This window comes from Rana temporaria, assembly GCF_905171775.1.
Source record: "Rana temporaria chromosome 9 unlocalized genomic scaffold, aRanTem1.1 chr9c, whole genome shotgun sequence".
Lineage (NCBI taxonomy): Eukaryota > Metazoa > Chordata > Amphibia > Anura > Ranidae > Rana > Rana temporaria.
The window spans coordinates 77125-145973 of NW_024404479.1; the positions used below are offsets into that span (position 1 = coordinate 77125).

Here is a 68849-nt window from a genome sequence, read left to right on the forward strand (position 1 = left end):
ACTTGCCGGATACAATGTATTGGACATGGAACTTGCCGGATACAATGTATTGGACATTGAACTTGCCGGATACAATGTACTGGACATGGAACTTGCCGGATACAATGTACTGGACATTAAACTTGCCGGATACAATGTACTGGACATTGAACTTGCCGGATACATTGTATTGGACATGGAACTTGCCGGATACAATGTATTGGATATGGAACTTGCCGGATACAATGTACTGGACATGGAACTTGCCGGATACATTGTACTGGACATTGAACTTGCCGGATACAATGTATTAGACGTTGAACTTGCCGGATACATTGTATTGGATGTTGAACTTGCCGGATACAATGTATTGGACATGGAACTTGCCGGATACAATGTATTGGACATTGAACTTGCCAGATACAATGTACTGGACATGGAACTTGCCGGATACAATGTACTGGACATGGAACTTGCCGGATACAATGTATTAGACGTTGAACTTTCCCGATACAATGTACTGGACATGGAACTTGCCGGATACAATGTATTGGACGTTGAACTTTCCCGATACAATGTACTGGACATTGAACTTGCCGGATACAATGTATTAGACGTTGAACTTGCCGGATACATTGTATTGGATGTTGAACTTGCCGGATACAATGTATTAGACGTTATACTTTCCCGATACAATGTACTGGACATGGAACTTGCCGGATACAATGTACTGGATATGGTACTTGCCGGATACATTGTACTGGCCATTGAACTTGCCGGATACAATGTATTGGACGTTGAACTTGCCGGATACATTGTACTGGCCATTGAACTTGCCGGATACAATGTATTGGACATGGAACTTGCCGGATACAATGTACTGGATATGGTACTTGCCGGATACATTGTATTGGTCATTGAACTTGCCGGATACAATGTATCCAGGAAGGGAGTCAGGAGGAGGAGGCCCATCTAAGGGGATGTCGGGGAGGCTGCTTTCTATGTTTAGTAATGAATGGAAGAGTTTGGTGGCCCCGCCCCCTGGAGGGACTATATATAAAGCTCTCGCTGTCACCGGTCTAACCGCCTTTTTTGCTCTCTTCCCTCCAGAATTCGTAGCACTAACCACCGACGCACATTCTCCTCCTCCTCGCTCTTCTCCAGGAATTATTCGCTTTGTGTAAACCTCGCCGATCGCCCCGAGAAGATGAGCGCCGGGGGGTTGTTCAGGTTCGGGAAGAAGCTGATCCGCAGGAGAGTTTTGGATCTCAACAACCAAGAGTCGTGCTTCGCCCGATGCCTGACCACGCTGGACCTGATCGCCCTGGGGGTGGGCAGCACGCTGGGCGCCGGGGTCTACGTTCTGGCCGGGGAGGTCGCCAACGAGAAAGCGGGTCCCGCCATCGTCCTGTGCTTCCTGGCGGCAGCCCTCTCCTCCGTGCTCGCCGGGCTGTGCTACGCGGAGTTCGGGGCGCGAGTCCCCAAGACCGGCTCTGCCTACCTGTACAGCTATGTGACCGTGGGCGAGATCTGGGCGTTCACCACCGGCTGGAACTTAATTCTCTCCTATGTGTTGGGTAAGACGAAATATCTTCCTTTTTTTATTCTGTTAGATTTTTCCCTCCAGAAGCCAAATGAGAGATTTCCAGGAGGTCTCGGTGGCTTCTATGTACCTTGTGGTGGCGACAGATTTCACCGTACGGTGACCACCGGTGTACCGGTACCTAGGGTGTCACAGACAACCTCCCATACAGAACATACGTGCCTGTGATCAGGGGTGGCATTGCCTAGAATTAGTGGGGTGAGGATTAGTTGCCCATCGGAGGAATGTAATGACTTTTGTGTGTAGAAAGTTTACCATACAAAGAATGAGTCACGTGACTCGTAGGATGGAAAGTTGCATCAGCAAGTCAACCAATCCGAGAGAAAATGTTCCACACCTTTTATAGAATGTCTATTACATGTAAGAAGACGTGTACAGAGTACATGTGAACATGGAAGGGGACGTGTCTTCCTCTACAGAGTACATGTGAACATATAAGGAGACATGCCTTCCTCTACAGAGTACATGTGAACATGGAAGGGAACATGTCTTGCTCTACAGAGTACATGTGAACATGGAAGGAGACGTGTCTTCCTCTACAGAGTACATGTGAACATGGAAGGAGACGTGTCTTCCTCTACAGAGTACATGTGAACATGGAAGGGGACGTGTCTTCCTCTACAGAGTACATATGAACATGGAAGGGGACGTGTCTTCCTCTACAGAGTACATGTGAACATGGAAGGGGACATGTCTTCCTCTACAGAGTACATGTGAACATGGAGAGGGACGTGTCTTCTTCTACAGAGTACATGTGAACATGGAGGGGGACGTGCCTTCCAGTACAGAGTACATGTGAACATGGAAGGAGACATGCCTTCCAGTACAGAGTACATGTGAACATGGCAGGGGACGTGTCTTCCTCTACAGAGTACATGTGAACATGGAAGGGGACATGTCTTCCTCTACAGAGTACATGTGAACATGGAAGGGGACATGTCTTCCTCTACAGAGTACATGTGAACATGGAAGGGGACATGTCTTCCAGTACAGAGTACATGTGAACATGGAAGGAAACATGTCTTCCTCTACAGAGTACATGTGAACATGGAAGGGGACAGGTCTTCCTCTACAGAGTACATGTGAACATGGAAGGGGACATGTCTTCCTCTACAGAGTACATGTGAACATGAAGGGGGACAGGTCTTCCTCTACAGAGTACATGTGAACATGGAAGGAGACGTGTCTTCCTCTACAGAGTACATGTAAACATGGAAGGAGACGTGTCTTCCTCTACAGAGTACATGTGAACATGGAAGGAGACGTGTCTTCCTCTACAGAGTACATGTGAACATGGAAGGAGACGTGTCTTCCTCTACAGAGTACATGTGAACATGGAAGGGGACGGGTCTTCCTCTACAGAGTACATGTGAACATGGAAGGAGACGTGTCTTCCTCTACAGAGTACATGTGAACATGGAAGGAGACGTGTCTTCCTCTACAGAGTACATGTGAATGTAGAAGGGGACAGGTCTTCCTCTTCAGAGTACATGTGAACATGGAAGGGGACATGTCTTCCTCTACAGAGTACATGTGAACATGGAAGAGGACATGCCTTCCTCTACAGAGTACATGTGAACATGGAAGAGGACGTGTCTTCCTCTACAGAGTACATGTGAACATAGAAGGGACATGTCTTCCTCTACAGAGTACAGGTGAACATGGAAGGGGACGTGTCTTCCTCTACAGAGTACATGTGAACATGGAAGGGGACATGTCTTCCTCTACAGAGTACATGTGAACATGGAAGGAGACATGTCTTCCTCTACAGAGTACCTGTGAACATGGAAGGAGACGTGTCTTCCTCTACAGAGTACATGTGAACGTAGAAGGGGACGTGTCTTCCTCTACAGAGTACATGTGAACATGGAAGAGGATGTGTCTTCCTCTACAGAGTACATGTGAACATGGAAGGGGACATGTCTTCCTCTACAGAGTACATGTGAACATGGAAGGGGACAGGTCTTCCTTTACAGAGTACATGTGAACATGGAAGGAGACGTGTCTCCCTCTACAGAGTACATGTGAACATGGAAGGAGACATGTCTTCCTCTACAGAGTACATGTGAACATGGAAGGAGACGTGTCTTCCTCTACAGAGTACACGTGAACATGGAAGGGGACGTGTCTTCCTCTAGAGAGTACATGTGAACATGGAAGGGGACATGTCTTCCTCTACAGAGTACATGTGAACATGTAAGAAGACGTGTCTCCCTCTACAGAGTACATGTGAACATGGAAGGGGACATGTCTTCCTCTACAGAGTACATGTGAACATGGAGGGGGACATGCCTTCCTCTACAGAGTACATGTGAACATGACAGGGGACGTGTCTTCCTCTACAGAGTACATGTGAACATGGAAGGAGACGTGTCTTCCTCTACAAAGTACATGTGAACATGTAAGAAGACGTGTCTTCCTCTACAGAGTACATGTGAACATGGAAGGGGACATGTCTTCCTCTACAGAGTACATGTGAACATGGAAGGAGACGTGTCTTCCTCTACAGAGTACATGTGAACATGGAAGGAGACGTGTCTTCCTCTACAGAGTACATGTGAACATGGAAGGAGACATGTCTTCCTCTACAGAGTACATGTGAACATGGAAGGAGACGTGTCTTCCTCTACAGAGTACATGTGAACATGGAAGGGGACATGTCTTCCTCTACAGAGTACATGTGAACATGGAAGGGGACATGTCTTCCTCTACAGAGTACATGTGAACATGTAAGAAGACGTGTCTCCCTCTACAGAGTACATGTGAACATGGAAGGGGACATGTCTTCCTCTACAGAGTACATGTGAACATGGAAGAGGACATGCCTTCCTCTACAGAGTACATGTGAACATGGAAGAGGACGTGTCTTCCTCTACAGAGTACATGTGAACATGTAAGAAGACGTGTCTCCCTCTACAGAGTACATGTGAACATGGAAGGGGACATGTCTTCCTCTACAGAGTACATGTGAACATGGAAGAGGACATGCCTTCCTCTACAGAGTACATGTGAACATGGAAGAGGACGTGTCTTCCTCTACAGAGTACATGTGAACATAGAAGGGACATGTCTTCCTCTACAGAGTACAGGTGAACATGGAAGGGGACGTGTCTTCCTCTACAGAGTACATGTGAACATGGAAGGGGACGGGTCTTCCTCTACAGAGTACATGTGAACATGGAAGGAGACGTGTCTTCCTCTACAGAGTACATGTGAACATGGAAGGAGACGTGTCTTCCTCTACAGAGTACATGTGAACATGGAAGGGGACATGCCTTCCTCTACAGAGTACATGTGAACATGGCAGGGGACGTGTCTTCCTCTACAGAGTACATGTGAACATGGAAGGAGACGTGTCTTCCTCTCCCAGAGTACATGTGAACATGGAAGGAGACGTGTCTTCCTCTCCAGAGTACATGTGAACGTAGAAGGGGACATGTCTTCCTCTACAGAGTACATGTGAACATGGAAGGGGACATGTCTTCCTCTACAGAGTACATGTGAACATGGAAGGAGACGTGTCTTCCTCTACAGAGTACATGTGAACATGGAAGGGGACATGTCTTCCTCTACAAAGTACATGTGAACATGGAAGGGGACACACACTATATGACCAAAAGTATTGGGACGCCGGCCTTTACACACACATGACCTTTAATGACCCCCCCCAGTCTTAGTCCGGAGGGTTCAATGTTGAGTTGGCTCCGCCCCTTTGCAGCTATAACACCTTCACCTCTTCTGGGAAGGCCGTCCACAAGGTTTAGGGGTGTGTCTATGGGAAGGTATGACCATTCTTCCAGAAGAGCATTTGTGAGTCTGGAAGACTTCCCAGAAGAGGTGAAGCTGTTATAGCTGCAAAGGGCGGAGCCAACTCGAAATTTAACCCTCCGGACTAAGACTGGGGGGTCATTAAAGTTCATGTGTGTGTAAAGGCCGGCGTCCCAATACTTTTGGTCATATAGTGTGTGTCCCCTTCCACATGTATCCTATAGAGGAAGACATGTCCCCTTCCATGTTCACGTGTACTCTGTAGAGGAAGACACGTCTCCTTCCATGTTCACGTGTACTCTGTAGGCAGGCGTCCCAATACTTTTGGTCATATAGTGTGTGTTTGATACATTTTTCCTCCATAGGACTTTTGTTACTATTGAAGGACTTTTGTGACAACTGTTTGGCCCTCTCCTCCCTTTGTTACCCAGAGACGGAGCGTTGTCACCTTATAACAGGAAGTGACTGAACGTAGACTTTCATGGCGGGATCGCCGGGGATTGTTTGAATACAAGTCTCCGCTTTATAAAGACGTGTGAAGTGAAATGAACACAAAAGATGAGATTGTAGCGATTTCTCTCTCCGGTATCCATGCGAAGGATCGCGCCGCCGCCGCGTTGTCGCCTCCTCCCAGGTTACTCTCTATAAACATTGTGTATTTATTTTTCTGCTGACGTCGGAATCCGTCTCCGGCCTCCGAATGACGACACGCGCCCGGAGGGGGGGGGGCGCTTCCTGGAACAGCGAGGTTTCCGTGTGTGCTGGAAAGCGTGTCGCTGAGCACACGCCCCGGGGGGACACGCCCGTCCGGTGAACTCTTCGCAGATCCGCGCTCGCCTCGTGTTTCCTAAACTTCAATCTTATAAACATCAACATTTTACCTGCAATCGCTTCAGACTCCCCGTGTTATAAAAGTATAATAAAATATAATACAAAGAAACAAAAATAATAACTAATAAAATACAAATATACAAAAATATAATACAAAAAAACATAATATAAAAAAATAATAAAATATAATACAAATATAAAAAAATAATAAAATATAATACAAATATACAAAAATAATAAAATATAATACAAAGAAACAAAAATAATAAAATATAATACAAAAAAACAGAAATAATAAAATATAATACAAAGAAACAAAAATAATCAAATATAATACAAAGAAACAAAAATAAAAAAAAAAAAAAAAAAAAAAAAAAAAAAAAAAAAAAAAAAAAAAAAAAAAAAAAAAAAAAAAAAAAAAAAAAAAAAAAAAAAAAAAAAAAAAAAAAAAAAAAAAAAAAAAAAAAAAAAAAAAAAAAAAAAAAAAAAAAAAAAAAAAAAAAAAAAAAAAAAAAAAAAAAAAAAAAAAAAAAAAAAAAAAAACAAAAAAAAAAAAAAAAAAAAAAAAAAAAAAAAAAAAAAAAAAAAAAAAAAAAAAAAAAAAAAAAAAAAAAAAAAAAAAAAAAAAAAAAAAAAAAAAAAAAAAAAAAAAAAAAAAAAAAAAAAAAAAAAAAAAAAAAAAAAAAAAAAAAAAAAAAAAAAATAAAAAAAAAAAAAAAAAAAAAAAAAAAAAAAAAAAAAAAAAAAATAAAAAAAAAAAAAAAAAAAAAAAAAAAAAAAAAAAAAAAAAAAAAAAAAAAAAAAAAAAAAAAAAAAAAAATAATAAAATAAAATATAATACAAAGAAACAAAAATAATAAAATATAATACAAAGAAACAAAAATAATAAAATATAATACAAATATACAAAAATAATAAAATATAATACAAAGAAACAAAAATAATAACTAATAAAATATAATACAAATATACAAAAATAATAAAATATAATACAAAGAAACAAAAATAATACAATATAATACAAATATACAAAAATAATAAAATATAATACAAAGAAACAAAAATAATAAAATATAATACAAATAAACAAAAATGTATTATAAAATATAATAAATTAAATAAATAAAAATAAATTATAAAAAAATTATTTTATATAATGAGTATTATAAAATATATAAACTTTCTCAAACACAAAAACTACTCATTTCGACACATCTGTAATCGCTTCAGACGCCTCCGTGTTATAAAAGTATTCAAATAAACCAAAATAATAACAAAATATAATACATTAAATTAATAAATTTATAATAAATAACATAATGAATATTATAAAAATTTAATTTATAAACTTCATTCTCCAGAAACAAAAACGACTCGTTACATGAACATTTTATCTGCAATCGCTTCAGACTCCCATGTTATAAAAGTATACAAAGAAGCAAAAATAATAACTAATAAAATACAAATAAACAAAAATGTATTATAAAATATAATCTAAATTATAAAAAAAAATTATATAATGAGTATTATAAAATATATAAACTTCATTCTCAAACACAAAAACTACTAATTTCGACACATCTGTAATCGCTTCAGACGTGTTGTTATAAAAGTATTCAAATAAACCAAAATAATAACAAAATATAATACATTAAATTAATAACCATAAATTATAATAAATAACATAATGAATATTATAAAAATAACATTTATAAACTTCATTTTTCAGAAACAAAAACGACTCGTTACATGAACATTTTATCTGCAATTGCTTCAGACTTCCATGTTATAAAAGTATACAAAGTAACAAAAATAAAAAAGAATAAAATACAAATAAACAAAAATTAATTTTAAAATATAAATAAAAATACATTATAAAAAAAATATTTTATATAATGAGTATTATAAAATATATAAACTTCGTTCTCAAACACAAAAACTACTCATTTCGACACATCTGTAATGTATCTAATGTAGATATGAAGGTTGGACGGGTTTTCCTCTAATGTATTAAAAACTGAATATTTTCTGATTTCAGGTACGGCCAGCGTGGCGAGAGCGTGGAGCTCCACCTTCGATGATATAATCGGCAAAGGAATCAGCACCTTCTTCCAAGAGAAAGTCGCCTTCCAAGTCCCCAATGTCCTGGCCAAATACCCGGACTTCTTCGCGCTGATACTGGTCATCCTCCTAACCAGTGAGTTGTCCCCATCCTAATAGTTTTTGAACATGCTGTGCCCATTATGAGGGGTTCCCACCATTCCTGTGCCCATTATGAGGGGTTCCCACCATCCCTGTGCCCATTATGAGGGGTTCCCACCATCCCTGTGCCCATTATGAGGGGTTCCCACCATCCCTGTGCCCATTATGAGGGGTTCCCACCATCCCTGTGCCCATTATGAGGGGTTCCCACCATCCCTGTGCCCATTATGAGGGGTTCCCACCATCCCTGTGCCCATTATGAGGGGTTCCCACCATCCCTGTGCTGAGTTCCCGGGCTCCCCCTAGAACGGTCATCACTTGTTGGTAGACTGGCCTTTAGTACGCCTTTGTAGGGTCCTCACATTGGCCATATAAAGAATGTATTGATGTTTCCTATGGTTGGGGTTCCGGGCACGGCTTCTATGGTTGGGGTTCCTGGCACAGCTTCTATGGTTGTGGTTCCTGGCATGGCTTCTATGGTTGGGGTTCCCGGCACGGCTTCTATGGTTGGGGTTCCTGGCATGGCTTCTGTGGTTGGGGTTCCTGGCACGCCTTCTATGGTTGGGGTTCCTGGCATGGCTTCTGTGGTTGGGGTTCCTGGCACGCCTTCTATGGTTGGGGTTTTTGGCACGCCTTCTATGGTTGGGGTTTTTGGCACTCCTTCTATGGTTGGGGTTCCTGGCACGCCTTCTGTGGTTGGGGTTCCTGGCACGCCTTCTATGGTTGGGGTTCCTGGCACGCCTTCTATGGTTGGGGTTCCTGGCAAGCCTTCTATGGTTGGGGTTCCTGGCAAGCCTTCTATGGTTGGGGTTCCTGGCACGCCTTCTATGGTTGGGGTTCCTGGCAAGCCTTCTATGGTTGGGGTTCCTGGCAAGCCTTCTATGCTTGGGGTTCCCGGCACGGCTTCTATGCTTGGGGTTCCCGGCACGGCTTCTATGCTTGGGGTTCCCGGCACGCCTTCTATGGTTGGGGTTCCCAGCACGCCTTCTATGGTTGGGGTTCCCGGCACGGCTTCTATGCTTGGGGTTCCCGGCACGGCTTCTATGCTTGGGGTTCCCGGCACGCCTTCTATGGTTGGGGTTCCCGGCACGCCTTCTATGGTTGGGGTTCCCGACACAGCTTCTATGGTTGGGGTTCCCGGCATGCCTTCTATGGTTGGGGTTCCCGGCACAGCTTCTATGGTTGGGGTTCCTGGCATGCCTTCTATGGTTGGGGTTCCCGGCACAGCTTCTATGGTTGGGGTTCCTGGCATGCCTTCTATGGTTGGGGTTCCCGGCACAGCTTCTATGGTTGGGGTTCCCGGCATGCCTTCTATGGTTGGGGTTCCCGGCACAGCTTCTATGGTTGGGGTTCCCGGCACAGCTTCTATGGTTGGGGTTCCTGGCATGCCTTCTATGGTTGGGGTTCCCGGCACAGCTTCTATGGTTGGGGTTCCTGGCATGCCTTCTATGGTTGGGGTTCCCGGCACAGCTTCTATGGTTGGGGTTCCCGGCATGCCTTCTATGGTTGGGGTTCCCGGCACAGCTTCTATGGTTGGGGTTCCCGGCACGCCTTCTATGGTTGGGTTTCCTGGCACGGCTTCTATGGTTGGGGTTCCTGGCACGCCTTCTATGGTTGGGTTTCCTGGCACAGCTTCTGTGGTTGGGGTTCCTGGCACGGCTTCCTCCTGTGTGCGGTTGATTTTATCGCTGACATTTTGTATTATGAGCGGTTAATTGACACGAGGGACCCGGCTTGTTCTTCAGAGAGAAATAATGAGAATTAATGAGAAATAATGAGAATTAATGAGAAATAATGAGAATTAATGGCCTCGTTAAGCTAATGAACGTTCGTTTTCTGGTGAGCGGAGCAATAAATGACCAAAACTGCGCTGTCAGGAATATGACGGCCGAATGTTCTGGGCTAAGAATGCGCTTTTGTTGGTATCTGAAGAAAGGAGGAAATACCAATTAAAATCGCTCATTGAGTTACTCAACGTCGTTCCTGTATAGTCCAAAAATACAGGAGGAGCTCTCTGGGGACCCCTATAGGTCTCCACGTTTCTTCCTCAGAGCCAAATCCATACAAGTTCCTTCCTCCGGGTTTTATTTCCATTCTAGTTTTGTGTTCAATTGTCTTCACCTTCACCTGTGTTCTTTTGTATTTCGAGGATCAGCCCCTCCCTCTTCTGACTACTGATAGGTCTTTGTCCATCCAAGGGGCGGTGCTCGGGGTCTTCTTGTTGGGTAGAGTATATATTTTAGCTGAAGGAACTTGTACGATTTGGCTCTGAGGAAGAAGGCGTTGGCTTTTAAAACGCGTCAGTCAGTATGGACCCCAGAGAGGTCTCCCTGTACTTTGCAGTTCATAGTAGTCGGGATTACAGGGCTACAGCTGAGTGATTTTATTCCTTATGTTTGTAGCTGTATTTTATGATTATTAATAAATATCATGGGATATACACCTCTACGCTTTCCTGCCTCTACACCTGTCTCTGCGCCCTCGTGCCTCTGCGCCCTCGTGCCTCTGCGCCCTCGTGCCTCTGCGCCTTCGTGCCTCTGTGCGCTCCTGCCTCTGTGCCCTCATGCCTCTGCGCCCTCGTGCCTCTGCGCCCTCGTGCCTCTGCGCCCTCGTGCCTCTGTTCCCTCCTGCCTCTGCGCCCTCCTGCCTCTACACCTGTCTCTGCGCCCTTGTGCCTCTGCGCCCTCGTGCCTCTGTGCCCTCCTGCCTCTACACCTGTCTCTGCGCCTCTGTGCCCTCCTGCTTCTACACCTGCCTCTGCGCCCCCTGCCTCTGCGCCCCTGCTGCCTCTACACCTGCTTCTGCATTCTCCTGTCTCTGTGCCCTCCTGCCTCTACACCTGTCTCTGCGCCCTCGTGCCTCTGCGCCCCTCCTGTCTCTAGACCTGCCTCTGCGCCCTCCTGCCTCTACACCTGCTTCTGCATTCTCCTGTCTCTGTGCCCTCCTGCCTCTACACCTGTCTCTGCGCCCTCGTGCCTCTGTGCCCCTCCTGCTTCTGCGCCCTTGTGCCTCTGCACCCTTGTGCCTCTGCGCCCTTGTGCCTCTGCACCCTCATGCCTCTGCACCCTCCTGCCTCTACACCTGTCTCTGCACCCTCTTGCCTCTGGGCCCCCTGCCTCTGTGCCCCTCCTGCCTCTACACCTGCTTCTGCATTCTCCTGTCTCTGTGCCCTCCTGCCTCTACACCTGTCTCTGTGCCCCTCCTGTCTCTAGACCTGCCTCTGCACCCTCCTGCCTCTACACCTGCTTCTGCATTCTCCTGTCTCTGTGCCCCTCCTGCTTCTGTGCCCTCCTGCCTCTACACCTGCTTCTGCACTCTCCTACCTCTGCACCCTCGTGCCTCTGCACCCTCGTGCCTCTACACCTGTCTCTACACCTGCTTCTGCATTCTCCTGTCTCTGTGCCCCTCCTGCTTCTCTGCCATTCTGCCTCTACACCTGCCTCTGCGCCCCTCCTGCCTCTACACCTGCTTCTGCACTCTCCTGTCTCTGCGCCCTCCTGCCTCTACTCCTGCCTCTGCGTCCCTCCTGCCTCTACACCTGCTTATACATTCTCCTGTCTCTGCGCCCCTCCTGCTTCTGTGCCCTTCTGCCTCTACACCTGCCTCTGCGCCGCCCCTGCCTCTACACCTGCTTCTGCGCCCCTTTTGCCTCTGTGCTCCTCCTGCCTCTACACCTGTCTCTGTGCCCCTCTTGTCTCTGCACCCTCCTGTCTCTACACCCCTCCTGCCTTTGCACCCTCTTCACTTCTCCTGTCTCTGCACCTTCGTGCCTCCTGCCTCTGCACCTCCTGTCTTTTTGGGTTTTTAGGATCAGCGCTCCTCTCCCCTCTCCCATCCAAAGTGAAGTCTCGTTACTATTTTTAGCCGGTATATAATTGGCTGATAATTACTTTTTGAACGTTCTCCTTTTTACCGAATGAACCTTCAGAGTAATTATGGAAAGACTTTCATTGCTCCGCCGCCGCCTCCCCCGCCGCGCGGCCTCCATTATCGCAGCACCTCGGGAAGCCCGCCAGCTGTTATCACTTGGATGTGAGCGGAGGAGAGTGATTAAGAGAATGGAGCAGGTGGGGATTAAATAAGAATCTCGTATCCCGCAAATTAAACAAGATCAATGGGTTCCGCTCTCACCGCAGAGCTGACACTCTATAGAGAGGAGCCAATCAAGTGTGAAAGGATTCAGCGTCTCCGAGACTCTTCTAGAGAGTCGCCAATCAGCCGTCACTCACCCGGCCACCCGACCCAAACCGGCACGCCGAAACGTCATTCTGAAACAACAACTCCAATAAAAAAATATCATGGTGATAAAATACAAACAAAATCAGCAGATAAATGATGGAGGGGGAGGGGGGGGGGGGTAATAAAGGGGGGAAGAGAAACCCATTTTACCCAAATTGTAGGCGGGCTTAACTGAGATCTTATGCAGATCACATGACGCCACTTTGTATGAAAGACGGAGTGTAAATACAATCAGGGCCGGACTTACCAGTAGGGGGCCCCGGGCTCAATCGCGGAAACCCCCTCCCGCAATTTCGCGACAACCCCCAACCCCCCGCTCAACAACTTTGGCGGTTGGATGTTATTCTCGGCAGCCCCCCCTCCCCCCGCTCAACAACAGGGGGCCCTTCACTGCAGCTGTGTAAGGGGCCCCAAAATTACTGGAGGCGGCCCTGGGAAGAGGTTAAATAAGTACGTCCAGCAGCTGCCCCCCTGATCGGTCGCCGGATCCCCCCCCCCACTCAACAAGTATGATCGGTCGGCAGTAACAACCCACCCCCCCCCCTTTCCCTTCTCCGCTTACAATGTAACAATTATATGAATGACGGAGTGTAGATACAATGTAGCACTTTATATAAATGAAGGTGCGTAAGTAAAAAAGTAACAATATGAAAGGAGAAGTGTAAATACATTCTAACAATTGTATGACAGAAAGTGTGTAAATACAATGTAACAACAATATAAATGAAGGAGAGTCAATACAATGTGACAACCATATAAATGAAGGAGAGTCAATACAATGTGACAACCATATAAATGAAGATGTTTAACCACTTAACCCCCGGACCATATTGCTAGTCAAAGGCCAGAGCACTTTTTTGCGATTCGGCACTGTGTCGCAATTGCGCGGTCGTGTGACGTGGCTCCTAAACAAAATTGGCGTCCTTTTCCCCCCAAAAATAGAGCTTTCTTTTGGTGGTATTTGATCACCTCTGCGGTTTTTATTTTTTGCGCTATAAACAAAAGAAGAGCCACAATTTTGAAAAAAATGAATATTTTTTACTTTTTTCTATAATAAATATCCCCCAAAAATATATATATATATATATAAAAAAAAAAAATGTCCTCAGTTTAGTCCGATACGTATTCTTCTACATATTTTTCGTAAAAAAAAATCGCAATAAGCGTTTATTGATTGGTTTGCGCAAAAGTTATAGCGTTTACCAAATAGGGGATAGTTTTATGGCATTTTTATAAATTTTTAATTTTTTTTACTAGTAATGGCGGCGATCAGCGATTTTTTTTTCCGGTACTGCGACATTATGGCGGACACTTTTGGCACATTTTTGGGGCCATTGGCATTTTTATAGCGATCAGTGCTATAAAAATGCATTGATTACTATAAAAATGCCACTGGCAGTGAAGGGGTTAAGTATGTTCCCTGGGTGTGTTCTAACTGTAGGGGGGGTGGCCTCACTAGGGGAAATGACTGATCGCTGTTCATACATTGTATGAACAGAGGATCAGCATTTCCCCCCCTGACAGGACCGGGAGCTGTGTGTGCCCCCGCTCTGTAACGAGCGATCGCGGGTGTCTGGCGGTGATCGCGACCTCCGAGCACGCGCGCGGGAGTCAGGAGCGAGCGGGGGCGCGCGTGCACCCCTAGTGGCCGCTTTGCGAGGTGACGTTATACTACGCGCTCTCGCGTAGGGGAGCCGACCTGCCGCCGTAGAGCTGCGGCAGGCTGGTCGGCATGTATACATTCTAACAATTATATGAAAGAGTGAAAATACAATGTAACAATAATATAAAAGGAGCACAAGTAAAGTAACAATAATATGAAAGAAGTGTAAATACATTCTAACAATTATATAAATGAAGGGGCATAAGTAAAAAGTAACAGTATTATGAAAGGGGAAGTGTAAATACAATGTAACAATTATATAAATGAAGGAAAGTAGGTAAAAAGTAACAATAATATTAAAGAAGTGTAAATACAATGTAATGATGATATTGTATTAATTCTATCTGCAAATACTGTCTTCAGTCTTTCTAAATCTGCAGCTTTCATTAACCACTCACCCCCCAGAAGATCCCCCCCCCCCCCCGATGTCCAGGCCATTTTTTTGCGATACAGCACTGCGTTATTTTAACTGAAATGCGACGTTGTACCCAAATAAAATGTAATTTTCCCACAAATAGAGATGTCTTTTGGTGGTATTTGATCACCTCTGCGTTTTTTTTTTTTTTTTGCACTATAAACAAAAAAAAAAGGCAACAATTTTTTAATTTTTAATTTTAAAAAATAATGTTTTTATTTTCTGCTTTAAAACATCCAATATAAAAAATGTATAAAATCAAATTTCTTCATCAGTTTTGACCAATACAGTGTGTATTCTGCTACATATTTATGGTAAAAAAAAAAAAATGCCAATAAGTGTATATTGATCGGTATCGGTGTATTGATCGGTTTGCACAAAAGTTATCGCGTCTACAAACTATGAGATAGATCTATTTGTTTATTTTTTTTTTTACTAATAATGGCGGCGATCAGCGACTTATGGCGGGACTGTGACATTGCGATGGACATTTTTGGGTAGATTCAGGTAGGGGCGCGCTAATTTGCGGCGGCGTAGCCTAGCGTGTTTACACTATGCCGCCTTAAGTAAGAGAGGCAAGTACATGATTCTCAAGGCACTTGCCTCCTTACTTAGGGCGGCGTAGTGTAAACGCGGTGGGCGTAAGGGCGCCTAATTCAAATGGGTTGGAGGGGGGTGTGTTTAATGGTAATGAGGCTTGACCTCACGTTTTTGACGTTTTTTTGTCACTGCGCATGCGCCGGGCGCCTACATTTCCCAGTGCGCATTGCGGCTAAGTACGCCGTACGGTCCTATTGATTTCGACGTGGACGTAAACTATGTAAATCCCGATTCGCAGGCGACTTACGCAAACAACGTAAAAATTTTGCGGCGGGAACGGTGACCATACTTGACATTACTATTCCACTAGAGCCTAGCTCTAACTTTACGTGGCCTATCTCTTACGTAAACTGCGTAAAAGTACTGCGTCGGCCTGGCGTACGTTCGTGAATCGGCGTATCCCCTCATTAACATATTCTACGCCGACTGCAATGGAAGCGCCACCTAGTGGCCATCCGAAATATTGCAATCTAAGATCGGACGGCGCAAGCCTTCTTATCTTAGTTATGTTTAAACTCATCTCTGTTTTGAGCATACGCTTAAACATAGGTCGGCATAGATTCTGAGTTAGGTCGACTTATCTACTGATAAGCCGGCCTAACTCTTTGTGAATCTACCTATATGATACTAACTGACACTTTGTGGGGACCAGTGACACCGATACAGTGATCGGTGCTAAAAATATGCACTGTCACTGTACTAATGACACGGGCTGGGAAGAGGTTAAGATCAGGGGCGATCTGAGGGTTAACTAGCGCTGTTCGTAGATAGTTGAAATCAATCTCTCTTATCCGATCTCGGGGAAGGAAAACGCAATCGCTCGCTATTTTTTTTTGCTGCTCTTTGCATACGATTGGCTCTCGTTCCTCGCCCTGATTTATTCAGCCCATTTGTTTTCATTAGAGTAGAGCTGAGCAAATTTCAGGAGCCCGTCGCCAATTACAGCGAACAGACCGCGCCGAATAATTCCTTGTCGGTGTGAGCGCAATAGTCCCCCCCCACGAATATTCATTACAATGGATGGAATAAATGCGGGTCCTGGAAATGATCTTTTGTACGAGGGGGAGGGGGGGGGGCGGGGGGTTCAAAGACGACAAAAGTCCTTTCCCCCAAAACATTTAGATTTCTTCTAGAAGGTCCAGTCATGTCCACAGGGGCCGCCATCAATAACACATCCTAGGGCCACAATGCTCCCAGGGGCCAACCATGTGTTGTTTTACTTTCAAGAACACAGTTTTTTCATAATAAAAGGTTTTTATATACAATGTGTATTTTTAGCACTGATCACTGTATCGGTGTCACTGGTTCCCACAAAGTGTCAGTGTCCCGATTTGTCCGCCGCAATATCGCAATCCCGCCTATAAGTCGCTGATCTCCACCATTACCAGTAAAAAAAATTTTTTTACAAATAAAAAAATAATAAATAAATATATCCCATAGTTATAAATACAATATAACAATAATATTTATATTTTTTTAACAAGAAAAGAACAATAAATATTTTACAAGCGTAAATGCAATTTAGCGAACACAAGGAATGGATTAGCATAAATACAAGGGGGCAGATCCACAAAGAAATTACGCCGACGTATCTAGTGATACGCCGGCGTAATTTCAAAATTCTCGCGTCGTATCTTTGTTTTGTGTCTACAAAACAAGATACGACGGCATCTCGGCTAGATCCGACAGGCGTACGTCTTCGTACGCCGTCGGATCTAAGTTGCAATTTTTCAGCGGCCGCTAGGTGGCGTTCCCGTCGAAATACGCGTCGAGTATACAAATGAGCTATTTACGGCGATCCACGAACGTACGTCGGCCCGGCGCATTTGTTTCCGTCGTTTGCGTTCGGTTTTTTCCGGCGTATAATTAAAGCTGCTATACTGAGGCATACTCAATGTTAAGTATGGACGTCGTTCCCACGTACAATTTAGAATTTTTTACGTTGTTTGCGTAAGTCGTTCGCGAATAGGAATTTGCGTAGAATGACGTCACCGTCGTAAGCATTGGCGGGTTCCGGTTTAATTTCGAGCATGCGCACTGGGATACCCCCACGGACGGCGCATGCGCAGTTAAAAATAAATGTTGTTTCCGCGCCCTTACGCCGCGAGAGATACACTATGCCGCCGTAACTTATGACGCGGATTCGTTGAGGATTCAAACTAAAAAAGATAAGTTACGGCGGCGTAGCGTATCTTAGATACGCTGCGCCCGGCGCAGATGTCTCTGAATCTGGCCCAATGTAACTATAATATAATTGAATGAGAGCAAATAGGATAATGTTGTTACAATGTATTTACTGTAGCAGAGGTTATTTGTAAACAATGTTTTCAATGATGTAATAACAATATAAATGAATGAGTGTAAATCCGATGTAATGATGATGTTGTTACATTGTACTTATCAGTGATAGTAACAATGGGTGATCTATAGAATGCGCCCTAAAAAGTCGCCCACCGTTGCGCCTATGGAGGAGTGGATGATGCCTAGCTGCTGTTTAGAAGATAATAAGTGAACAAAAAGAATGTAAGATGATGAAACTCTCTAAGGAGTGTCAACAAATTAAAACAGCGCTATCAAATAACTGTGCATATTTGACTATATAAAATACATTACTACAACCCATATGTAATGATATACAGTGATAATAAACAAAATATATCCAGTTTAAGAAATAAACACTAAACTGTGACTGTAATAATAAACACCCGTGATTGACTTAAACGTGAAGTGAACGCACTGAAAGTGCAAGAGACAGTCTTTAAAAATAATTTAGAACGTGGCCAAACAAAGCAAAGTTCATGTGTATAAGGATCCTGCGATCTTCAAATTTTTTCAAAAACTTCCACCACACCCGACAGTGCTCAGTGACTCCTCCCCTTCAAATGGACACTCACCGGATAGGTATGCCTCACACTCTCGTGTTTTGGCACAAAAAACCTTATCAGATGTAGTTGTTCCCGTCAATAAAGATGTAATCCAAATATGACATCCAATCAGTTCCACATATATGTCAGAGAGAGACAAAAGAAGTGCAAATAGTGTGATACCATCAAAGGTTTAATAGCACACCAAAATAAAACTTCAAACAGTGCACTCACAAACAAAATCTTGTAAAACAGCAGAATATCACATCAAGAAACTCCTTCAAACGTCAAAATGGTGAGAAGCGGTCACGGCGGACCCCCGATCAGCGAGAAAAAGTGAAACCAATTCTCCTACTCACGGTGCCATGGACTTCTGTCAGATGCAGCTGCACATCCACTTAAATAAAAAACTTCAAACGCACTCTGCATCCAAAAACGCAGCACTCACTAGTAAAATTAGACTGTATGGCAATACCCCGACATGTTTCGTTATAAAAACTTATTCATGGGACTAACCACACAGTCATAAATGGTTACCTTATATCTGATGTAGTCAGATCAATCAGCCTATCAGTCCTGGGCGTTTTCCCACTTCCTCCATAACTGTGGGCGGAAGTAAACGATAATCCCAAACTGCTGTGGGCTGACAGCATCATCCACCACCACTGGCTGGTGTATAAATCAATCAGCCAGTGCGATAGGCGTGGCGCCAGTCCCCAGATTCCAATAGGTGAGAGAGTATGTTAATCACATCCCCCAACAGCAGCAGTCTGAGCCAATCACGTGCTGCACAGCGCATCCCGCTCCGCCTACAACATTGTTTATTATCACTGTATATCATTACATATGGGTTGTAGTAATGTATTTTATATAGTCAAATATGCACAGTTATTTGATAGCGCTACTTATCAGTGATGTTTGTAAACACTGTTTGCAAGCATCATATTTAAAGAACATCCTCTGCAGCCATTCAAAGAGCACATTGCGTAAAAATATCAGCCGTCTCTTGTCACTAATAGCGGCTTAATGGCAGTGGTGGTTTTAGAAGGACCAGGGGGCGGACCAGGGGGCGGACCAGGGGGCGGACCACATACGTCCAATATACTTCAATTATTATTGTATTATTGTGTACCCGTTCGGGGGAGGTCTTCCTATTTTAGTTGCTGTAGATCATGATTTCTGGTATTTGTTGTCTTCTTCTCTATGACCCGGCGCTCCCCCCCCCTCCCCCTCCTTCATGTATTGGATATAAATGTCTCTTCTATTTGTGTGATTGTCGGGATCAGACTTTCATGTTTTCTCTTCTCAGTTCTTCTTGCCGTCGGTGTCAGCGAGTCGGCCATGGTAAACAAAATCTTCACCGCCATCAATCTGCTGGTCTTGGCCTTTGTCATCCTGTCGGGTTTTTTAAAAGGCGACATCAAGAACTGGAAACTCACGCAAGACGATTATGACAACCTGACCAAAATATATAACAGCAGGTAAAAAAAAAATGCATCAGGGGCCACTTCTTCAATCTTTTACTTATCTACTACACTATATGGCCAAAAGTATGAGGACCCCTGACCATCGCACCAAATCTATGTGGACCCGCCTCTGAATGATGGAGCTCGGGGGTCTCCAGTGAGGGGTCCCCGTGATCCTCCATCATACAAAGACACAGCAGACAATTGTTCTCCTCCAACCTTGTGGTAAGAGTTTGGTGAAGATCCTTTTCTGTTCCAGCGCCTTCCCAGAGGAGCAGAATATGTTAAAGCCACAAAAGGGGGCAACTCCTTATTAATAGTAATTAAAAAAAAAAAACTTGATGTGAATAGCTGTGGGAGGGGGGGGGGGGGGCAATCTTATATTAATGGCCATGGAGGTGACCAACCTCATAGAAATGGCCATAGGGGGGGGGGGTACAACCCAATAGTAATGGCCATGGAGGGGACCAACCCCATAGTAATGGCCATGGAGGGGACCAACCTCATAGTAATGGCCATAGGGGGATCCAACCCCATAGGAGGGGACCAACCTCATAGTAATGGCCATAGAGGGGACCAACCCCATAGAAATGGCCATGGAGGGGACCAACCCTTATAGTAATGGCCATGGAGGGGGCCAACCCCATAGTAATGACCATGGAGGGGGCCAACCCCATAGTAATGGCCATGGAGGAGACCAACCTCATAGTAATGGCCATAGGGGGATCCAATCCCATAGTAATGGCCATAGATTTGACCAACCCCATATTAATGGCCATGGAGGGGACCAACCTCATAATAATGGATATGGAGGGGACCAACTTCATAGTAATGGCCATGGAGGGGACCAACCCCATAGTAATGGCCATGGAAGGGACCAACCTCATAGTAATGGCCATGGAGGGGACCAACCCCATAGTAATGGCCATGGAGGCGACCAACCCCATAGTAATGGCCATGGAGGGGACCAATCCCATAGTAATGGCCATGGAGGGGACCAACCCCATAGTAATGGCCATGGAGGGGACCAACCTCATAGTAATGGCCATGGAGGGGACCAACCTCATAGTAATGGCCATGGAGGGGACCAACCCCATAGAAATGGCCATGGAGGGGACCAACCCCTATAGTAATGGCCATGGAGGGGGCCAACCCCATAGTAATGACCATGGAGGGGGCCAACCCCATAGTAATGGCCATGGAGGGGACCAACCTCATAGTAATGGCCATAGGGGGATCCAATCCCATAGTAATGGCCATGGATTTGACCAATCCCATAGTAATGGCCATGGAGGGGACCAACCTCATAGTAATGGCCATGGAGGAGACCAACCTCATAGTAATGGCCATAGGGGGATCCAATCCCATAGTAATGGCCATGGATTTGACCAATCCCATAGTAATGGCCATGGAGGGGACCAATCCCATAGTAATGGCCATGGCGGGGACCAACCTCATAGTAATGGCCATAGGGGGGTCCAACCCCATAGTAATGGCCATGGAGGGGACCAACCCCATAGTAATGGCCATGGAGGGGACCAACCCCATAGTAATGGCCATGGAGGGGACCAACCCCATAGTAATGGCCATGGAGGGGACCAACCTCATAATAATGGATATGGAGGGGACCAACTTCATAGTAATGGCCATGGAGGGGACCAATCTCATAGTAATGGCCCTTGGATTTGACCAACCCCATAGTAATGGCCCTTGGATTTGACCAACCCCATAGTAATGGCCATGGATTTGACCAACCCCATATTAATGGCCATGGATTTGACCAACCCCATAGTAATGGCCATGGATTTGACCAACCCCATAGTAATGGCCATGGAGGGGACCAACCTCATAGTAATGGCCATGTGGAGGGGACCAACCTCATAGTAATGGCCATGGAGGGGACCAACCTCATAGTAATGGCCATGTGGAGGGGACCAACCTCATAGTAATGGCCATGTGGAGGGGACCAACCTCATAGTAATGGCCATGGAGGGGACCAACCTCATAGTAATGGCCATGGAGGGGACCAACCTCATAGTAATGGCCATGGAGGGGACCAACCCCATAGTAATGGCCATGGAGAGGACCAACCCCATAGTAATGGCCACGGAGGGGACCAACCTCATAGTAATGGCCATAGGGGGATCCAACCCCATAGTAATGGCCATGGAGGGGACCAACCCCATAGTAATGGCCATGGAGGGGACCAACCCCATAGTAATGGCCATGGAGGGGACCAACCCCATAGTAATGGCCATGGAGGGGACCAACCTCATAGTAATGGCCATAGGGGGATCCAACCTCATAGTAATATATATGGAGGGGACCAACCTCATAGTAATTTTGAAATGTTCTATTCAACAAGCTCGGGTGTGTTGGTGTCCACAAACATTTGGCCATAGAGTTGTATCTTTTGGGACTACAATAATAAAAAAACATCTTTTTGTACCAATTTGTTTGCTTTTTTTCTTCCAGCTCTCCTTTTGGGACGGGGGGATTTGCTCCATTTGGATTCAGCGGTGTGGTATCGGGGGCAGCCATCTGTTTTTATGCTTTTGTGGGATTCGATTGCATTGCAACTACAGGTAATATTATTATTTCGGATTATCTGCACTCGTCAATCCCCTCTACCACTCACTGATTTCCTTGTAGGATAACCACTCCTAATTTCACAACGACCTCTAATATCTGCACGCTCTTCTTATCTGTATCTTAAATTTGCACAGGAGGACAGCGGCATTTTAATATTTTTTATTTTAAATATTTTATTATTATTTTTACACTGTTGCTTTATTTTTTTTTATCACTTTTATTGCTGTCACAAGGAATGTAAACATCCCATGTGAAAGTAATAGGCAGTGACAGGTACTCTTTATTGAGAAATCCGGGGTCATTAAGTCTCCTAATCCCTCCTCTGCACTTAAAAGCATTCAAAAACGCCAAGATCCGTGTTTCTGAAAGCTTTTGATTTTCAAAAAAATGGCGCGGATGATTTCCAAGTAAACCAGAAGTTATGTCATGTCGACTATTACGAACAGCCGATCAAAGCCAATCCCAGCTTTGCTTGGCTGTCTGGCCAGCCGGCGGATCTCGCCCCCTGCCAGGTTAGAGGTTAGAAATAGCCTTTTGATATGTGTGTTTTAGGAGGCTGTAGAGGAGAGAGTTGCTGCAGATAAACAGGTACAACTTCTATAGGAGGCTTTGCTTCATCCCTGTGTATCAGCTAAAGCTAGTGTGTGTATGTGTATATATATATATATATATATATATATATATATATATATATATATTGGTGTACCATGGTGCAGTATACTATGCTCATTAGAAAATGCACACCCACCCCTGGGGGCCATCACCACTGTTTTGGATTTGGCTTCTTTGTAAATAGTTCTGAAAATATTCATATTTTCATAAATGATTTTTTATATACGATTTTATATTAATATAAATATTTTTATATATACGATTTTATATTAATATAAATATTTTTATATATACAATTTTATACTAATATTTTTATATACGATTTTATATTAATATAAATATTTTTATATATAGGATTTTATATTATAAATATTAATATTTTTATATATAGGATTTTATATTAATATTTTTATGTACCATTTTATATTAATATAAATATTTTTATATTAATATAAATATTTTTATATGTACCATTTTATATTAATATAAATATTTTTATATATACGATTTTATATTAATATAAATATTTTTATATATACGATTTTATATTAATATAAATATTTTTATATATACGATTTTATATTAATATAAATATTTTTATCTTTTACGATTTTATATTAATATAAATATTTTTATATATACGATTTTATATTAATATTTTTATATACGATTTTATATTAATATAAATATTTTTATATATAGGATTGTATATTATAAATATTAATATTTTTATATATATATAGGATTTTATATTATATAAATATTTTTATATATACGATTTTATATTAATATTTTTATATACGATTTTATATTAATATAAATATTTTTATTTTTATATACGATTTTATATTAATATAAATATTTTTATATATACAATTTTATATAAATATAAATATTATATATACGATTTTGTATTAATATAATTATTTTTATATACGATTTTATATTAATATAATTATTTTTATATATAAGATTTTATATTAATATTTTTATATACGATTTTATATTACAGCGGAATCTCGGATTATGAGGATAATCCGTTCCAGGAGAATGCTTGTAATCCAAAGTACTCACATATCAAAGTGAGTTTTCCCATAGAAGTCAATGGAAACGAAAATAATTTGTTCCACATTGACTTCTATGGCATGCAATACCGCGTGTGGCCAGAGGTGGGGGGCGCCAGAGAGACTGGGAAAAACTCTGCTGATCTCGGAAACCCTCAGGTTCGGGAACGGAGTATTGTGTTTCCGAACAGCATCCGAGTGTCACCGGCACCCCCCCCCCCGCACCTCTGGCCAAATGCGGTACTGCACACCGCAGAGGCTTGAATCTAGACGACACTCGCAAACCGAGTCAGAATTAAAAAAAAAAAAATTGCTCGTATTGCTCGTTAACCGCATTCCTTGCAATCCGAGGTTCCACTGTAATATCAATATTTTATTTATATATATATATATTTTTTATTGCAGGTGAAGAAGCGAAGAACCCGCAGCGTTCCATCCCCATCGGGATCATCGTTTCCCTCTTGGTGTGCTTCGTCGCGTACTTCGGCGTGTCCGCGGCGCTGACCTTGATGATGCCGTACTTTCTACTGAACAAAAGCAGCCCCCTCCCCGAAGCATTCAGACACGTGGGCTGGGAGCCCGCCCGTTACGTGGTCTCTGTCGGGTCCCTATGTGCCCTTTCAACAAGGTAATGCAATGTAACAACAATTTTACATCATGATAAACCGCCACTTATATTTACCCCCCCCCCTCACTAGTAATGATATTTTGTGTCTAACCAGGCATGCAAATGTGATTCACATTTTACAATTAACTCCAATGACTCATTAACCACTTAAGGACCGCCTCCTGCACATATACGTCGGCAGAATGGCACGGCTGGGCACACGCACATACAGGAACGTCCTCTTTAAGTGCCCAGCCGTGGGTCGCGAGCGCGCGCCAGCGACCCGGTCCGAAGCTCCGTGACCGCGGGACCCGCGGACCCGATCGCCGCTGGAGTCCCGCGATCGGTCCTCCGGAGCTGAAGAACGAGGAGAGCTGTGTGTAAACACAGCTTCCCCGTTCTTCACTGTGGCGCCGTGATCGATCGTGTGTTCCCTGATATAGGGAGACACAATCGATGACGTCACACCTACAGCCACACCCCCCTACAGTTGTAAACACATATGAGGTCACACATAACCCCTACAGCGCCCCCCTTGTGGTTAACTCCCAAACTGCAACTGTCATTTTCACAGTAATCCGTGCATTTTTATAGCACTTTTTGCTGAGAAAAATGACGACGGTCCCAAAAATGTGTCAAAATTGTCCGAAGTGTCCGCCATAATGTCACAGTCACGAAAAAAATTCGCTGATCGCCGCCATTACTAGTAAAAAAAAATTTTATAAAAATGCAATAAAACTATCGCCTATTTTGTAAATGCTATAAATTTTGCGCAAACTAACCGATACGCGCTTATTGCGATTTTTTTTTTTTATTTTTTTTACCAAAAATAGGTAGAAGAATACGTATCGGCCTAAACTGAGGAAAAAAATATTTTTTTTATATATTTTTGGGGGATACCGTATTTATCGGGGTATAACGCGCTCCCGCGTAAAGCGCGCACCCCTAAAGTTGCCCAAATTCCTCTGGAAAAAAAGATGTTTTGTACTTACAGTTTTGGTGTCTTGCGCGGCGTCCATCGGCGGCCTCGTCGGGTCCGGCGTCCGTCTGCGGCTTCGGGTGTCCTCTTCGTCGGGTCCGGCGTCCTTCTGCGGCGTCCTCTCGTCCTCCCTGCTCGTTTCCCGCGCTGAGTTTGAATACTGCGCCGACATATACCGAGCGCAGTACACTCGTGTATTGTCGGGCAGGCTCGGCAACTCTCGCGCTGACGTCCTGTACGCTCAGGACGTCAGTACGAGCAGCGCCGAGACTGCCCGAAGATACACATGTGTACTGCGCTCGGTATATGCCGGCGCAGTATTCAAACTCGTGGCGGGAAAGCGGGTATCGGCGTATATTGCGCACCCACGATTTTGCCCTGATTTTCAGGGCAAAATAGTGCGCGGTATACGCCGATAAATACGGTATTTATTATAGCAAAAAGTAAAAAATATTGCATTTTTTTCAAAATTGTCGCTCTATTTTTGTTTATAGCGCAAAAAAAAACAAAAAACGCAGAGGTGATCAAATACCACCAAAGAAATCTCTATTTGTGGGAAAAAAAGGACGCCAATTTTGTTTGAGAGCCACGTCGCACGACCGCGCAATTGTCAGTTAAAGCGACTCAGTGCCGAATCGCAAAAACTGTCCGGGTCCTTTAGCTGCCTAAAGGTCCGGGTCTTAAGTGGTTAATAAAACGTACGTACAGTCCATTCATAAAAGAATGTGAATGGACTGTATATCATTAACCGCTTGCCACTTGCCTAATGTACATTTACGTCGGCAGAATGGCACGGGCAGGCAAAGCAACGTACAGGTATGTTGCTTTCAATCTTCCACCTAGTGGGCGCGCGCTCCCGCTGCGGGCTCAGGACCCGCGGACTCAATGTTCGCCGGCGGCCCCCGGATCGTGTCACGGAGAGGCAGAACAGGGATACGCCTTTGTAAACAAGCCATTCCCCTGTCCTTCCTTGCGACAGGACACTGGTCGTCTGCTCCCTGTAGTCGGGAGCAGTGATCTCTGTCATGTCACTGATAGCCCAGCCCCCCCACAGTTAGAACCCCTCCCTAGGACACACTTAACCCCTTCCTCTCATTTACGTTGGCATAATGGCACGGGCAGGCAAAGCAACGTACAGGTACGTTGCTTTGAATCCGCCGCCTAGCGGGCGCGATCCAGGAGGTTTGGAAGGAGCTTCCCCCACCTCCTAAAAGCCAATTGCATCCTTTAAAAGCATTAAAACCACCGCGTTTTGCCTTTTTCGTTGACTTCATAGGCATGCGCAAGGGGTGTGCCTGGATACCTCCTAATCCTGGGGTCGGCAACCTACCAATGGTGTGCATTCGATAGGTAAACCACAATCCTTTCTTGCCGACCCTCAGAACCTGGACAGGAGGGGTGGAATTTAGTGGAACTGATCTGTATTTTCCTCCTGCAGCAGCTGAAAGTAGGCTTCTCCTCCTCTTCCTTTTGTCACAATTCAGCTGCCACAGGAGTTCAATATAGGGGATCGGTACTAATATATGCCACCCCTTCTTTCCCTGATTCTTTTCTTTCTGTTGTCTGGATCCCCCATGTGCTCCCTGGCTCCCCCTCCCCCCCATTGTTTCAGGATGGAGAACGGGGAAGAGGCCGGTAAATATGTCAAACGCATACGTGTGTTGGAGCTTTGGGGTGCGCACCCCTATGGTTGACTTCAATGCTAACTGCCAAAATTTCAGCATGTGGACAATTCTGTAAACTGCATTTTGTTTTTTTGAGAACTATGGGGGGGAGGGGCAAATAATAGGCTGCTGACCTTGTTTTTCCATTGCTCTCCAGCTTGCTGGGCTCCATGTTTCCTATGCCGCGGGTCATATATGCCATGGCTGAAGACGGGCTGCTTTTCAGGTTCCTTGCTAAAGTCAACAAGAGGACCAAGACGCCGCTGATCGCAACCATCGTGTCTGGAGTTATATCAGGTGGGAATACGTGGAAACTTGGCCCTGGGTCATTGTGAAGGATATGTCAGTGTAATTCTCCCTGCTTGGTTAAATTGTGGGTTAGAGGTAAAATGGATTCATGTGTTACAAGCTATTGACATGTTAATGACCCGTCTGCAGCTAGCTCCTTATTTCAAAGGGATGTTAATCCTGTTACTGTGATTAGAGGTGACTCATGTTATGTATTCTGATTGCTTCATTATGCGGTGCCAGGCTGCCCAGCTAATGTGTTCTGTACACCTTGTAATTAACTTCCCTGATGTCATTATTTAAAGAAAATGTGTCTCAGGTCGGCTCCGAATTGTCTGGCTATATTCTGTATGAGAAACTCCAGAGTGGGTGAAAAGGGGGTGGAGCTCCCATTGTTCCTTGATTAAGGATTTAGCTTGTAAAACTGTATTTATAACCAGCAGCAAGCTGCTAATAAATCAGTCTTGGTTCCAGCATCCAGTCTTGACTCATGTGTGGGAGATCCTGTGATGTTCTTGTATGGAGAGGAGGGAATGCTTGACGGGGATATCATACCGATATCGTCACAATTGGTTGGCAGCAGCGGGATTTTCCCTTCTACTCTCCCTTACACCAGGATTCCAAGCAGACACTGGGAACAGTGAATGGAAGGCTGCTACACCCTGCTTAAAAGAAATACACTGAAAGAACTACTGGAAGTTCGTGGAAGGATTGCTAGCAACAAAACCAAGCGGGTCATCATAGCAGAATCAATGGAGATAGACCAGGAGGACGGGATTGCAGCAACGCCAGCAGTACAAGAGATGGAGACACCAGTGATCCAGGAAGAGGAATCACCAGCCAACAAGCTAATGAGAGAGAAGCTAGCGTGGTTCGGCCCGAACCCAACGGCGGATGTGGTGCTGAAAGTGATGGACCTGTTAGCGAAGGAGGCTAAACAAATAAGAGACAAACAAATAAGACGCAGAACTACAGGAGGCTAAACAAATAAGAGACGCAGAACTACAGGAGGCTAAACAAATAAGAGACGCAGAGCTACAGTTAAAACTGGCAGCAGTCCAACAAGCAGCCGCACATTCTCCAAACAGTGAGTACAGCACAGCAGACGCAAGAAAGATTCCGTTTAGCGCTTTTAAAGCTTTTGATGAAAAGGACTGTGAAATTGATAACTACCTGGCAGATTTTGAGCGACAATGTAACCTGCACCGAATAGCTAGAGGAGAGTGGGTTTCAATATTGTCAGGCAAACTGTCAGGCAAAGCTTCTGATGCTTTCCGGACCGTGCCAGATCAGGATATCCATAGCTACGCCAGGGTTAAAGAAGTGCTCCTGGCTCGTTATGCAGTAACCCCAGAGTCCCACAGACAGAAGTTCAGGGACTCACGCAAAACCACGGAAGACTCTTACGCGGAATGGGCATGCCAGTTGTCCCTGTCGGCCTCTAACTGGGTTAACAGCAGCCAGGCCACCACCGCAGAGGACATTTTGCAACTAATGCTCCTGGAGCACTTTTACAATCACATCCAGACGGATGTCAAAGATTGGGTGAGAGATCGCAGGCCCATGACTCTACCAGAGGCCGCGAAGTTGGCGGATGAATATGCGGATACTCGCAAGACAAACCAGGTCACACCACGGGTACAACCTCCACGACCAACGGCGCTCTCACACCCACCAGCCACTAGATACCAACCGCCTAACAGACCGATGACATCGAGCCCTCGCTATCCACGCCAGGAGGACAACGAACAACGCTGCTTCCGGTGCAAACAGTTGGGTCACTTCAAGCAGAATTGCCCCCTGAATGACAACACCAGGTCAAATTGGTCTCAGCCTGGGTACCGCCCACCAGCAGCAGCCCATTGTGTAGACTCGGCTTGGGATCCCCAGGAGCTGGGTCAGGAAGAACCATTGGGCACCCCTTACGAAGCCCTCATGGTACAATCTGTTATTACGGACAACAGGGAACACCATTGTCAGCTGGTCATGGGCGACAGCCCTGAGCCGGAGGGGCCCTGGAGGGAGCTGGGCAGAAAGAGGCACCGCCGGCCACCCTTCAAGAAGAAGAGGTCCTGGAAGCCGTATAACAAGCTGACCTGGGAGGAGAAGAAGCGACTGGAGGAGAGGGAGTCGCAGCGGGCGTCCCAGATGCGTGCCGAGATGTTCGCCAAGGGCCCACCGGTGGCCCCTTACACCACCACCCAGTTCCTGATGATGAAGGACCACGTGGAGAGCCTGCAGGACATGAGCAAGCAGGAGCTGATCCGTGAGTACATAGAGCTGGAGGAGTGCATAAGCCGCATGGAGGAGGAGAACAACCACCTGAGGTCACAGCGGGCTGACCCCCCCAGGCGCCATGAACTGGAGATGGGGGTGGGGGAGCTCAAAGAGGAGAACCGGCGGCTGCGGAGGGAGCAGGGGGTGGCTGACCTTATGGGGCTCTGAGTCCCCCCCCCCCCCCGGACTCTGAGCACCAGTGCTACAGCATTTCAACAAATATAACTTTTCCTTTTTATGAATCTCCTGTGATTGTCACTTCAGAGCCATAACCTGCCCCTCCCATAGCGGGACACCTAGACGGCGGCGCACAGACCCATTCGCCGTCTTCACACTGACTTCTGGTGACTCTGCAGATCGCACAAAGACTTGGGGACTGACCGGCGTGTGATCTGACGACCCGGTGACATACCTAAGTCGGAAGCAGTTGCCAAGGGAGGTCAGTCACGCCAAACGGTGTTAACCTCGGACTAAAAGCTCTGAACCCGTCAACCCTACTGGACCAGGGAAGGTCCAACCGGGTTTGCCGTAGCAGGGAGAAAAAGGGGGGCCATTGTGAAGGATATGTCAGTGTAATTCTCCCTGCTTGGTTAAATTGTGGGTTAGAGGTAAAATGGATTCATGTGTTACAAGCTATTGACATGTTAATGACCCGTCTGCAGCTAGCTCCTTATTTCAAAGGGATGTTAAACCTGTTTACTGTGATTAGAGGTGACTCATGTTATGTATTCTGATTGCTTCATTATGCGGTGCCAGGCTGCCCAGCTAATGTGTTCTGTACACCTTGTAATTAACTTCCCTGATGTCATTATTTAAAGAAAATGTGTCTCAGGTCGGCTCCGAATTGTCTGGCTATATTCTGTATGAGAAACTCCAGAGTGGGTGAAAAGGGGGTGGAGCTCCCATTGTTCCTTGATTAAGGATTTAGCTTGTAAAACTGTATTTATAACCAGCAGCAAGCTGCCAATAAATCAGTCTTGGTTCCAGCATTCAATCTTGACTCATGTGTGGAAGATCCTGTGATGTTCTTGTATGGAGAGGAGGGAATGCTTGACGGGGATATCATACCGATATCGTCAGTCACACCCAGGCAACCCTTTTACATGCTGACATTATATGCACACTAACATTGTGTTCTGGTCAAAATGTGATGCTTTACTCGGGACAGTCCTTCAGCACCCAAGGATGGAAAGGTTAAAGTGCCCCCTGTTTCTCTCCCTTCTGCCACCACAAGCTGTAAACTTCCCCAGCAGCCTAGGTTGCAGGTTCTGCTCTATTTGCCTCCCCTGCCAAGTCCGAAACAGTTACCTCTTCTGCCCACCCTTCAGCCTGGCCCTGAGCTCACCACCCAAACCGGGGGTCTCCATGTCTGAGGCTTACAGGAACACTTTACTAAGGGCAAAAGAAGGATATTTTTTTATGGGTTACCTGAGCTCAGGTCCCAGACCACAACCAGATGACCTGAGATCAGTCCGAGACCACAACCAGATGACCTGAGCTCAGGTCCGAGACCACAACCAGATGACCTGAGCTCAGTCCGAGACCACAACCAGATGACCTGAGCTCAGGTCCGAGACCACAAACAGATGACCTGAGCTCAGGTCCGAGACCACAACCAGATGACCTGAGCTCAGGTCCGAGACCACAAGCAGATGACCTGAGCTCAGGTCCCAGACCACAAGCAGATGACCTGAGCTCAGTCCCAGACCACAACCAGATGACCTGAGCTCAGTCCCAGACCACAACCAGATGACCTGAGCTCAGTCCGAGACCGCAACCAGATGACCTGAGCTCAGGTCCCAGACCTCAACCAGATGACCTGAGCTCAGTCCCAGACCACAACCAGATGACCTGAGCTCAGTCCCAGACCACAACCAGATGACCTGAGCTCAGTCCCAGACCACAACCAGATGACCTGAGCTCAGTCCCAGACCACAACCAGATGACCTGAGCTCAGTCCCAGACCACAACCAGATGACCTGAGCTCAGTCCCAGACCACAACCAGATGACCTGAGCTCAGTCCCAGACCACAACCAGATGACCTGAGCTCAGTCCCAGACCACAACCAGATGACCTGAGCTCAGTCCGAGACCACAACCAGATGACCTGAGCTTAGGTCCCAGACCACAACCAGATGACCTGAGCTTAGGTCCCAGACCACAACCAGATGACCTGAGCTTAGGTCCCAGACCACAACCAGATGACCTGAGCTCAGTCCCAGACCACAACCAGATGACCTGAGCTCAGTCCCAGACCACAACCAGATGACCTGAGCTCAGTCCGAGACCACAACCAGATGACCTGAGCTTAGGTCCCAGACCACAACCAGATGACCTGAGCTTAGGTCCCAGACCACAACCAGATGACCTGAGCTCAGGTGCCAGACTGCAACCAGATGACCTGAGCTCAGTCCCAGACCACAACCAGATGACCTGAGCTTAGGTCCCAGACCACAACCAGATGACCTGAGCTTAGGTCCCAGACCGCAACCAGATGACCTGAGCTCAGGTCTCAGACCACAATCAGATGACCTGAGCTCAGGTCCCAGACCACAATCAGATGACCTGAGCTCAGGTCCCAGACCACAATCAGATGACCTGAGCTCAGTCCCAGACCACAACCAGATGACCTGAGCTCAGGTCCCAGACCACAACCAGATGACCTGAGCTCAGTCCCAGAACACAACCAGATGACCTGAGCTCAGTCCCAGACCGCAACTAGATGACCTGAGCTCAGGCCCCAGACCTCAACCAGATGGCCTGAGCTCAGGTCCCAGACCACAACCAGATGACCTGAGCTCAGGTCCCAGACTACAACCAGATGACCTGAGCTCAGGTCCCAGACCACAATCAGATGGCCTGAGCTCAGGTCCGACCATCCGAGACCACAACCAGATGACTTGAGCTCAGTCCCAGACCACAACCAGATGACCTGAGCTCAGGTCCCAGACCACAACCAGATGACCTGAGCTCAGGTCCCAGACCACAACCAGATGACCTGAGCTCAGGTCCCAGACCACAACCAGATGACCTGAGCTCAGGTCCCAGACCACAACCAGATGACCTGAGCTCAGATCCGAGACCACAACCAGATGACCTGAGCTCAGATCCGAGACCACAACCAGATGACCTGATCTCAGGTCCGAGACCACAACCAGATGACCTGAGCTCAGGTCCGAGATCACAACCAGATGACCTGAGCTCAGATCCGAGACCACAACCAGATGACCTGAGCTCAGCTCTGACCATCCGAGACCACAACCAGATGACCTGAGCTCAGCTCCGACCGTCCGAGACCACAACCAGATGACCTCAGCTCTATTTTTTTGTTGTTTATCATTTTGGAAAGTCTGCAAATGGGAAGATGTTAACGTTTTGGAATATTTTGCAGCAGATGGGGATTCTGAAATAATTTCCGCTTCATTAACTTGCTGCTTAATGGAGATCAGTCCTAGCCGAGTAAAATCCTTAATATTTGGGGTGAAAAAAAAAGATGAGCGCCTTTGAATATGTCTGAAATGCCGGAGGACGTCCATAAAATGACAGTCAGTATCGCATCACGGCTGAACGATGAAGCCAAAGAGCTACATTGATATCACGCTGTGCAACTCGCACAAAACTGCCAATATTGGCGTGCGGAGTCTGAAATCTGTCCCCGTCCTCCTCTACAGAAATTCCTCCAATGGGAGGTCTGCAACACGTCCAAATCCACAACTGTCTTCAGGGATTCATTTTATCAATATTATTATTATTAATCTTATTGCTTTTTATTATGTTTTATTATTATTAATATTATTAAGTTTATTGTTATTTCTGTTATTATAATAATATTTTTTATTATATTTGTTATCAATATTATTCATCTTATTATTATTATTGTTGTTTTTGCTGTTATTCTAAGTATCCATTATTATTAACAACAGCAACAATAACTAATAATTATAATAACAACGGTAATATTATTATCATTAGTATTAGTTGTTAATAATAGAAAATATAATAATGAAACCAACAATAATAACAATAACTAATATGAATAATAAGATTACTAATAGCTATTATTACTATTAGTAGCAGTAGTCGTTATTATTGGTTGTTGTTATTAATTATTTGTTGTTGTTATTTTGCCATTATTATCCTTGGTTGTTTCTATTTATTATTATGGTTTTTATAATTTAATTTTGGTCTATTATTCTGACTGTTTTCACATTCTCAACTCCACCCCCCACAGCTCTGATGGCGTTCCTGTTTGAGTTGGACGCTCTGATGGAGTTGATGTCCATCGGCACTTTGTTGGCGTATTCTCTGGTTGCGGCTTGTGTCGTCATCCTCAGGTAGGAAATCCTCTGTAATGGCGCTGAAGCTGAAGTTTAATCTGTTTATATTTTGCCTTCCCTGATCTGACCTGTAGAGGGGGGGGCGAGGCCTAGAGAGTCCGTGTTCACTTACCTGTAGAGTGGGGATAAGGCCTAGAGATGCAGTGGGCACTGACCTGTAGAGTGGGGGCGAGGCCCTGAAATGCCGTGGGCACTGACCTGTAGAGTGGGGTCGAGGCCTAGAGATGCAGTGGGCACTGGCCTGTAGAGGGGGTTGAGGCCTAGAGATGCAGTGGGCACTGACCTGTAGAGTGGGGACGAGGCCTGGAGATGCCGTGGGCACGGGCCTGTAGAGTGGGGTCGAGGCCTAGAGATGCAGTGGGCACTGACCTGTAGAGTGGGGTCGAGGCCTAGAGATGCAGTGGGCACTGGCCTGTAGAGGGGGGTCGAGGCCTAGAGATGCAGTGGGCACTGACCTGTAGAGTGGGGACGAGGCCTGGAGATGCCGTGGGCACTGACCTGTAGAGGGGGGTCGAGGCCTAGAGATGCAGTGGGCACTGGCCTGTAGAGTGGGGGCGAGGCCTGGAGATGCAGTGGGCACTGACCTATAGAGTGGGGTCGAGGCCTAGAGATGCAGTGGGCACTGGCCTGTAGAGTGGGGGCGAGGCCTAGAGATGCAGTGGGCACTGACCTGTAGAGTGGGGGCGAGGCCTAGAGATGCAGTGGGCACTGACCTGTAGAGTGGGGGTAAGGCCTAGAGATGCTGTGGGCATTGACCTGTAGAGGAGGCTGGCTTTGAGTGGATAGCCACGGGCATCGCCGGCCTTTGTCTGACCGTTATCTTTCGGACCCCTCAGGTACCAACCCGAGCTGATGATCCTTCTACACAAGGACACCGAGATGGTGAAGCTGAACGATGCCGACAACGGGGCGGCAGAAACCGACCTCCAGATCACCCCGTACTCCACACAACCCGACACCTTCCTGTTCAAACATCTTCTGTTCCCGACCTGCAAAGAGCCCACCAAGACCTCCGGATACATCGTCTACGGATGTGTGACCGTCCTCTGTGAGTGCCCTCTGTCACCAAGATGTACCAATGCCAAACTCCGGGCAAATATATATATTTGTTATCCATCTTCTAGATCTGCCCGGAGTTCAGCTTCCATCGTTGCCTTTTTTTTGCATTTCCTCTAATCGTTATGTTTTCTTGTACAGCGGTCCTGTTCGTTGCCCTTTGCGCTCTGCTGGCATTTAAAGTTGAAGATCTTCTCAATGGGTGCCCCGCCTGTATCGCGTCTTTAGTCGTAATGTCCGTGGTCGCCGTCGCCATCACCGGGATCATCTGGAGGCAACCGGAATGCAAAACCAAACTGACCTTCAAGGTAGGTTCCGCCTCCTCCTCCCCCACCCCCCTGTTACCTGCCATGGCCAAAGATCTACATATTTTAATCAACATAGGTGAACAAACTCTGTGCCGATTATACAATGAAAGAACGATACTACTAACCTCCAGGGCAAGGGGTGGGCAGGAGGTGTCAGGGCCGGGACAAGGGGTGGGCAGGAGGGGTTGGGGCCAGGGCAAGAGGTGGGCAGGAGGGGTCGGGCTGAGACAAGGGGTGGGCAGGAGGTGTCAGGGCCGGGACAAGGGGTGGGCAGGAGGGGTCGGGACAAGAGGTGGCAGGAGGTTTCGGGGCAGGGATAAGGGGTGAGCAGGAGGTGTCAGGGCCGGGACAAGGGGTGGGCAGGAGGGGTCAGGGCCGGGACAAGGGGTGGCAGGAGGTTTAGGGGCAGGGATAAGGGGTGAGCAGGAGGTGTCGGGCCGGGACAAGAGCTGGGCAGGAGGGGTCGGGGCCGAGACAAGGGGTGGCAGGAGGTTTCGGGGCAGGGATAAGGGGTGGGCAGGAGGTGTCTGGCTGGGACCAGAGGTGGGCAGGAGGGGATGGGACAAGGGGTGGGCAGGAGGTGTCAGGGGTGGGCAGGAGGGGTCGGGCCGAGACCAGGGGTGGGCAGGAGGGATCAGGGCCGAGACCAAGGGTGGGCAGGACGGGTCAAGGCCGGGACAAGGGGTGGGCAGGAGGTGTCTGGCTGAGACCAGGGGTGGGCAGGAGGGGCCGGGACAAGGGGTGGGCAGGAAGGGTCAGGTCTGAGACCAGGGGTGGGCAGGAAGGGTCGGGCCGAGACCAGGGGTGGGCAGGAGGGATCAGGGCCAAGACCAGGGGTAGGCAGGAGGGGTCGGTCCAGGACAAGGAGTGGGCAGGATGTGTCAGGGCAGGGACAAGGAGGGGGCAGGGCCGAGACCAGGGGTGGGCAGGGACAAGGGGTGGGCAGGAGGTGTCAGGGCCGGGACAAGGGGTGGGCAGGAGGTGTCAGGGCCGGGACAAGGGGTGGGCAGGACGTCTCGGGCTGGGACAAGGGATCGGGCGGGGACAATGGGTGGGCCGGGACAAGGGGAGGGCAGTAGGGGTTGGGGCCGAGACAAGGGGTGTCCAATTTGAATTAATCCAATTAGGAAAAGTAGAAAATTATCTTTTATGGGAAAAGGTTTTTTTTTATGAAAGTGTGGCAAAGGCTTTATCAGGAGCTGTTCTGGGCAACGCCGTAGATGTAAAAATAAATCTCCATGGAAAATGTTTTTGTTCACCATAAAAAAAGGTGTGAAACTCTCTATCTTATCATGGTGGTGACCTCGGTAGGGGACGATAAACGGCTTCAGAAGTATAAATAGTTCAATGTCATTTCTCCACCAGGTGCCGGCCCTCCCCGTCCTCCCATTATTCAGCGTCTTCATAAACCTGTACTTCATGATGCAGCTGAAGGCGGACACCTGGATCCGATTCGCAGTGTGGATGGCGCTAGGTGAGCACCATGGACTTAGATGACGACATTATCTTCACATATAAAGTTATCGCCAAATTAACTATATTTTTTGAATATTTTTTTTGAATTTTATTTTTGATTTTTATGTTACACGCGATTTGCCCAGTCATTTATCAGGCGCACATTTTAAGGAAATAAAATGCAGTAAAATAATTTTTAATATAATTAACAAATAGACATGTGCACTGCCGAAAAATTCATTTTTGTTCGTTTTCTATTTCTTGGAAATTTGGGAGATTCGAAAAAAATGTTTTTTAGTTTTTGTTTTTCTTTTGCTTTTTTTGGAAATTCGGAAAAAGCAAAAAACGAAAACAAATTTTTTTTTTTCGAATTTCCGAAAAAAGCAAAAAAAAACAAATGAAACAAAAAAGAATTAAAATTTTTCGGAAATTCTAAAAATTCAGAATTTTTATTTTTCAAATTTTTTATTTGATTTTTAATTTAATTTTTGAGTTTTATTTATTACAATTACATTTATATTATTTACACTTTAATTTGTTTTTTCAATTGGCTTTATTGCTACCACAAGGGGCTAACAAGCCACCTGAATAAGGAAAGCGACGGTGGGCGCTCAGGATAACATCCAAAATAGTGTTAGTCCGAAACGCGTAGGGGTGTTTTGCAGCTCTGTACAAGTATTTAATAAAGGAATACTGTTTTGGATGTCATCCTGCGTGCCGACCATCACTTTCCTTATTCTGGTACGTTGGAGGGGTCAGGAGCCTCAAGGTCGGAGCACCGGGCGGAGCTTTTATGCGGGAAGGTTGAAGTACCTAGACCAGTGATGGTGAACCTCGGCACCCCAGATGTTTTGGAACTACATTTCCCATGATGCCCCTGTACTCGACAGTGCAGTGGAGCATCATGGGAAATGTATTTCCAAAACATCTGGGGTGCCGAGGTTCTCCATCACTGGACCAGATGGGCTTTTTTTGTTTTTCAACCAGACCAACTATGAAACATTTTCTGATCTTTTCTTTTTATGTTTTTAGGGTTCCTCATCTATTTTTGTTACGGAATATGGAACAGCACCGAGGAGCGCCTTGATAAAAATAAGGACAGTCTTCTGAAAACAAATGAAGCTCCTCCCAAGTCGAAAAGCCAGGAACTGGCGGCGGCGGTGTGTTGACCTCTTTGAGTTCGGAGGCGGATGGCGTGTACAGTATATTTATTAGGGGGGTCTGCCTTCATCCATTTCAAAAATATTATGGCCCCAATTGTTACATCCTCATTTCTGTGGTCTACAGGTGATGTTCAGAGATGACAACCGCCATCTGTTGTTCTTCCAATGCACGAGTCTATTGTAGAGTGATATCACGAGACCTATAGATGGCTAGCTTTGCAGTCCAGGCTTCTCCTGCCTACAGCTTGCGGTCCTCGGATCTGCTCGGTCACTCTTTGGGCAGCTTATAGTGTAATGTGGATCTGCAGTATTCAACCCATGAAATGGGAGGGTGTTTGGAGTGATGGCGAAGGATGGTGCCGGGTGAAGCCCCAGTGAAAGAATGAAAAGTCACCAACACGCCATTAAGGATTCTCGTGGATTTATTGGTGGGATGTCACAATAGTCAGATATGGTCGCCATCTTCCATGTTACCATGAGGAAGGAACCCTACAAGATCCTGAAATAATGACCATATCTGGCCAATGTGATGTTTCACCAATAAATCCATGGGACTCCTCACTGGAGTGATGGTGACCTTACTTCTTCTCGGGAAGCTAGTGAAGTATTACATTGTCTCAACGCTCCATGATGGTCGTACTTTGGCTGTAGATTCTCATGGATTTATTGGTGGAATGTCACAATAGTCAGATAAGGTCGCCATCTTCCTCGTCACCATGAAGGAACCCTACAAGACCCTGAAGTGTTGACCTTACCTGGCCAATGTGATGTTCCACTAATGAATCCATGGGACTCCTCACAGGAGTGATGGTGACCTTACATCTTCTCGGGGAGCTAGTGAGGTATTACATTGTCTCAACGGCTTGGCGATCCATGATGGTCGTACATTGGCTGTAGATTCTTATGGATTTATTGGTGGAATGTCAGATAAGGTCGCCATGAAGAAGGAACCCTACAAGCCCCTGAAAGGTTGACCATATCTGGCCAATGTGATGTTCCACCAATAAATCCATGGGACTCCTCACTGGAGTGATGGGGACCTTTCAGTCTTCTCGGGAAGCTAGTAAAGTATTACATTGTCTCAACGGCTCGGCACTCCATGATGGTCGTACGTTGGCTGTAGATTCTCATGGATTTATTGGTGGGATGTCACAATAGTCAGATAAGGTCGCCATCTTCCTCGTCACCTTGAAGAAGGAAGCCTACAAGACCCTGAAGTGTTGACCTTATCTGGCCAATGTAACGTTCCACCAATAAATCCATGGGACTCCTCACTGGAGTGATGGGGACCTTTCATTCTTCTCGGGAAGCTAGTGAAGTATTACATTGTCTCAACGGCTCGGCGCTCCATGATGGTCGTACGTTGGCTGTAGATTCTCATGGATTTATTGGTGGGATGTCACAATAGTCAGATAAGTTCGCCAAGTATTACATTGTCTCAAATCTCCATGATGGTCGTACGTTGGCAGGATCATCTCACTCTTATAGTGTAGTCTTCCGTGTTCCTCGCGTACACATTTATTTATTTTTTTATCCATTTCTTTTGTCTCATTTATGATGAGATACAAAACATACACACAATCAGTGGCAGCGTTGTAATGCCGAGGATATGTTCCCATTGCAACGTGCCAGAAGATTTATTTATAACATTTGAAATGAACTGAGAGCACAAGATTCCCCCAATAACCGGCTGACTATTGTACTCGCCGACTTCACACAAGGAAGACATATTCTAGACATTCCAGACTGAACGGATGAAGAATATAAAAAAGTTTACAGATTTAGGAAATATTTATTGTATTTAACTTGTACTTGATATTCAGCGACTTCTCAAAGTGCTACTTGAACCTTAAATGTTACCGAATGGTGGAGATGGATGAAGTCTGAGAGATGCACATTTCATCCACCTTTTTCTCATTTTGGTTTTTTCTTGTGTGAGTTTCTAAAACATCGTTCAACATCCCTTATTGGAGGATCGAACGTTCTACCCAACCAGACTGACTGTATGTATGATTTTCTGAAATCCGACAGCTGCTATCTCATATGAAACTTGCAGGTTCCACATGTGCTATAAGGCCAAACAGTTGTGAACATCTGACCATCACACCTATATGAGCTTGTTGGACATCCAAGTCCAAAACCAAACCCCCCCCCCCCTTTTACTATGGATATTAATATAGAGTTGACCCACTTTCCCACCCTTCTCCATGGCCATTAATATAGAGTTGACTCCCTATCCCACCCTTCTACATGGCCATTAATATAGAATTGTGGCTATAAACTCTTCCACTCTTCTGTGAAGGCTTTTCACAAGATTTTGGAGGGTGTCTGTGGAAATTTGTGCCCATTTGTGAGGTCAGGTTCTGCTGTTGAATGAAAAGACCTGACTCACATGTTAGGCCTCATTTTGGGCAACAAAAATAAACACCGGGCTCACCATCAGTATTCTAATTCATCCCAAAGGTGATCAGTAGGGTCAAAGTCAGGGCTCCAATGTGGAGGAACTCGAGTGTCCTGCACAAACTGGTTGAACCATGTCTTCATGCAGTTGCCCCCCCCCCCCTTTGTGTTTTTTTACCATCCTGTATTCTTCTGGGAAGACTTTCCACAAGATTTTGGAGGGTGTCTTTGAGAAATTGAGCCCATTTTGTGAGGTATGGTTCTGATGTTGGATGAGTAGGCCTGGTTCACTTTTGGCTTTCTAATTCATCTCAAAGGTATTCAGTATGGTTGAGGTCAGGGCTCTGCATAGGACACTCAAGTTCCTTCAACTAGATGAGTTTGTTGAACCTCCCATTCCAAAACCCCAGCCATTATTAAAGAGTTGCCCCTCTTTGTAACTAGAACATCCTTCACTCTTCTGGGAAGACTTTCCACAAGAGTTTGGAGGGTGTCTGTGGGAATTTGTGGCCATTTGTGATGTCAGGTACTGATGTTTGATGAGAAGACCTGGCTCACATTTGGTGTTCAAATTCATCCCAAAGGTGTTCAGTATTGATGAGGTCAGGACTCTGAGTAGGACACTTAAGTTCCTCCACAACAAACTGGTCACATCATTATTTTATGGAGCTGGTCCAAACCGGTCAACCCATGTCTTTATGGAGCTGGTCAACCCATGTCTTTATGGAGCTGGTCAACCCATGTCTTCATGGAACTGGTCTAAACTGGTCACACCATGTCTTTATGGAGCTGGTCACCCCATGTCTTTTATGGAGCTAGTCCAAACCAATCAACCCATGTCTTTTATTTAGCTGGTCAACCCATGTCTTTATGGAGCTGGTCAACCCATGTCTTTATAAAGCTGGTCCAAACCAATCAACCCATGTCTTTATGGAACTGGTCAACCCATGTCTTTATGGAGCTGGTCAACCCATGTCTTTATGGAGCTGGTCAACCCATGTCTTTATGGAGCTGGTCAACCCATGTTTTTATGGAGCTGGTCCAAACCAATCAACCCATTTCTTTATGGAGCTGGTCACACCATGTCTTTAGGGAGTTGGCTTTATACACAGGGGAGGCACAGTCATGCTGGAACTAAAATGGGTCTTCACCAAACTGTTACCACAATTGTCTACAATGGTCTTTGTATGATGGAGGATTCCCAAATATATAGAAAAGGTTGTAGGTGTGATGGTCACGTGTATACAAACATTGGTCATATAGTGTACCTGCCATGCAGTAGCTTTACACCACTTACCCTATAAAAGGGCAAAGAGAGTGTAAGGAAAAACCCATTTCTGGATCTGTTCAGTAGAGCTTCATAGAACTTTCCTCTGCTCCAATCGGTATTTAATTTCAAGCACTTCTTTCCATAGTGTTTGATTACTGGAACACATTGATACTTGATTGGTGAGTTTTAGTTATTGTGTTCATCCGCCGTCGTGTGTGTGTGTGAGGTGGGAGCATGTACAGAATAAAAGGATTTGTATATATTGATTCTTTTTTGTAGTGAGGACAAACCTCAACCGCAGAAGGTCATTTGTGTTTTAAGGCGTTCGTCCAGCCAAAACTTTTTTGTACCAAATTTTGGATAGAATGGGGAACGTTTAGAAGAACCCCTGTCAGGTTTTTAGAAACTATCCGATTATTTGGTTTATATCCCAACAGGAAACGTTTCCCAATTTTATCCAAAATAAAATCAAATATTTTGGCTGGAGATACATTGTAACCAATTCAGTTTTATATCTTTGTACTATAGTTTTTAGTTTTTTTTCTCCTATGTTGTGTTTGTGATCTAGAACAGTGGTCTCCAAACTGTGGCCCTTTGCTTGCTTTTATCGGTCTATTTCATCCACAGTGGAACAATGGGGCATAATCCCCCCTCCCCCCATGGACCCCAATAAGGGGAACAATTCCTCCCAATGAAACCAATAATGGGTCAATATTTCTCCCAATGACACCAACGATAGGGCACAACTCCTCCCAATGACACCAACGATAAGACACAATTCCTTCCAATGATGGGGAACAGTTCCTCCCAATGACACCAACGATAGGGCCCAATTCTTCCCAATGACACCAACGATAGGGCCCAATTCTTCCCAATGACACCAACAATAGGGCACAACTCCTCCCAATCACACCAACAATAGGGCCCAATTCTTCCCAATCACACCAACGATAGAGCCCAATTCTTCCCAATCACACCAACAATAGGGCCCAATTCTTCCCAATGACACCAACGATAGGGCCCAATTCTTCCCAATCACACCAACAATAGGGCCCAATTCTTCCCAATTACACCAACAATAGGGCCCAATTCTTCCCAATCACACCAACAATAGGGCCCAATTCTTCCCAATCACACCAACAATAGGGCCCAATTCTTCCCAATCACACCTACAATAGGGCCCAATTCTTCCCAATCACACCTACGATAGGGCCCAATTCTTCCCAATGACACCTACGATGTGCACAATTCTATCCAATGACACCAACAATAGGACACAATTCTATCCAATGACACCAACGATAGGGCCCAATTCTTCCCAATGACACCAACGATAGGGCCTAATTCTTCCCAATGACACCTACGATAGGGCCCAATTCTTCCCAATGACACCAACGATAGGGCCCAATTCTTCCCAATGACACCAACAATAGGGCACAATTCTATCCAATGACACCAACGATGGGGCACAATTCTATCCAAAGACACCAACGATGGGGCACAATTCCTCCCAATGACACCAAAGACGGAGCATTGTGTTTTCCCCACTGATTTCGGGACCTTTTCTACTCCCAATGGCCAAAGTCCGGCCCCCCTAAAGCCCCAAAGGACAGAAAGTTTGGAGACCCCCTGATCTGGAAGACTTGTCTTTATTTCCTTCATTAAGGACCATTTAGATGTGTTACCCCACGTTGTGTCACATATTTTAATGTGTGTAGTGTTAAGGCTGCTTATTGAAAACCAATGGGCTGCCAAAATGTCACAAAATGTGTAATGCAGCACCCTATGGTGCGTTGTTGTCATTAGCATCTCAATGCAGTAAAGCAACAACACATTGGAGGGGGGGGGGGGGGTCAAAGTGCAAAATCTGGTGCAGCTGTGCCTAGAAACCAATCAGCTTCCATAATTTCAAAGCAAAGCTGAAGTTAGAAGCTGATTGGCTGCCATGACCAGATTCTGAGTGCTCCAATTTTACAAAATCTCCCCCCCCCCCTGTAATGTTTGCTTTGCATTGTAGTAACGCACATCGAGGACAAAGATATAAATGGGCCCCTAGTGTGACAGGTAAATGGGCCCCTAGTGCAACAGGTAAATGGGCCCCTAGTGCGACAGGTAAATGGGCCCCTAGTGTGACAGGTAAATGGGCCCCTAGTGCGACAGGTAAATGGGCCCCTAGTGCGACAGGTAAATGGGGCCCCTAGTGCGACAGGTCAATAACAGGACATATTTTATACCCGGTAACCGTATTTATTGTGTTGCGTACCTCCAGTGCCATTTACATTTGCTGTTTTCTCGCACTGTGACCCGTATTATGAATGGCAGGGATCAGAAAGGCGACATTGTATCTTCCGGAGAGATCGTCAGAAACTTTGTTTCTCTATTTTGGTTTTGTAATGTAACTCCTATATATTGTATATTATATTGTATATTTTTCAATGGCCTTCCTGTTTGTTGTATAGAAAGTGATGTTTGTTTTTTGATGGAAATGTAGGAATCTAATGTTGTGTGTCCTCTATAACATCAGACGTAATTCTAACTGTATTTTTTTACAAATAAATATTGTGTGTTTTTTTTCTATTCTTGGGTTTTCTGGCTTTTCATTGGTTTAAAACTCACATTCCCTAGACCAGTGGTTCTCAACCCCGGTCCTCAAGTACCTCCAACAGGCCATGTTTGCAGGTTTTCCTTTATCGATTATATATAGTAATATATTGCGCAAACCAAAATAAATGGAAATAAATAAAATTTAGGCTGCCAACACAACAAAAATGGATACTTTGTAAACGTGGATAGATATAATAGTGTAGCGCCAATAAAGAGACCCTGTGAGGGTTCCCCTATAAACAAATATAAGTGTCCTGACCCCACTCCCTGTTCCCAATATGGGATATCAAAGGTGAGTGGTCAGAAAGTGAAAGTGTGAATCCAACCCTGTGAAAAATTGTTCAGAAATATTGTTACTACAGTGAGCCTATACCATATAAGCCAATAGGTGTTCAAACCTATTGTAAGTGAACAAAAAGAAACCATATACTGTAGGAATATAATAAATGCAGTCCACAGTGAACAATAAAAACGACCAATCATGTGATAGTATTCACACCTATCATAAGTGAACAAAATATATGAAAAAAATCATATACTGTAGAAATGCATCTCTTTGAGCGGTTACCCACTCTCTCATTGTAGAAATGCAGTATAGATGCAGTCCACAGTAGACAGTGAAAGTGACCAATCCTGTGATAGAAATCAGTCCGTGCTTTGTAAAAATACAACAATCATGTCTTCTCCTCAGCTGTTTTTCATGAAACATATGTTCTCAGAAGTAATCCTCAACATTGGACATATAAAGATAGGTGGGTACTCTTACCGGATCAGGTGGACCCTCAGCTCACCGTCCGGTGGGAGGGTCTTTAAGGCTTATATAGACCGACTGTCTGATCCGAGTGGCGTCAGGATGGTGTCCTGGGCAGAGCAGATCTCCACAATATCTTGATGTCCAGAGAATCTCTTGATGTTATATTGGCATATATAAATGTTGCTCAATCACTCCCAAGCAAAGGAGAAAAGAGAGGAAAAAAAGTGCTCCTCATAGTGTAAAACTGATTTAATAAAAAATTCCAGAAATTCACACTGGTGACAGGAACTTAGTAAAAACAAATCTATAAAAATTACAAATCACTGCAAGCAATTGCAAAGCCACACGTGAAAAAAGGAAAAAAAGGCTGTAAATTGAAACGGCAACTCTCCCCCTTGATGTGGATAAGAGTATTTCCAAAGAATGCAGTGGAGATGCGATGAATCAGCAACCCGACCGGTTTCGTCTAAGATAGACTTCAACGTTATCGATTTACCGGTAGTTTTAGTCTCATGCTGCGTACACACGCCCATTATTCATGTCATGGAAAAAAAAAACGAAATTTTTCGACGTGATTCCTCTCAAGCCTGCCTTGCCTACACACGATCGTGAAAAAAAAAAATGCTCGAGCAAAGCGCGATGACGTACAGCACGTACGCCAGCACTATAAAGGAGAAGTACCATTCGGATGGCGCCACCCTTGGGGCCGATTATGCAAATTTCCCTTCCCATAACTTGCTTCTGAGCATGCGCGTTCCCCCCCCTCATTAAAGCAAACACACAACCGTTTTTCACAATGTGAAAAACGACGAGAAAAAATAGAGCAGGTTCTACATTTTTAATTCCCATTTTTCTTGTCGAGGAAAAATGCTCTGGAGCCCACACATGATCGCACTGCCTAGGGGCCCCAGCTGCATGGGGGGACCCTGCACTTTCCCCAAAGCAGCTGGTCCTTGAGCCCGCGCTTCCCCGAAATTTGGGGCCCCCCCATGATGACACTGAGAGTGATAGATGCAAAGGGGAGGCAGTCTGTCTTCCACCTACTTAACCACTTAAGAGACCCGGACCAACATGCAGGTAAAGGACCTGGCCAGTTTTTGCGATTCGGCACTGCGTCGTTTTAACTGACAATTGCGCGGTCGTGCGACGGGGGGTAGGCAACCTCAGCCCTCCAGCTGTGGTGAAACTACAAATCTCTTGGGGGGATATTAAAAAGATCGACTTACCTGATCTTCGGCTTCTTCACACTGCTAGACCAGTTCCCACAGCATCTCTCTCCATCAGGGCCGAGACAAGGGGGGTGGGCAGGAGCGGGCGGCTGCCCTGGGCGCAGCTGTATGGGGCAGGTTGCTGTTCTGACCAAATGCCTGATAGGAGTAGTGACAGCAGCATCACTACTCCTGTCCGCCAAGCCCTTGGAGCAGTGAGGAGACCCACAGGGGCCTCCCACCATGCACAGCCTCGGTTCTTGCAATGACTCCACTCTTAAGGGTAGGATACCCCCAAGCGTGCATATAATGGGGTGGGGGGGCAGTTTGGCATCTTTGCCCTGAGCGCTGGGTGACACTGCTCTCCATAGTCCAGCAGTCTAAGGTTCCATAGCACTGCATTGGATGCTGAGTGACAGTCCACCACCTGAGCATGGGGGGGGGGGGGGGGGCACCATTGCCAGAGGAGGGATCAGGTCAGTTGCTTCTCCTCTCCCCTAGACTTAAAATGATAGCCCTTTAAAACTTTAATATAAAAATAAAATATCCACTTTTGATGCAACACACACATTTAATCCAGAGCTGTCCCTGCAGTACATATTTTCTGACACTGGATGTCCTCAGACTCTCAGGATGAATGAGAGTCGGCAGCATTCAACTCGCTTCCTCTGAGCCCAGGCTGTCAAAGGCCTCTGACTGGACAGTGAAAGGAGAAGAAAAGCACAGCATTTTTCTGTCACTCTGCTCTCCCCTCCTATGTGCATGCTTCTTACCAGCAAACGAACGGATTGGCTCCTTTGTACTGCTTCTCCCTGCCTCAATCTGAGCTCTGCTGACTGATAGCAAGCCAAAGTGCTTGAAAGCTCATTTCAGAAGGACAAATAATTTCTTCATGTAGGATTACACGCAGGTTTTCCTCCATCTCTGTTCTCGGGCCAAAACAGCGCCCGCCCCCCCCCCCCCCTCCAAAAAAAATAAAAATAAAAGCATTTTTATATTTACAGCTCCGGATTTTGCCTGGGTCTGAATTGGCAGACACTATCGTGTTGAGTAGAGTTCTGTGCTGCATGGAGCAAAGGGCTAACCAGTGGCGTCGCTGGGGGGGGGGGGGATGCGGGCCACACCGGGGTGACACCCACGGGTAGCGGCACCGCTAACACCGCCCACTGCCCTGCTCTGCTTCTCTCTGTGTCCCTCAGTGTGACCGAAGCCACCTCAACCTCCTCTCTGTTTACATCCAAAGAGGAGGAGCCGAGGGACACACACCGATGTTCTGAGGTCTGTGCACTCCACTCTGTTATGTAATGTATATGGACACGTGCGAGAGGGGGGGGTGCTATGGGAGAGCAGAGGGCGTGTCTATACTGAGGGGGCGTCTGCACTTGGGGGGTGTCTATACAGAGGGGGTCTGCACTTAGTGGGGGGTCTATACTAAGGAAAGGGGGTCTGTACTTGGTGAGGGGGAGGTCTATACTGAGGAAGGGGAGTCTTTTTTGATGGAGGGGGGTCTATACTATTGAAGGGGAGGGTCTGTACTTTGTGAGGGGGGTCTGTAGTTCGTGGGGAGAGGTCTATATTGATGGAGGGGGGTCTGTACTTAGGGGGGTCTGTACTTAGTGAGGGGGGTCTATACTGCAGGAGGGGGGTCTGTACTTAGTGGGGGGGTCTATACTGCAGGAGGGGGGTCTGTACTTAGTGGGGGGGGGTCTATACTGCAGGAGGGGGGTCTGTACTTAGTGGGGGGTCTATACTGCGGGAGGGGGTCTGTAGTTAGTGGAGGGGGTCTGTACTTAGTGGGGGGTCTATACTTAGTGAGGGGGAGGTCTATACTAAGGTAAGGGGGTCTGTACTTAGTATAGACCTCCCCCCACTAAGTACAGACCTCCCCCCACTAAGTACAGACCCCCCTCCACTAACTACAGCCCCCCTCCCTTAGTATAGACCTCCCCCACTAAGGGAGGGGGTCTGTACTGAGGGAGAGGTCTGTACTTAGTAGGGGGTCTATAGTTAGTGGAGGGGGGTCTGTACTTAGTGGGGAGAGGTCTATACTAAAGGGAGGGGGGTCTGTACTGAGGGGGAGGTCTATATTGATGGAGGGGGGTCTGTACTTAGTGAGGGGGTCTATACTGCGGGAGGGGGTCTGTAGTTAGTGGAGGGGGCCTGTACTTAGTGGGGGTCTATACTTAGTGAGGGGGAGGTCTGTACTAAGGGGTCTGTACTGAGGGGGAGGTCTGTACTTACTAGGGCGGTCTATAGTTAGTGGAGGGGGTCTGTACTCAGTGGGGGGGGGGTCTATGAAAATGGAGGGGGTCTGTACTTAGTAGGGGGGTCTATACTTGGTAAGGGGGAGGTCTATACTGAGGGAGCGGAGTCTGTACTGAGGGGGAGGTCTATACTGAGGGGGAGGTCTATACTGAGAGATGGGAGTCTGTACTGAGGGGGATCTATACTGCGGGGGGGCTGTAGTTAGTGGAGGGGGGGTCTGTACTTAGTGGGGGGTCTATACTAAGGGAGGGGGTCTGTACTGAAGGGGAGGTCTATATTGATGGAGGGAGGGTTTGTACTATGGAAGGGGGGGTCTGTACTTAGTGAGGGGGATCTATACTGCAGGAGGGGGGTCTGTAGTTAGTGGAGGGGGGCAGACATCAATTATTTCTTCACCAGGTTACACCAACCCTAGTGACGCCACTGGGCCTAACCCATAGCAACCAATCAGAGGTGGCCTTTCAGAAGTCGGACTGTTAGAAGATGGACTCTGATTGGTTGATGGGGGTACTGAGCTCCGCCTTCTCTGCTCCTAGGTCTTACCCTGCTTGAATGTAGGTAACCTCAGACATGAAATCATCCGGAATCGGCAGAGTCATTCTCACACCTGTAGACACCTTGAGGCTCTTCAATGGTTGTGAGCCGAGGAATGCAAGTTATTCAACAACCCAACCCTTGTATGAAGGGTTAAACATCCTGAAAGTATGTGCGGCCCATAAATTACTCAGGATGGGGGCCTGGGGGTCAACTGTACACCAATTATTGCTTTAAAAGCTGTAAACCCTGAATGGATGACATCGAAGGGGAACTCCAGTCTGGTCACATGTTTCCTTTAGTTGACCAGAGTTGGGTTCTAGGTATGATAAAGCACCTCGTATCATAAAAAGTTGTCGCGGTATTTTGCAATGGCAGCCTTGGGAGATGGAATGCTGCTCAGGGAGTATTAGGTGGAGGGTTAGGGGGGCCATCACTTTACCGTGAATGGATGAGGTGACAGATCCCCTAAACAATTATCTCCGTATTATCTGCCACCATCGTACGGGGAATTTACAATTGGTGTATCATTGCCTGGGAGTGAGCAGAACAGAGATCACATTTCTCCAAAAGTTCTTGGACAACCAAATTTGGTAAAATTGTGGCAATTTGGGAAAGGTGAAATTAAGGTTTTTTTTTGGGGGGGGGGGGGGTTCAATTGCCTTTAGATGGCTCCTGAGGGTCACAGAAGCTCCTTTTACCTGTCCAAGGCCAAAAATGTCCCTCAAGAGAAAAGTGAAGAAGAGAAAGGAGACAAATAAAATAAAAAATGGTGGGTCCAAAAGTCGCCTGCCATTCAAATAGTAACCACCTTGGCGGTGGGCAGAACTGGCAGATCGCATTTCTCCAAAATTTCTTGAAGAACCAGATTTGGTAAAATTGTGGCAATTCGGTGTTTTGAAAGGAAAGGGTGAAATGTTCCTTAGATGGCTCCTGAGGGTTACAGAAACTCCTTTCATCTTTCCAAGGCCAAAAAATGACAGAAAAAACGAAGAAGAGAAAGAAAATAAATATGGGGGGGGGGGGGGGGGGGGTCCCGGGGAACGAGGGCCGTCTGCCGCCAAATAGTGAACAAGGAGTTATTGGGAGAGGTCAGCCGCGACACGCAAGTACGTGGTCCAAAGGCAGCCAAACTCTCCATCATTCTTAGTGGTTGTCCGTTAAGGTGGACATTACCTTCTCATTTCGCCATTGATCTGTTTTTTTTTTCTGGTGTTCTACAGGGATGGGGGATTTCCAGGTTGTATTTATGGTCAACCTGTTGCCATAAAATTATAGGTGATGAGGGTTCGCCGTTAGCCTGTTAAGAAGAGCAAAGTGAAGAAGAGAAAGAGAAAAAGAAGGCGAGTCCAAGAGTCGTCTTCCGTTCAAATAGTTAACAAGGAGTTATTGAGAACGGTCCGCCGCGACATGCAAGTACGTTGTCCAAGGCTGACAAACTCTCCATAATGAGGGGACGGGGGGTCTCCTAAACAATTATACACAATATGTATCCAAACTCCATACATTGTCTTCATATTATCTGCCACCATCATATGGGCAACCTGCAAATGGTAGACCATTGCCTGGGGGTGAGCAGAACAGAAATCACATTTCTCCAAAATTTCTTGGACAACCAGATTTGGTAAAATTGTGGCAATTTGGGAAAAGGTAAAATTAAGGGGTTCGTGTTTGTTTTGTTGTTTTCCAGGTTCTATTGATGGTCAACCTGTTGTTGCCATACAATTATAGGTGATGAGAGTTTGCCATTAGCTTGTTAACAAGAGCAAAGTGAAGAAGAGAAAAAGAGATGGCGAGACCAAGAGTCGTCTTCGGTTCAAATAGTTCTCAATAACTTCTTGTTAACGATCCGCCGCGACATGCAAGTACGTTGTCCAAGGCTGACAAACTCTCCATTATTCTTAGTGGTTGTCCATTACCTTCTCATTTTGCCATTGATCTGTTTTTATTTTGGCGTTCTACAGGGATGGGGGCTTTCCAGGTTGTATTGATGGTCAACCTGTTGTTGCCATACGATTATAGGTGACGAGGGTTCGCCGTTAGCCTGTTAACGAGAGCAAAGTGAAGAAGAGAAAGAGAAAAAAAGAGATGGGGAGACCAAGAGTCGTCTTCCGTTCAAATAGTTAACAAGAAGTTTTTGAGAACGGTTCGCCGCGACATGCAAGTACGTTGTACAAGGCTGACAAACTCTCCATAATGAGGGGACAGGGTCTCTTAAACAATTACCGTATTTATCGGCGTATAACACACACTTTTTTCCCCTTAAAATCAGGGGGAAATCCTGGGTGCGTGTTATACGCCGATCCCCGCTGTCTGTGAGGGGAAGAGGAGCGAGCGCCGCCGATATACACATAGCCGAGTGTACTGTGTACTCGGCTAGGCTCCGCTCGCAGTCACGCCCAGTCCCGCCATTGGACCTGTGTTATGTCCATCATAGGAGCCTGGGCAAGGGGCTGGACTGCGAGAGGAGCCGAGTACACAGGACATCCGGTTCTGTCTATCTCTGCGCCGCGGCTGTAATTTTAAATGTTCAAGGTGCAAGGACACTGGGCAAAGCTGCATGGACACTGGGCAAGGCTGCATGGACACTGGGCAAGGCTGCAAGGACACTGGGCAAGACTGCAAGGACACTGGGCAAGGCTGCATGGACACTGGGGAAGGCTGCATGGACACTGGGCAAGGCTGCAAGGACACTGGGCAAGACTGCAAGGACACTGGGCAAGACTGCAAGGACACTGGGCAAGGCTGCATGGACACTGGGCAAGGCTGCAAGGAAACTGGGCAAGGCTGCAAGGACACGAGGCAAGGCTGCAAGGACACTGGGCAAGACTGCAAGGACACTGGGCAAGACTGCAAGGACACTGGGCAAGGCTGCATGGACACTGGGCAAGGCTGCATGGACACTGGGCAAGGCTGCATGGACACTGGGCAAGGCTGCAAGGACACTGGGCAAGACTGCAAGGACACTGGGCAAGACTGCAAGGACACTGGGCAAGGCTGCATGGACACTGGGCAAGGCTGCAAGGAAACTGGGCAAGGCTGCAAGGACACGGGGCAAGGCTGCAAGGACACTGGGCAAGGCTGCAAGGTGTAACGCCTGGACAGGTATCTGTGTGCTCTGTCTGCACTGTGGTAAAATGGCGGGAAGGTGACAACACCGGACTGCTCTTTGTTATAGATTTTTTTCCTTCACTTTTTTGTCTGGAGAAATGGTTGTCACCACGAGAGGAAGTGAAGTGAAATCTCTCTGAAGTCACAGTCAGGAACTTTCACCTCACTTTCTGTCATGGTGACAACAATTTCCCCTGACTGGAAGTGAAGGAAAAATCTGCAACAAAGAGCAGTCCGGTGTTGTCACCTTCCCGCCATTTTACCACAGAACCAAACAGAGCACACAGATACCTGTCCCGCGTTGTCACTTTTCTGTCCGCCTGATTGTAATAAAGAATAATGTAAATTTTTATACACAATATGCAGTCGGACATACAAATACAAGAGAATGAATTAACCATCAGATATAAAAGTGGGGTCCAGGGAGCAGAGTTTTGGGGTGTACAGACACCCCCTTCTCAGGACTCCTCGTCTACACAGAATTTCCTTTTGTATTCCATTACAACATGTCCTGTCCACCATGATGGCTCTTTGTCAGGAACTATCATGGTGAATGACAGACAGGACATGTTGTAATGGAATACAAAAGGAAATTCTGTGTAGACGGGTCCTCCTGAGAAGGGGGTGTCTGTGTACCCCGAAACTCTGCTCCCTGGACCCCACTTTTATATCCGATTGGTAATTCCTCATTTATTCCATACCTCCCAACTGCCCCGGATTTGGAGGCACTGTCCCGGATTTGGAGGCACTGCCCCGGATTTGGAGGCACTGTCGCGGATTTGGAGGGACTGCCCCGGATTTGGAGGCACTGCCCCGGATTTCGAGGCACTGTCGTGGATTTGGAGGCACTGCCCCGGATTTGGAGGCACTGTCGCGGATTTGGAGGGACTGCCCCGGATTTGGAGGCACTGTCCCGGATTTGGAGGCACTGTCCCGGATTTGGAGGCACTGTCCCTCTGTCCCTCTTTCCGGTCTAATCTATAAAGATGTACTGTATATAAAATGCACTACTTATCTATTAAAAAGTGTTTTACAGCACTAAACCTTTCATCCATAATTCTAAATTGTTGCATTTGTAAGGCCCCTTTCACATTGAGGAGTTTTTCAGGCGGTACAGCGCTAAAAATAGCGCTGCTATCGCGCCTGAAAAACTCCTTCACTGCAGACTCAATGTGAAAGCCCGAGGGCTGTCACACTGAGGCGATGCGCTGGCGGGAGACAAAAAAATCTCCTGTCAGCAGCATCTTTGGAGCGGTGAGAGGAGCGGCATGTATACCGCTCCTTCACCGCTCCTTCCCATTGAAAACAATGGGAAACCACGGCAATACCGCCCGCAATGCGCCTCTATAGAGGCGCATTGCGGGCGGTATTAACTCTTTATCGGCCGCTAGCGGGGGTTAATACCGCACCGCTAGCGGCTGATACCCGCGGCAATTCCGGCGGTATAGCGCCGCTATTTTTAGCGGCGTTATACCGCCACTGCAGCTCCCGCCCCAGTCTGAAAGGGGCCTAAATTTCAGAGGCCAATATAAAAGGAATAGTAGTGGGAAAAAAAATTCCCCTTTAAAGGGGGTGTGTCCTATGCCTACATATTTTTTGCGAATAGGTGTCCCTTATCCCCACCTCAGAAAGTCGGGAGGTGCGTTTATATGTCTGACTGTATATAAAATGACAATCGGTAGATGTGGGGGGTGGGGCGCTTCTTTATTATAACTAGGCTGACAGGAAGGTGACAACACTGGACAGGTATCTGTGTGCTCTGTACAGTTCTGAGGTAAATTGTTGGAAAGGTGACATCCCTGGATAATATTCTGTATGCTCTGTGCTATTCTGAGGTAAAATGATAGGAAAAGAACAATCCTAAACATTTTGTGCTTCTGTGATTCAAACGGTAGGAAGGTCAGTGTGATCTGTGCGATTCTGAGGTAAAATGGTGGAAAGAAGGTGACGGTGCAAGGACAGTTTTCTGCGCTCTCAGAGATTCTGGGATTAAATGGCCACCTGAGGAGGCCGATCCCGGATTGGGTCTGGCACCTGAGGGAGCCGATCTTAGATTGGGCCTGGCACCCAACGAGGCCGATCCTGGATTGGGCCATGTACCTGAGGAGGCCGTTCCCGGATGGGGCCTTGCACCTGAGGAGGCCGATCCCGGATTTTGGGCCTTGCACCTGAGGGACCTGACCCTGCATTGGGCCTTGCATCTGAGGGAGCCGATCCTGGATTGGGCCTTGCACCTGAGGAAGGCCGATCCTAGATTTAGTCTAGCACCCAACGAGGCTGATCCTGGATTGGGTCTGGCACCTGAGGAGGCCGATCCCGGATTGGGCCATGTACCTGAGGAGGCCGATCCCGGATGGGGCCTTGCACCTGAGGAGGCCGATCCCGGATTTTGGGCCTTGCACCTGAGGGACCTGACCCTGCATTGGGCCTTGCACCTGAGGGAGCCGATCCTGGATTGGGCCTTGCACCTGAGGAAGGCCGATCCTAGATTTAGTCTAGCACCCAACGAGGCTGATCCTGGATTGGGTCTGGCACCTGAGGAGGTCGATCCCGGATGGGGCCTTGTACCCCAGGAGGCCGATCCTGGATTGCCAGTCCCACCAGACCCCTGAATTCCTCATCTTGTCTGCCAGTCCCACCAGGCCCCTGAATTCCTCATCTTGTCTGCCAGTCCCACCAGATCCCTGAATTCCTCATCTAGTCTGCCAGTCCCACCAGACCCCTGAATTCCTCATCTTGTCTGCCAGCCCCACCAGACCCCTGAATTCCTCATCTTGTCTGCCAGTCCCACCAGACCCCTGAATTCCTCACCTTGTCTGCCAGTCCCACCAGGCCCCTGAATTCCTCATCTTGTCTGCCAGTCCCTCCAGACCCCTGAATTCCTCATCTTGTCTGCCAGTCCCACCAGACCCCTGAATTCCTCATCTTGTCTGCCAGTCTCTCCAGACCCCTCAATTCCTCATCTTGTCTGCCAGTCCCACCAGACCCCTGAATTCCTCATCTTGTCTGCCAGTCCCACCAGACCCCTGAAACCTCACCTTGACTGCCAGTCCCCTGAATTCCTCATCTTGGACTGCCAGTCCCACCAGACCCCTGAATTCCTCATCTTGTCTGCCAGTCCCACCAGACCCCTGAATTCCTCATCTTGTCTGCCAGTCCCACCAGACCCCTGAATTCCTCATCTTGTCTGCCAGTCCCACCAGACCCCTGAATTCCTCATCTTGTCTGCCAGTCCCACCAGGCCCCTGAATTCCTCATCTTGTCTGCCAGTCCCACCAGACCCCTGAATTCCTCATCTTGTCTGCCAGTCCCACCAGGCCCCTGAATTCCTCATCTTGTCTGCCAGTCCCACCAGGCCCCTGAATTCCTCATCTTGTCTGCCAGTCCCACCAGACCCCTGAATTCCTCATCTTGTCTGCCAGCCCCACGAGACCCCTGAATTCCTCATCTTGTCTGCCAGTCCCACCAGACCCCTGAATTCCTCACCTTGTCTGCCAGTCCCACCAGGCCCCTGAATTCCTCATCTTGTCTGCCAGTCCCTCCAGACCCCTGAATTCCTCATCTTGTCTGCCAGTCCCACCAGACACCTGAATTCCTCATCTTGTCTGCCAGTCCCACCAGGCCCCTGAATTCCTCATCTTGTCTGCCAGTCCCACCAGATCCCTGAATTCCTCATCTAGTCTGCCAGTCCCACCAGACCCCTGAATTCCTCATCTTGTCTGCCAGCCCCACCAGACCCCTGAATGCCTCATCTTATCTGCCAGTCCCACCAGGCTCCCGAATGCCTCATCTTATCTGCCAGTCCCACCAGGCTCCCGAATGCCTCATATTGTCTGCCAGTCCCACCAGACCCCCTGAATTCCTCATCTTGTCTGCCAGTCCCACCAGGCCCCTGAATTCCTCATCTTGTCTGCCAGTCCCACCAGATCCCTGAATTCCTCATCTTGTCTGCCAGTCCCACCAGACCCCTGAATTCCTCATCTTGTCTGCCAGTCCCACCAGACCCCCTGAATTCCTCACCTTGTCTGCCAATCCCACCAGACCCCTGAATTCCTCATCTTGTCTGCCAGTCCCACCAGGCCCCTGAATTCCTCATCTTGTCTGCCAGTCCCACCAGGCCCCTGAATTCCTCATCTTGTCTGCCAGTCCCACCAGACCCCTGAATTCCTCATCTTGTCTGCCAGTCCCACCAGGCTCCCGAATGCCTCATCTTATCTGCCAGTCCCACCAGGCTCCCGAATGCCTCATCTTATCTGCCAGTCCCCCCAGGCTCCCGAATGCCTCATATTGTCTGCCAGTCCCACCAGACCCCCTGAATTCCTCATCTTGTCTGCCAGTCCCACCAGGCCCCTGAATTCCTCATCTTGTCCGCCAGTCCCACCAGACCCCTGAATTCCTCATCTTGTCTGCCAGTCCCACCAGGCTCCCGAATGCCTCATCTTATCTGCCAGTCCCACCAGGCTCCCGAATGCCTCATCTTATCTGCCAGTCCCACCAGGCTCCCGAATGCCTCATCTTATCTGCCAGTCCCACCAGGCTCCCGAATGCCTCATATTGTCTGCCAGTCCCACCAGGCCCCCTGAATTCCTCATGTTGTCTGCCAGTCCCACCAGGCTCCCGAATGCCTCATCTTGTCTGCCAGTCCCACCAGATCCCTGAATTCCTCATCTAGTCTGCCAGTCCCACCAGACCCCTGAATTCCTCATCTTGTCTGCCAGTCCCACCAGACCCCTGAATTCCTCATCTTGTCTGCCAGTCCCACCAGACCCCTGAATTCCTCATCTTGTCTGCCAGTCCCACCAGACCCCTGAATTCCTCATCTTGTCTGCCAGTCCCACCAGACCCCTGAATTCCTCATCTTGTCTGCCAGTCCCACCAGGCCCCTGAATTCCTCATCTTGTCTGCCAGCCCCACCAGACCCCTGAATTCCTCATCTTGTCTGCCAGTCCCACCAGATCCCTGAATTCCTCATCTAGTCTGCCAGTCCCACCAGGCCCCCTGAATTCCTCATGTTGTCTGCCAGTCCCACCAGGCTCCCGAATGCCTCATCTTGTCTGCCAGTCCCACCAGGCTCCCGAATGCCTCATCTTGTCTGCCAGCCCCACCAGACCCCTGAATTCCTCATCTTGTCTGCCAGTCCCACCAGGCCCCTGAATTCCTCATCTTGTCTGCCAGTCCCACCAGGCTCCCGAATGCCTCATCTTGTCTGCCAGTCCCACCAGACCCCCTGAATTCCTCACCTTGACTGCCAGCCCCACCAGACCCCTGAATTCCTCACCTTGACTGCCAGTCCCACCAGACCCCTGAATTCCTCACCTTGACTGCCAGTCTCACCAGACCCCTGAATTCCTCATCTTGTCTGCCAGTCCCACCAGGCTCCCGAATGCCTCATCTTGTCTGCCAGTCCCACCAGGCTCCCGAATGCCTCATCTTGTCTGCCAGTCCCACCAGACCCCTGAATTCCTCATCTTGTCTGCCAGTCCCACCAGACCCCTGAAACCTCACCTTGACTGCCAGTCCCCTGAATTCCTCATCTTGGACTGCCAGTCCCACCAGACCCCTGAATTCCTCATCTTGTCTGCCAGTCCCACCAGACCCCTGAATTCCTCATCTTGTCTGCCAGTCCCACCAGACCCCTGAATTCCTCATCTTGTCTGCCAGTCCCACCAGACCCCTGAATTCCTCATCTTGTCTGCCAGTCCCACCAGGCCCCTGAATTCCTCATCTTGTCTGCCAGTCCCACCAGACCCCTGAATTCCTCATCTTGTCTGCCAGTCCCACCAGGCCCCTGAATTCCTCATCTTGTCTGCCAGTCCCACCAGGCCCCTGAATTCCTCATCTTGTCTGCCAGTCCCACCAGACCCCTGAATTCCTCATCTTGTCTGCCAGCCCCACGAGACCCCTGAATTCCTCATCTTGTCTGCCAGTCCCACCAGACCCCTGAATTCCTCACCTTGTCTGCCAGTCCCACCAGGCCCCTGAATTCCTCATCTTGTCTGCCAGTCCCTCCAGACCCCTGAATTCCTCATCTTGTCTGCCAGTCCCACCAGACACCTGAATTCCTCATCTTGTCTGCCAGTCCCACCAGGCCCCTGAATTCCTCATCTTGTCTGCCAGTCCCACCAGATCCCTGAATTCCTCATCTAGTCTGCCAGTCCCACCAGACCCCTGAATTCCTCATCTTGTCTGCCAGCCCCACCAGACCCCTGAATGCCTCATCTTATCTGCCAGTCCCACCAGGCTCCCGAATGCCTCATCTTATCTGCCAGTCCCACCAGGCTCCCGAATGCCTCATATTGTCTGCCAGTCCCACCAGACCCCCTGAATTCCTCATCTTGTCTGCCAGTCCCACCAGGCCCCTGAATTCCTCATCTTGTCTGCCAGTCCCACCAGATCCCTGAATTCCTCATCTTGTCTGCCAGTCCCACCAGACCCCTGAATTCCTCATCTTGTCTGCCAGTCCCACCAGACCCCCTGAATTCCTCACCTTGTCTGCCAATCCCACCAGACCCCTGAATTCCTCATCTTGTCTGCCAGTCCCACCAGGCCCCTGAATTCCTCATCTTGTCTGCCAGTCCCACCAGGCCCCTGAATTCCTCATCTTGTCTGCCAGTCCCACCAGACCCCTGAATTCCTCATCTTGTCTGCCAGTCCCACCAGGCTCCCGAATGCCTCATCTTATCTGCCAGTCCCACCAGGCTCCCGAATGCCTCATCTTATCTGCCAGTCCCACCAGGCTCCCGAATGCCTCATATTGTCTGCCAGTCCCACCAGACCCCCTGAATTCCTCATCTTGTCTGCCAGTCCCACCAGGCCCCTGAATTCCTCATCTTGTCTGCCAGTCCCACCAGGCTCCCGAATGCCTCATCTTATCTGCCAGTCCCACCAGGCTCCCGAATGCCTCATCTTATCTGCCAGTCCCACCAGGCTCCCGAATGCCTCATCTTATCTGCCAGTCCCACCAGGCTCCCGAATGCCTCATCTTGTCTGCCAGTCCCACCAGGCCCCCTGAATTCCTCATCTTGTCTGCCAGTCCCACCAGGCTCCCGAATGCCTCATCTTGTCTGCCAGTCCCACCAGATCCCTGAATTCCTCATCTAGTCTGCCAGTCCCACCAGACCCCTGAATTCCTCATCTTGTCTGCCAGTCCCACCAGACCCCTGAATTCCTCATCTTGTCTGCCAGTCCCACCAGACCCCTGAATTCCTCATCTTGTCTGCCAGTCCCACCAGACCCCTGAATTCCTCATCTTGTCTGCCAGTCCCACCAGGCCCCTGAATTCCTCATCTTGTCTGCCAGCCCCACCAGACCCCTGAATTCCTCATCTTGTCTGCCAGTCCCACCAGATCCCTGAATTCCTCATCTAGTCTGCCAGTCCCACCAGGCCCCCTGAATTCCTCATGTTGTCTGCCAGTCCCACCAGGCTCCCGAATGCCTCATCTTGTCTGCCAGTCCCACCAGGCTCCCGAATGCCTCATCTTGTCTGCCAGCCCCACCAGACCCCTGAATTCCTCATCTTGTCTGCCAGTCCCACCAGGCTCCCGAATGCCTCATCTTGTCTGCCAGTCCCACCAGACCCCCTGAATTCCTCACCTTGACTGCCAGCCCCACCAGACCCCTGAATTCCTCACCTTGACTGCCAGTCCCACCAGACCCCTGAATTCCTCACCTTGACTGCCAGTCTCACCAGACCCCTGAATTCCTCATCTTGTCTGCCAGTCCCACCAGGCTCCCGAATGCCTCATCTTGTCTGCCAGTCCCACCAGGCTCCCGAATGCCTCATCTTGTCTGCCAGTCCCACCAGACCCCTGAATTCCTCATCTAGTCTGCCAGTCCCACCAGGCCCCTGAATTCCTCATCTTGTCTGCCAGTCCCACCAGATCCCTGAATTCCTCATCTAGTCTGCCAGTCCCACCAGACCCCTGAATTCCTCATCTTGTCTGCCAGTCTCTCCAGACCCCTGAATTCCTCATCTTGTCTGCCAGTCCCACCAGACCCCTGAATTTCTCATCTTGTCTGCCAGTCCCACCAGACCCCCTGAATTCCTCATCTTGTCTGCCAGTCCCACCAGACCCCCTGAATTCCTCATCTTGACTGCCAGTCTCACCAGGCCCCTGAATTCCTCATCTTGTCTGCCAGTCCCACCAGATCCCTGAATTCCTCACCTTGACTGCCAGCCCCACCAGGCCCCTGAATTCCTCACCTTGACTGCCAGCCCCACCAGATCCCTGAATTCCTCACCTTGACTGCCAGCCCCACCAGACCCCTGAATTCCTCATCTTGTCTGCCAGTCCCACCAGACCCCTGAATTCCTCATCTTGTCTGCCAGTCCCACCAGGCCCCTGAATTCCTCATCTTGTCTGCCAGTCCCACCAGATCCCTGAATTCCTCATCTTGTCTGCCAGTCCCACCAGACCCCTGAATTCCTCATCTTGTCTGCCAGTCCCACCAGACCCCCTGAATTCCTCATCTTGTCTGCCAGTCCCACCAGACCCCCTGAATTCCTCATCTTGACTGCCAGTCTCACCAGGCCCCTGAATTCCTCATCTTGTCTGCCAGTCCCACCAGATCCCTGAATTCCTCACCTTGACTGCCAGCCCCACCAGGCCCCTGAATTCCTCACCTTGACTGCCAGCCCCACCAGATCCCTGAATTCCTCACCTTGACTGCCAGCCCCACCAGACCCCTGAATTCCTCATCTTGTCTGCCAGTCCCACCAGACCCCTGAATTCCTCATCTTGTCTGCCAGTCCCACCAGGCCCCTGAATTCCTCATCTTGTCTGCCAGTCCCACCAGATCCCTGAATTCCTCATCTTGTCTGCCAGTCCCACCAGACCCCTGAATTCCTCATCTTGTCTGCCAGTCCCACCAGATCCCTGAATTCCTCATCTTGTCTGCCAGTCCCACCAGACCCCTGAATTCCTCATCTTGTCTGCCAGTCCCACCAGGCCCCTGAATGCCTCATCTTGTCTGCCAGTCCCACCAGACCCCTGAATTCCTCATCTTGGACTGCCAGTCCCACCAGACCCCTGAATTCCTCATCTTGACTGCCAGTCCCACCAGACCCCTGAATTCCTCATCTTGTCTGCCAGTCCCACCAGACCCCTGAATTCCTTATCTTGATTGCCAGTCCCACCAGACCCCTGAATTCCTCATCTTGTCTGCCAGTTCCACCAGACCCCTGAATTCCTCATCTTGTCTGCCAGTCCCACCAGACCCCTGAATTCCTCATCTTGTCTGCCAGTCCCACCAGGCCCCTGAATTCCTCATCTTGTCTGCCAGTCCCACCAGGCTCCCGAATGCCTCATCTTGTCTGCCAGTCCCACCAGGCTCCCGAATGCCTCATCTTGTCTGCCAGTCCCACCAGACCCCTGAATTCCTCATCTAGTCTGCCAGTCCCACCAGGCCCCTGAATTCCTCATCTTGTCTGCCAGCCCCACCAGACCCCCTGAATTCCTCATCTTGTCTGCCAGTCCCACCAGACCCCCTGAATTCCTCATCTTGACTGCCAGTCTCACCAGGCCCCTGAATTCCTCATCTTGTCTGCCAGTCCCACCAGATCCCTGAATTCCTCACCTTGACTGCCAGCCCCACCAGGCCCCTGAATTCCTCACCTTGACTGCCAGCCCCACCAGATCCCTGAATTCCTCACCTTGACTGCCAGCCCCACCAGACCCCTGAATTCCTCATCTTGTCTGCCAGTCTCACCAGGCCCCTGAATTCCTCATCTTGTCTGCCAGTCCCACCAGGCCCCTGAATTCCTCACCTTGACTGCCAGTCCCACCAGACCCCTGAATTCCTCATCTTGTCTGCCAGTCCCACCAGACCCCTGAATTCCTCATCTTGTCTGCCAGTCCCACCAGGCTCCCGAATGCCTCATCTTGTCTGCCAGTCCCACCAGGCTCCCGAATGCCTCATCTTGTCTGCCAGTCCCACCAGACCCCCTGAATTCCTCACCTTGACTGCCAGTCCCACCAGACCCCTGAATTCCTCATCTTGTCTGCCAGCCCCACCAGACCCCTGAATTCCTCATCTTGTCTGCCAGCCCCACCAGACCCCTGAATTCCTCACCTTGACTGCCAGTCCCACCAGACCCCTGAATTCCTCACCTTGACTGCCAGTCCCACCAGACCCCTGAATTCCTCATCTTGTCTGCCAGTCCCACCAGACCCCTGAATTCCTCATCTTGTCTGCCAGTCCCACCAGACCCCCTGAATTCCTCATCTTGTCTGCCAGTCCCACCAGACCCCTGAATTCCTCATCTTGTCTGCCAGTCCCACCAGACCCCTGAATTCCTCATCTTGTCTGCCAGTCCCACCAGACCCCTGAATTCCTCATCTTGTCTGCCAGTCCCACCAGACCCCTGAATTCCTCATCTTGTCTGCCAGTCTCACCGGTTCCCACCCTCCTATGTTGGGACCCTTGGTTGAATCTTGAAGGAAAGTGTCTCAGGCGGTGTTTTTGGCCCCTCACCCCCCAGGCTGCTCTGTAGCGCGCACACACGCACGCACACGCACACACACACATTCTGTAGCTTGGTTTGGATTCCCTTTGACTCCGAGTTCAGAAATTCAGAATTGCTGAGGTCTGCGATATGGAAAATGTCACAACCGGCGGCGGAGGATTTCAGACGTTGACTCATCTGTATTCGCAGACTTGTTCCAACCCATGAAAAAACCGGAAGACCCGGCAATCAGAATCCCCCGGAGGGGACCTTTCCACAGATTCATCTACAGAGCCGTTATAAAATCTATATCAATCAGAAGGATGAGGCGTTTCTAATAGAGGGTTGTATGTATTGCGGCTTGTAGGGAGATTACGTTTTATTACACGGCATTTTATAACGATGGCCGCTCGGAAATTCCCGAATTCTGCCTCGAGGAGGGACCACACACACCGCAGAGGAGGGCCACACACACCGCAGAGGAGGGCCACACACACCGCAGAGGAGGGCCACACACACACCGCAGAGGAGGGCCACACACACACCGCAGAGGAGGGCCACACACACCGCAGAGGAGGGCCACACACACCGCAGAGGAGGGCCACACACACACCGCAGAGGAGGGCCACACACACCGCAGAGGAGGGCCACACACACCGCAGAGGAGGGCCACACACACCGCAGAGGAGGGCCACACACACCGCAGAGGAGGGCCACACACACACCGCAGAGGAGGGCCACACACACCGCAGAGGAGGGCCACACACACCGCAGAGGAGGGCCACACACACACCGCAGAGGAGGGCCACACACACCGCAGAGGAGGGCCACACACACCGCAGAGGAGGGCCACACACACCGCAGAGGAGGGCCACACACACACCGCAGAGGAGGGTCACACACACCGCAGAGGAGGGCCACACACACACCGCAGAGGAGGGCCACACACACCGCAGAGGAGGGCCACACACACCGCAGAGGAGGGCCACACACACACCGCAGAGGAGGGCCACACACACCGCAGAGGAGGGCCACACACACCGCAGAGGAGGGCCACACACACCGCAGAGGAGGGCCACACACACACCGCAGAGGAGGGTCACACACACCGCAGAGGAGGACCACACACACCGCAGAGGGCCACACACACACCGCAGAGGAGGGCCACACACACCGCAGAGGAGGGCCACACACACCGCAGAGGAGGGCCACACACACACCGCAGAGGAGGGCCACACACACACCGCAGAGGAGGGCCACACACACCGCAGAGGAGGGCCACACAGACACACCGCAGAGGAGGGCCACACACACCGCAGAGGAGGGCCACACACACCGCAGAGGAGGGCCACACACACACCGCAGAGGAGGGCCACACACACCGCAGAGGAGGGCCACACACACCGCAGAGGAGGGCCACACACACCGCAGAGGAGGGCCACACAGACACACCGCAGAGGAGGGCCACACACACCGCAGAGGAGGGCCACACACACCGCAGAGGAGGGCCACACACACACACCGCAGAGGAGGGCCACACACACCGCAGAGGAGGGCCACACACACCGCAGAGGAGGGCCACACACACACACCGCAGAGGAGGGCCACACACACCGCAGAGGAGGGCCACACACACCGCAGAGGAGGGCCACACACACACCGCAGAGGAGGGCCACACACACCGCAGAGGAGGGCCACACACACCGCAGACGGTTATCTTCTACTTTTCTGGTTTATCATTTCTTAGAAGTCAGAAACAATATAACACAGGGCTTTTTTCTCCGACAATAGGTGCAGGACCCCCCCCTCCTTGACTCCGCCCTCCCCTGAGCACCGCCCCTTGGTTCCATCCCCAACCCACCTCCCAGTACAGCCCCCCCAACCCACCTCCCAGTACAGCCCCCCCAAGTATCATTTTGTGGTGCTAAATAGTTTGTATGGAATTTGTTCTTGTCTAATAAAACAAGAAAAGCAGTAAAATAGATCCCACCCCCCCAAACAATAGATTCCCCGCAGCAACAATAGACCTCATCCCATCAACAACAGACTCCCCGCAGTAACAATAGATTCCTCGCAGCAACAAGATTACCAGCAGCAACAATAGACCTCGTCCCAGCAACAATAGATTCCCCACAGCAACAATAGACCTCATCCCAGCAACAATAGATTCCCCACAGCAACAATAGACCTCATCCCATCAACAACAGACATCATCCCAGGAACAATAGATTCCCCGCAGAAACAATAGACCTCATCCCAACAATAGACATCATCCCAGCAACAATAGACATCATCCCAGCAACAATAGACCTCATCCCAGCAACAATAGATTCCCCACAGCAACAATAGACCTCATCCCATCAACAACAGACATCATCCCAGGAACAATAGATTCCCCGCAGAAACAATAGACCTCATCCCAACAATAGACATCATCCCAGCAACAATAGACATCATCCCAGCAACAATAGACATCATCCCAGCAACAATAAACCTCATTCCAGCAACAATAGATTCCCTGCAGCAACAATGGAACGCATCCCAACAATAGACATCATCCCAGCAACAATAGACATCATCCCAGCAACAATAAACCTCATTCCAGCAACAATAGATTCCCCACAGCAACAATAGACATCATCCCAGCAACAATAAACCTCATTCCAGCAACAATAGATTCCCTGCAGCAACAATGGAACGCATCCCAACAATAGACATCATCCCAGCAACAATAGACATCATCCCAGCAACAATAGACATCATCCCAGCAACAATAAACCTCATTCCAGCAACAATAGATTCCCTGCAGCAACAATGGAACTCATCCCAACAATAGACATCATCCCAGCAACAATAGACATCATCCCAGCAACAATAAACCTCATTCCAGCAACAATAGATTCCCCACAGCAACAATAGACATCATTCCAGCAACAATAGATTACCCGCAGCCTGGGCCATCTTCATAGCATCATGGGCCCCTGGGCAAAGTAATGCTCTGGGGCCTCTACAATGGAGACAGCGCAGGTAAACAGACAGGATATCCCCCCAGCACTCTGACCCCTCTACACCCCAGATATCCCCCCAGCACTCTGACCCCTCTACACCCCAGATATCCCCCCCAGCACTCTGACCCCTCTACACCCCAGATATCCCCCCAGCACTCTGACCCCTCTACACCCCAGATATCCCCCCCAGCACTCTGACCCCCCCTACACCCCAGATATCCCCCCAGCACTCTGACCCCTCTACACCCCAGATATCCCCCCAGCACTCTGACCCCTCTACATCCCAGATATCCCCCCCAGCACTCTGACCCCTCTACACCCCAGATATCCCCCCAGCACTCTGACCCCTCTGCACCCCAGATATCCCCCCAGCACTCTGACCCCTCTACACACCAGATATCACCCCAGCACTCTGACCCCTCTACACCCCAGATATCCCCCCCAGCACTCTGACCCCTCTACACCCCAGATATCCCCCCAGCACTCTGACCCTTCTACATCCCAGATATCCCCCCAGCACTCTGACCCCTCTACACCCCAGATATCCCCCCAGCACTCTGACCCCTCTACACCCCAGATATCCCCCCAGCACTCTGACCCCTCTACACCCCAGATATCCCCCCAGCACTCTGACCCCCCCTACACCCCAGATATCCCCCCAGCACTCTGACCCCTCTACACCCCAGATATCCCCCCAGCACTCTGACCCCTCTACACACCAGATATCCCCCCAGCACTCTGACCCCTCTGCACCCCAGATATCCCCCCAGCACTCTGACCCCTCTACACCCCAGATATCCCCCCTGAACTCTGCTCTCCCTACACCCCAGATATCCCCCCAGCACTCTGACCCCTCTGCACCCCAGATATCCCCCCAGCACTCTGACCCCTCTACACCCCAGATATCCCCCCAGCACTCTGACCCCTCTACACCCCAGATATCCCCCCAGCACCCTGACCCCTCTACACCCCAGATATCCCCCCAGCACTCTGACCCCTCTATACCCAACATATCCCCCCAGCACTCTGACCCCTCTACACCCCAGATATCCCCCCAGCACTCTGACCCCTCTACACCCCAGATATCCCCCCAGCACTCTGACCCCTCTACGCCCCAGATATCCCCCCAGCACTCTGACCCCTCTACACCCCAGATATCCCCCCTGAACTCTGCTCTCCCTACACCCCAGATATCCCCCCAGCACTCTGACCCCTTTACACCCCAGATATCCCCCCAGCACTCTGACCCCTCTACACCCCAGATATCCCCCCAGCACTCTGACCCCTCTACACCCCAGATATCCCCCCAGCACTCTGACCCCTCTACACCCCAGATATCCCCCCAGCACTCTGACCCCTCTATACCCAACATATCCCCCCAGCACTCTGATCCCTCTACACCCCAGATATCCCCCCCCAGCACTCTGACCCCTCTACACCCCAGATATCCCCCCAGCACTCTGACCCCTCTACACCCCAGATATCCCCCCAGCACTCTGACCCCTCTACACCCCAGATATCCCCCCAGCACTCTGACCCCTCTACACCCCAGATATCCTCCCAGCACTCTGACCCCTCTACACCCCAGATATCCCCCCAGCACTCTGACCCCTCTACACCCCAGATATCCCCCCAGCACTCTGACCCCTCTACACCCCAGATATCCCCCCAGCACTGTGACCCCTCTACACCCCAGATATCCCCCCAGCACTCTGACCCCTCTACACCCCAGATATCCCCCCAACACTCTGACCCCTCTACACCCCAGATATCCCCCCAGCACTCTGACCCCTCTACACCCCAGATATCCCCCCCCCAGCACTCTGACCCCTCTACACCCCAGATATCCCCCCAGCACTCTGACCCCTCTACACCCCAGATATCCCCCCAGCACTCTGATCCCTCTACACCCCAGATATCCCCCCAGCACTCTGACCCCTCTACACCCCAGATATCCCCCCAGCACTCTGACCCCTCTACACCCCAGATATCCCCCCATCACTCTGACCCCTCTACACCCCAGATATCCCCCCAGCACTCTGAACCCTCTACACCCCAGATATCCCCCCAGCACTCCGACCCCTCTACACCCCAGATATCCCCCCAGCACTCTGACCCCTCTACACCCCAGATATCCCCCCAGCACTCTGACCCCTCTACACCCCAGATATCCCCCCAGCACTCTGACCCCTCTATGCCCCAGATATCCCCCCAGCACTCTGACCCCTCTATGCCCCAGATATCCCCCCCAGCACTCTGACCCCTCTACACCCCAGATATCCCCCCAGCACTCTGACCCCTCTATGCCCCAGATATCCCCACAGCACTCTGACCCCTCTACACCCCAGATATCCCCCCAGCACTCTGACCCCTCTACATCCCAGATATCCTCCCAGCACTCTGACCCCTCTACACACCAGATATCCCTCCTGCACTCTGACCCCTCTACATCCCAGATATCTCCCCAGCACTCTGACCCCTCTACACCCCAGATATCTCCCCAGCACTCTGACCCCTCTACACCCCAGATATCCACCCAGCACTCTGACCCCTCTACATCCCAGATATCCCCCAGCACTCTGACCCCTCTACACCCCAGATATCCTCCCCAGCACTCTGACCCCTCTACACCCCAGATATCCCCCCAGCACTCTGACCCCTCTGCACCCCAGATATCCCCCCAGCACTCTGACCCCTCTACACCCCAGATATCCTCCCAGCACTCTGACCCCTCTACACACCAGATATCCCTCCTGCACTCTGACCCCTCTACACCCTGCTTTGGGGAAAGTGCAGGGGCCCCCCATGCAGCTAGGGCCCTTGGGTAGTGCCCAGGTGTGCCCTCTCATTAAGACAGCCCTGCCTGCAGCAACAATAGACATCATCCCAGCAACAATAGTCTTCTTCCCAGCAACAACAGTCTTCTTCCCAGCAACAATAGATTCCCCGCAGCAACAATAGACCTCATCCCAACAATAGACTCCCCAGCAACAATGGAACTCATCCAAACAATAGACCACAACCCAGCAACAATAGACTCCCCAGCAACAATAGATTTCCCACAGCAACAAAAGACCTCATCACAGGAACAATAGTTCCCCCACACAACACGGAAGTCTCATTTCTGTCTGCCGCCTCCTTCCTCTCCTATCTGCATGAGTCACTTCTGACAAGTTTTCCTGACATGAAGAGGCAAAAAGGTGACAGGGGAGGGAGCTC

The 68849-nt window shown here is 48.4% G+C and overlaps 1 protein-coding gene across 1 annotated transcript; it reads left to right on the forward strand.

Moving 5' to 3' along the window:
* The first annotated feature begins 1049 nt into the window (after positions 1–1049).
* On the forward strand, positions 1050–39803 carry SLC7A3 (solute carrier family 7 member 3). Its single transcript, XM_040334416.1, has 11 exons — positions 1050–1556; positions 8220–8378; positions 19474–19645; positions 22106–22215; positions 24304–24526; positions 27306–27445; positions 33945–34047; positions 34887–35098; positions 35248–35414; positions 36780–36888; positions 37902–39803. The coding sequence occupies exons 1-11, from the start codon at positions 1187–1189 to the stop codon at positions 38036–38038; spliced, it is 1902 nt and encodes a 633-aa protein (XP_040190350.1). The 5' UTR covers positions 1050–1186; the 3' UTR covers positions 38039–39803.
* The last annotated feature ends 29046 nt before the right edge of the window (positions 39804–68849 follow it).

Coding starts and splice junctions, on each gene's coding strand:
- SLC7A3 (XM_040334416.1), top strand. CDS start 1,187: ATGAGCGCCGGGGGGTTGTTCAGGTTCGGGAAGAAGCTGATCCGCAGG. Junction 8,379..19,473: donor ACTGGTCATCCTCCTAACCA/GTGAGTTGTCCC, acceptor TTCTCTTCTCAG/TTCTTCTTGCCGTCGGTGTC. Junction 22,216..24,303: donor CGATTGCATTGCAACTACAG/GTAATATTATTA, acceptor TTTTTATTGCAG/GTGAAGAAGCGAAGAACCCG.